Source organism: Trichogramma pretiosum, unplaced genomic scaffold (genome assembly GCF_000599845.2).
Source record: "Trichogramma pretiosum strain Unisexual culture from Peru unplaced genomic scaffold, Tpre_2.0 scaffold61, whole genome shotgun sequence".
Lineage (NCBI taxonomy): Eukaryota > Metazoa > Arthropoda > Insecta > Hymenoptera > Trichogrammatidae > Trichogramma > Trichogramma pretiosum.
In genome coordinates, this window is record NW_019641638.1 from 1 (window position 1) to 69081 (window position 69081).

The 69081-nt window shown below is 40.5% G+C and overlaps 8 protein-coding genes across 18 annotated transcripts; 2 read left to right on the plus strand and 6 right to left on the minus strand.

The window, feature by feature from the left end:
- Window positions 1-3577: 3577 nt before the first annotated feature.
- LOC106654173 (protein transport protein Sec61 subunit gamma) lies at window positions 3578-4702 on the minus strand. Of its 2 annotated transcripts, none has more exons than XM_014373911.2 (3): window positions 4605-4702; window positions 4025-4244; window positions 3578-3844 (listed from the first exon to the last, which is right to left on the minus strand). In XM_014373911.2, exons 2-3 carry the CDS (start codon window positions 4219-4221, stop codon window positions 3835-3837), a joined length of 207 nt encoding a protein of 68 aa, XP_014229397.1. In that variant the 5' UTR covers window positions 4222-4244; window positions 4605-4702; the 3' UTR covers window positions 3578-3834. The 2 variants fall into 2 exon arrangements, with proteins under 2 accessions (XP_014229397.1, XP_014229398.1); XM_014373912.2 differs by lacking the exon at window positions 4605-4702 and adding an exon at window positions 4482-4579.
- A 117-nt stretch (window positions 4703-4819) lies between these two features.
- LOC106654172 (tyrosine-protein phosphatase non-receptor type 9) lies at window positions 4820-12317 on the plus strand. The gene is made up of 7 exons (XM_014373910.2): window positions 4820-7341; window positions 7443-7670; window positions 7752-7841; window positions 8029-8169; window positions 8799-9796; window positions 9894-10252; window positions 10333-12317. The coding sequence occupies exons 1-7, from the start codon at window positions 7309-7311 to the stop codon at window positions 10560-10562; spliced, it is 2079 nt and encodes a 692-aa protein (XP_014229396.1). The 5' UTR covers window positions 4820-7308; the 3' UTR covers window positions 10563-12317.
- Window positions 12318-13069: 752 nt separating this feature from the next.
- LOC106654171 (receptor-type tyrosine-protein phosphatase T-like) lies at window positions 13070-23662 on the minus strand. 6 transcript variants are annotated; one of them, XM_014373906.2, is made up of 9 exons: window positions 23065-23662; window positions 17931-18027; window positions 16376-17849; window positions 15889-16096; window positions 15684-15821; window positions 15407-15580; window positions 14818-15327; window positions 14366-14680; window positions 13070-14270 (listed from the first exon to the last, which is right to left on the minus strand). In XM_014373906.2, exons 2-9 carry the CDS (start codon window positions 18022-18024, stop codon window positions 14217-14219), a joined length of 2967 nt encoding a protein of 988 aa, XP_014229392.1. In that variant the 5' UTR covers window positions 18025-18027; window positions 23065-23662; the 3' UTR covers window positions 13070-14216. The 6 variants fall into 6 exon arrangements, with proteins under 6 accessions (XP_014229392.1, XP_014229391.1, XP_014229394.1 ...); XM_014373905.2 differs by lacking the exon at window positions 23065-23662 and adding an exon at window positions 22228-23049; XM_014373908.2 differs by lacking the exon at window positions 23065-23662 and adding an exon at window positions 20131-20220.
- A 2895-nt stretch (window positions 23663-26557) lies between these two features.
- LOC106654033 (zinc finger protein 182-like) lies at window positions 26558-28534 on the minus strand. Its single transcript, XM_014373722.1, has 7 exons — window positions 28374-28534; window positions 28068-28285; window positions 27822-27994; window positions 27581-27752; window positions 27000-27517; window positions 26732-26945; window positions 26558-26619 (listed from the first exon to the last, which is right to left on the minus strand). The coding sequence occupies exons 1-7, from the start codon at window positions 28532-28534 to the stop codon at window positions 26558-26560; spliced, it is 1518 nt and encodes a 505-aa protein (XP_014229208.1).
- Window positions 28535-41701: 13167 nt separating this feature from the next.
- On the minus strand, window positions 41702-51446 carry LOC106654077 (bumetanide-sensitive sodium-(potassium)-chloride cotransporter). Of its 2 annotated transcripts, none has more exons than XM_014373765.2 (13): window positions 50586-51446; window positions 48684-49070; window positions 48021-48186; window positions 47759-47854; window positions 46052-46243; window positions 45160-45981; window positions 44964-45085; window positions 44555-44690; window positions 44012-44465; window positions 43778-43929; window positions 43058-43660; window positions 42870-42981; window positions 41702-42780 (listed from the first exon to the last, which is right to left on the minus strand). In XM_014373765.2, exons 2-13 carry the CDS (start codon window positions 49044-49046, stop codon window positions 42645-42647), a joined length of 3354 nt encoding a protein of 1117 aa, XP_014229251.1. In that variant the 5' UTR covers window positions 49047-49070; window positions 50586-51446; the 3' UTR covers window positions 41702-42644. The 2 variants fall into 2 exon arrangements, with proteins under 2 accessions (XP_014229251.1, XP_014229252.1); XM_014373766.2 differs by lacking the exon at window positions 50586-51446 and adding an exon at window positions 49383-49543.
- Window positions 51447-55765: 4319 nt separating this feature from the next.
- On the minus strand, window positions 55766-58118 carry LOC106654237 (ubiquitin-like protein 7). The gene is made up of 5 exons (XM_014374011.2): window positions 57715-58118; window positions 57362-57513; window positions 57095-57288; window positions 56882-57018; window positions 55766-56784 (listed from the first exon to the last, which is right to left on the minus strand). Exons 1-5 carry the CDS (start codon window positions 57735-57737, stop codon window positions 55995-55997), a joined length of 1296 nt encoding a protein of 431 aa, XP_014229497.1. The 5' UTR covers window positions 57738-58118; the 3' UTR covers window positions 55766-55994.
- Window positions 58119-58324: 206 nt separating this feature from the next.
- On the plus strand, window positions 58325-62272 carry LOC106654238 (mitogen-activated protein kinase 14A-like). 4 transcript variants are annotated; one of them, XM_014374013.2, is made up of 11 exons: window positions 58325-58563; window positions 59086-59354; window positions 59540-59669; window positions 59731-59789; window positions 59871-60012; window positions 60086-60248; window positions 60321-60392; window positions 60694-60773; window positions 61501-61579; window positions 61666-61839; window positions 61907-62272. In XM_014374013.2, the coding sequence occupies exons 2-11, from the start codon at window positions 59248-59250 to the stop codon at window positions 61975-61977; spliced, it is 1077 nt and encodes a 358-aa protein (XP_014229499.1). In that variant the 5' UTR covers window positions 58325-58563; window positions 59086-59247; the 3' UTR covers window positions 61978-62272. The 4 variants fall into 4 exon arrangements, with proteins under 4 accessions (XP_014229499.1, XP_014229501.1, XP_014229498.1 ...); XM_014374015.2 differs by lacking the exon at window positions 58325-58563 and adding an exon at window positions 58576-58702; XM_014374012.1 differs by lacking the exon at window positions 58325-58563 and having other exon boundaries at window positions 58714-59354.
- Window positions 62273-64752: 2480 nt separating this feature from the next.
- LOC111693781 lies at window positions 64753-68499 on the minus strand. The gene is made up of 6 exons (XM_023459435.1): window positions 68417-68499; window positions 68263-68341; window positions 67756-68180; window positions 65430-65514; window positions 65135-65350; window positions 64753-64773 (listed from the first exon to the last, which is right to left on the minus strand). Exons 1-6 carry the CDS (start codon window positions 68449-68451, stop codon window positions 64753-64755), a joined length of 861 nt encoding a protein of 286 aa, XP_023315203.1. The 5' UTR covers window positions 68452-68499.
- Window positions 68500-69081: the final 582 nt, after the last annotated feature.

The window sequence follows — 69081 nt, forward strand, 5'->3', positions numbered from 1 at the left end:
CTAGCGGATCAGCGGCCTCCTGGTGGAGGAGGGGGGGTGGTGGGCCTTCCTCGGGTTGACTACCACATCGTAGGCTACGGGGACTTAACATGGATTTAGGAGAGGGGCTAGGACTACTGGATATCCTTGGACAGCGTCGCCAGGTCTTTCAGGGTACCAACAACGTGCGGAAGGGTGGAAGGACTCAATTTTATCAATCTTTGTCAGGTTTGTTCTAGTAATATTGAAGAATTGTCGGAACCCACAAAGCTACTTTACGGCTAAGTAACTCGATCGGGCATATTTCATTAAATAAGTTTTTTCGAAACTTTTTCAATCAAAAAATGCTGGATTTTTCTTAAGTACTCTTCACTTTTTACAGCTCATCATTATCAAGAATGAATAAAAATAAATTATATTTTCATTTTAAGAAGCTCTCTACTTAGGATTTGGCAGCAGTATGTTTATTGTTTTTCGATAAAAAATCTAACGACACAATTTACATACTCGCATTGATGATCTTATTCTTATTCTTATTCTTGTGTGACCAAGGATAGTTGGAGGAATATTATTACACTGTTTTCCTTCGCCAAAAATGATATGCATGATATGCTTGACAATGTATTCCGATGCGCTGAATTGAATGGTGAAGTCGTATCCAAACTTTGGTGCGTTTTTCATGGATAAAAAAAATTTTTTTGATGAAAAAATGAAACAAAATAAGTTTAGCTTGCATAAATCGAAAGAGGATGATTTTTTAACTTAAAAACACTATTCACAAGTCTAAAATGAATATAGAATAAGTACAAAATTAGAGCATGAAATGTCAAGAAAAAACTCGGGGCCTTGACAGCGGCTTGCCCTTAGCTCGGCTATAACCTCGACAGCGCTCAGCTGTTTGGAGCCCCGGATCGAAAAAATCATGAATGAATGAATATCACTCGCGTGTACAACTAAGGTATGTTATTCGAAGATGAAAAGATACCGATTCGTCAACCGCCAGGTCGTCGTCCTATGTTGACCCTTTTACCTTGAACTTGGTCAAATGATAAAACATAAAAAATTTTGAAAGATTTCTGTCGGCATTGCGAGTTCGGCAACGTGTGTTTTCCGGTAACCCGGCGAATCCGTATACTCGGATCACTTTATTTTTCATTTCTGAACATGACTGAATGAACATATCGTATTTTTCTCGTTTACAATTAAATTCTATCTTTGAATAACATCCCTTTGTTGAACACGCGAGTGATATTCATTCATTCATGATTTTTTCGATCCGGGGCTCCAAACAGCTGAGCGCTGTCGAGGTTATAGCCGAGCTAAGGGCAAGCCGCTGTCAAGGCCCCGAGTTTTTTCTTGACATTTCATGCTCTAATTTTGTACTTATTCTCTATTCATTTTAGACTTGTGAATAGTGTTTTTAAGTTAAAAAATCATCCTCTTTCGATTTATGCAAGCTAAACTTATTTTGTTTCATTTTTTCATCAAAAAAATTTTTTTTATCCATGAAAAACGCACCAAAGTTTGGATACGACTTCACCATTCAATTCAGCGCATCGGAAAACATTGTCAAGCATATCATGCATGTATTTTTTGGCGAGGGAAAACAGTGTAATAATATTCCTCCAACTATCCTTGGTCACACTTTTAATATTTCTGTCCAAATAAAAAGAAAAACTACATCTTAATAATCAATACATAATCGTATGAAAATCAATGTAAAATGGAGTTTAAATAATAATGTTTTGTAAATAACATTGAAATAAAATTGAAACACAAATTAATTGAATTAACTGCAATTCATTTTTATTCAATTCAGTTACTTTGTTTTAGAAATATTCCACAATTTTACAGAATGTTGGAATACTTTACAATCTGGAATAGTGTTTCACAAATATCATAGTTACAGAGTTCCCAGTGTATAGCGAAACTTTCCCAGAGTTCCAATTTAGATCGTTGTGAAAATGATCAATAAATCTTTTGGGAAGTCCCATCGATTTTTGCGAGCAATCAAAATCGAAATAGTTCTTGAAAGACAAACTGTCCACAATATGTTCGGAAGTCAATCGGACCACATTATACACGGTCATTACATTCTCTTGTTGGTCAACGCTGCAGATCTCAGGAAGTATTGTTATATTTTCCGCTATTTGGTGCTATCAGAACACAAAATCCACAAAGATTACGCATGCGACACGTGCGAGAAGAAATTTGGACAAAAATCAAGTTTATTTGAGCACATTAAAACTGTTCACAAAAGTCGCAAAAATTACGCATGCGATAAATGCCAGAAGAAATTTGGGAATTTGAGCAATTTGAGAAAGCGCCAGATTTCAATTCACGAGGGTCGCAACGATTTCGCATGGGACAAGTGTGTGAAAAAATTTGGGCATAAACAACAATTGCTCGGACACCAAAAGGCCGTTCATGAAGGTCAGAAAGATTTTCACAATGCGACAAGTGCGGGAAAAAATTTGACGTAAAGAGTATTTACTTCTCCACCAAAAAAACAGTCCACGAAAGTCGTAAAGATTACGCATGCGATAATTGTGAGAAGAAATTTGGACAAAAAGTGCATTTGCTGAAACACAAAAAAATAGTTCATGAATGATTTTGCACGTGAAGAGTGTGGACGCATGATTTTTTCTCGTAACCGTAAATCCATGTGCAATTGCATTAAATTTCACTCCAAATGATAATTCAGTCTTTGTGAATAATTTTTACCTTATTCAAATTTCAATTCTTCGAAATCGATGCCGTAATATGATTGGAATAAACCCTCAGAAAATATCGAAATATTGAAAAACGCCGGTTTTTTCTTAACAATTGTAACTGTACATTGTAATTGTATATAGAAACTTATACAGATGTTTAAGTACAATTTTAATAAAATTACAATAAAAATGTACCATAATAATTGAGTCTATCTTCATAATAACTATCATTACCTTTTTTTTACTGTTGTAGTTGAAGCTTTATTTTTCATCTAGAAGTCTGCCAATTATTAATATTCGCGCATTTTTCGACTCATGCAACGATCAGCCGAAAATTCTATTCACGTCTCGTTTAAATCGCATTTTCTGAAATTTACTGCTGACTGTTTCTCTACAAGGATCTATGGCAACCCTAGTTTCATTTTTTTTATTAGAGCATTTTTATAGTAAAATTTTTCAAAGTTATAAACAAGAAGCTTAAAATTTTTACTTTTTGAAAGGCTTCTGTATCCCTGTATATTTCAGAATCTATGTTTAAATAAAAAAATAATAGGAAATTTGGGACACTGCAAATTTTTTTGAAAATTATGCATTCTAATTATCCAAATTCTTAAATTTAAAATTAATTTTATCCAAAAAAATGTTGTATTAATTGATATAGAATTACTGCAAAAAAATAAAGTTTTTCTAATCTATCCATTGCAATAATGATTTGATATTGTCTCAAAATTAAATTATAGAACTATCCAATACAATTTTAAAATATTATTAACTGCTGGTGAAATCGATGTTATACTTCCAAACTTTTCATAAATACAAATGAATTTGATTTTTCGTTATTGTTTGGAATATTTCAAGTGGTAGAAATGATAAAATCCATCAAATTTTAAATCAATACTATTTACTTAAGAAAATTTTATATTTACATATTATAATAAATATATTCTGGAAAATATTCATGTCTATTCATTGAAGTATATATGTTCTTCTAATAATTGTTATAATTAAATAATTCAGAATGTTTGTAGAAAGATAAGAGTTCTATAAAATTGTTTTTATCATGTTGTGTGAAGAGAACACAGTTTCATGGAAACCAATACATCTTTTTAGACCTGCTTTTCATTTCCTTGATCTTTAATTCTTATGATCCTCTGAAAAAAGAAATAAAATATTGATATTATAGATAATTATTTTGATTATCGAATAAGCATATTGTTAAATGGTAAAAGATTATCTGAATGAATTCAATTGATAGAGCAGGAAATGCCAGATTAGTGAAGAATATATTATTAAGTCTTGAAACGAGAGTAAAACATTTTAACTTTACTTACACAATGATATTGTTGATGGGAATGTGAATGAGTTTGACAAAGAAACCAATGAAGCCCATTATGCAGAAGCCGATAGCAGTGGCAATGGCAATTTTCTGGAATTCCTTGCGATCGGGCTTGGTGCACCTCTTGACAAGACGAATGCTGTCTTTGGAGAACTGTTTGCCAGGCTCGAGGAATTTCTTGATCTGATCCATGTTTACTGGTTGCTTTTTATTTCCTATCATGAAACATATTTTGACATTAATAACATAACCTATAGAATCGGGCTCTTGAATTAAAATATTAAATTCTGAACACGACAAAAAGCGATACGAATTCCGCGTGCACAGGTAAAATCATGGATTTCATCGTTTTGTCGTTTCGGAAAAACCGACATATGTAAAAACGGCCAAGATACACGGAGCATCAGCATCGCGATCGCGAATCATATGGTACAACCAAAGTTGATAACCACCTTCGTTCCGACGAAGTTTCGCGGATTTCTCTTCTGTTTACGCTATCACGGACGAAATGCACAAAGTTTGAAACACCCCGAGTGAATAATTGTTAACGAGTACGCGAAAATATGAATGCTTACTTGTATGGGAAACAAGGCGTTGTGACTCTCTGTGGCAGAGTACAGTTAATTCACGACTACTGCCTGCTGCTGCTGCCGAAGACGCGAACAATACACGATTTCATCACACATATACACGCAGCAGAGCCACACACTTGCTCATACGAAAACGGCAGACGACGCGCGCTCCGCGATTCGCGATAGGTCGAAAATCGGAGTCGTGCGGTGTGACGTGTCTACGGGGGCCAATTGTTGCTTTCTCTGTCTCGAGCACGACGAGAATATAATATTATCACGGCGTGGGCCATTCCTCGATTTTTTTGACTACGTCGACGCGATCGGCGATCGGCCGTTCACGATAAATTGCACGAATTCTCGTTATTAAAATGCATTTTACACCTCGGTCGAAACAAGTGCAGAGACTGACGCGTCCATGAATTGAATGTTCGATATTATATAACAAACATCAAAGTGTAAACTCGGCGGCGGAATAATAATTTAATTACCGCGCGGTCGTTATTTGGAAAATTTTGCTGTTTCGTCTCGCCACGAGATAAATTTCCCGCATCTGCCATTGCTCAATTCCCGAAGTTTGTATAATATACATATGAACATTATTGCTCGTAAAAAAGCGAATATATAAACGCACACAGCTGGTTGAAACTTAAGTAATGATCGCGGCCGCGCGCGTAACGTCGCGCCGCGTGCATAATGAGGTATACCTATATATATAGCAGTGCCAGTGCCTGTCAGAATGTGTGTTTGTGTGCGTGTTTATGCCTCGCGCCCACCGCTTGCATTCGCGCGTCGTCGCATCATCGTGCGCCAGAGGCGTAAATACATCATTCATACATAGGTGTATACGGCATATACACACTTATAGTTTTACCTGCGTGTATATGGTCATATTTAGACGTGTGTAGCGTGTGTGTACATTATAAAATCTCTGGCAGCGGTATATAGAGTATAGACACAACAACACGCACAGGTCGCGGTGTGTTATAAACGCGAGCGCAGAGAGTGAGAGAGAGAGAGACGGAGAGAGATCCGACCAATCGCCAGCCTCAGTGCTCCGTGCTCGTCGGCGGAAAGTGCCACAAGTACCAAATATAACCGCAAAAACTTTTATTATTATTATCGTCGTGTGTATACCTAGCTTACTTACTCTCCGTACACGGACACGTCTCGGAGCCGTCCTTTTTTAGTGTGATATCATTCATTATTATTGTTGTTGTTGCTGCTGTATATCGGCAAGTGTGAAAAGGTGGTGGAAACAAATGAAATTATTTTAATAATACACCAGCAGCGTCCAAAAGAAGATAAATCGTAGGAAACCTGTTGATAATTGTTGTTAAATGTTCTAATTTTACACCTCCGTTCGTCGTTGACAATATATATATATACCTACAAAGAGTGCCAAGGCAATAAAGAGAAAGAGATAGATATTTATAGAGAGGGATCGCATCGAGAGTGATTTTTTTTGTCTGAATCACGCGTCGTGCAGGCAGCAGCTTCAAGTGCATTTTGTATACACACACATACGTACTGTTACACAAAGCTTGCAGCGCAGGCATAGAGCGGCATAATATACCACGACTGCACGAAGCAGAAATGTATTCCTATGTATAAGTGAGTCATCCAAGCTTCGTGAGAGAGGAGCAGAACCGAGTTCTGTGTACACCTATATATATATACGAGGAAGAGCTGCTGCTGCTGCTGCTGCTGTGCTGTGCTGTGCCGAGTAGAGAGAGAGAGAGACTCGAATTGCGACTTTCAATCCGTCACATCACATCCGAGTAAAGAGTGCCCGTGTGTGCGTGGGCTTTTCTGCCGATCGCAGTGTCTGTTTGTGTGTGTGTGTGTGCGTGTATCTATATAATACTCGTGCGTGAAGTACACCAACACGACAACGAGCTACTGCTGATTCTCGCATAAATACTATCGCACACATGCGAGAGAGAGAGATTATCGTGTTATCATCCAAATGACGAGTATGCATCATCGTTTGTTAACGTGAAATATTTACCACGCGTATACCTACACACGCATGTCTGTAAAACGCCACACACGCATATACTTTAGTTTATAGCGGTGTGTGTTGTACGTCCGTATGTATAAGTACACAGTACGCCTGTACTGCTGTACTCTGGCTCTGCTACACACACACAAGCATCTACTTGACACGTTCATCAGCGATCGTCATCCGGCCGGCTCGCTCGCTCATTATATTGTATACACATCTCGCTGCACGCACATACATACACGATATTAGTGCAGTCACTTATCTCCTATCTCTGTCTCTCTGTATACGTGTATACTTTTTTTTATTATGTATTTCTGCTACTTCACTACTGAACCAACACATGTATGTTGAGGCAGCTACCTACTGTTTCATGTATGTTTGCTCTCTGCAGCATGCAACAGGCTGCTGCTGCTGCTGCTGCTCCTCTCTGATCAGTTCCATGATGCCTTTGTGGCAAGCACGTACTCCTGATCACAATTCTAGGCACTTAAGTTAGTTTTCGTTGTGCATAGTTTATAGATTACCTGCGCGCATTGCTCAGCCATTGTTAAGTTTGTTTGTTGCATTAAGTTTCTCCTGACACGAAATGCCAATTGCAGCTCTAGCTGCTCGCATCGTCATTAGTGCTCCTGTTGAGAGTTTAGAAGCCCATCGATCATTTTGTATCACTTCATGTACTTTATTTGACATAAATACATCATTATGGCAGCTAACTTGACCATTGAACAAGAACAAGTGAGTTTATTTATCCTTTTGCTCTTAATCAATATTGCTTCTTACCCATCGATGATTGACTGACAGAACACAATTGACTCTTGTATGGTATCGATTTACAGGCGACCAAGGAATTTCTTGAGATTATCAACAAACGCAGAATAGCTTGCAGTCCGGTGTCTTGGGGCACGGCTGTAAAATTTTTATCAGCTAGAAAATTTGAAGTCCAAAGGGCAGTAGCTCTGTACGAACAGCACGAAATAACCAGGAAGAGAGAAGGTTTATCACAGATGCAGCCCACCAAGGAACCTCTGAAGAGCGAACTGCAAACTGGCAAATTCACAGTTCTGGTAAGCTTGACGCTTCATCCAACTATCAGAAAAGCAAGAATAATTTTTTTTCAATTGTAAAATTCTGCATAAAATTTTCAGCCAACCAGAGACAGCAGCGGTGCAGCGATAGCAATTTTCACGGCGCACCTGCACCTACCGCACCAGACGACACATCAAACGACTCTCCAGGTAAACAAAACAAAAAAAAAAAAACAAAAAGATAAAAAGAATAGCACACAAACCATACGAGGCATGCTCCATCCATCTATTGCACACGGACACACGTGTGTGATAGCAGAGATGTGACTTGTTGAATGGCCCCCCGAATAAATAACTCAAATGTATATATATGTGGGCGCGCTTGCACACGTTACAGGGGGTCGTTTACCAGCTGGACGCGGCGTTGGAGAGCAAGGAGACGCAGAAGCACGGCCTCGTCTTTATTTACGACATGTCGGACTCCAAGTTCCAGAACTTCGACTTCGATTTATCGCAAAAAATTCTAACGCTTCTCAAAGTAAGTTGTTGTTCCTTGGCAAGCTGTATATAGGTACAGTAGAGACAGAGCGTTACAAATGCAGCTGCAGCAGCAGCGACGACAACGACGACAACGGGGTAGCGATAGAAAGCAAAGCAACAACAAAAAAAAACCCCTCGCAGCTATAACACAGTACATATAGGGGTGGCAGGGCGCAGGCGCGCAATTTTATCGATCGGCGGCCTGCTGCTGCTGGCAGTGCGCTCTGCAGCCGTCGTCGTCGGTGGTAGTGGTGGTGGTGCACTATATGCACATACGAATCGCGGAATCGTCATAGAGCGCGCCGCGCTGCACACCGTGTGCGCATAATATCACTGTATAGACGTGTAATGTGTATCGCCTACTATCTGTTCTCTCTCTCTCTCTCTGTTCTGCATTAAGTTTTCGGGCCGAGAGCTTTAGTGCGGCGGCAGCGCGACACACGTCCGGTTAAGTTCGCTATCCCCGGTGTCGATGATCTTTTGATGTTGCCGTCGTCGTCGTTGTTGTTGTTGTTTACCCTTCTGCTGTGATCCTGTGCAGGGGTGTGTGCGTGCGTGTCGCCTCCCCCCGTTTGTGCTCTTTTATATTTATTTATTTATTGATATCATCGTTATCGTACGTAATAGGGTGGCTATCCGGCGAGGCTCAAGAAGGTGCTGATCGTGACGGCGCCGCTCTGGTTCAAGGCGCCCTTCAAGATCCTGCGTCTGTTCGTGCGCGAAAAGCTGCGCGAGCGCGTCTTCACGGTCTCGATACCGCAGCTGAGGCTGCACGTGCCGCGCGAGTCGCTGCCGCTGAGGCTCGGCGGCAGTTTGGAGCTGAGCCATGAGACCTGGCTCGTGCAGTGCCTCGAGGCCGCCATGACGGCCGGCAGACAGCAGCAGCAGCAGCAGACCAACGACGGCTCGGTGGCGGACACCACCACGACCAACAGTAATAGTAGCAGCAGCAGCAGCAGCAGCAGCAGCAGTGGCAACGGTACCAACGCCTCCGTCGCGGCTGCCAACGGCTCGGCCAACGCCGTGGCTCCCGAGCAGCAGGACTGCGAGAGCAGCGGCGAGGGCAGCAGCGGCCCGGCCAGTCCGAGCCGTCCGCAGCAGCAGCAGCCCGAGGCAACGGCCAAGAAGAGCGAACAGTCGAAGGAGCATCATCCACCGCCGCCACCGGCCAGCGGCTCGGCCTCGTCGGGCTTCAGCGACGACGACAGTCTTCATGTAGCTCAAGTAGCGGACGTCGAGCAAGCGGCCGACGAGTCGGGCCTGCGACTCGTCAGCATGGAGCACCTGGTGGAGAGCGTGCGCGAGCGCGGCGTCGCGGCCCTCATGGCCGAGTACATGGAGATAAAGCAGCGGCCGCCCGACGGCACCTTCACCGCGGCCAAGCTCAAGGCCAATCTGCCCAAGAACCGCTACACGGACGTGCTCTGCTACGATCACAGCCGGGTCTGCCTCGAGCAGCTCGACCCCAACGACCCGAGCTGCGACTACATACACGCCAACTACGTGGACGGCTACAAGCAGAAGAACGCCTTCATCAGCACCCAGGGCCCGCTGCCCAAGACCATACCGGACTTCTGGCGCATGGTCTGGGAGCAGCAGAGCCTCGTCATCGTCATGACTACCAGGTGAGAGTCCGAGCCTCCTTTGCCCTTTGTTTACTTACCTATCGTCGTCCTCGTCGTCGTCCCTTATTTTACACGTTTGGTTTCTCTCGTCTCGCAGAGTCGTCGAGCGCGGCCGTAACAAGTGCGCCCAGTACTGGGGCCCGGAGATCGGCGACCAGGTGACCGCCGGCGGCTACAACGTCACGACCCTCGAGGTCGACCGCAGCAGCGAGTACACGATATCCAAGCTGCTGCTCACCAAGACCAAGACCGAGGAGACGCGCGAGATCTGCCACATGCTGTACACGGGCTGGCCGGATTACGGCGTGCCGCGCTCGGCCAAGGCCCTGCTGCAGTTCCTCGGCCTGGTGCGACAGCAGCAGAGCAATCTGCTCGCCAATCTGGGCGACGCCTGGGCCGGCCACCCGCGAGGACCGCCGATCGTCGTGCACTGCAGCGCAGGCATTGGAAGGACAGGTCGGTGTCCGTCCCGGAAGACCAGACTGTGACTACGTTCTGAACTAATGACGACTTTTTTTTATTACTCTCTCGAGCAGGTACCTTCTGCACCCTCGACATTTGCATATCCAGGCTCGAGGACACCGGCAGCGTCGACATTCGCGGCACCGTGGAAAAGATACGCTCCCAGCGGGCCTTCAGCATACAGATGCCCGATCAGTACGTTTTCTGTCACATGGCCCTGGCCGAGTACGCCCTGTCGCGGGGCATGCTCAGTCCCCAGCAGATAGCCATGCTACCACCCACCATCGAGGAGGATTCTGATTAGTGAGAGATACGTTCGTTTCTTTCTTCCTACGCGATTCGTTTTTCCTTTATCTCGTACTCTGAAAACATACTCTATCTTTCTCTCTTCTCTTTCTCTCTCGAAAACAATGTTGACATTCGTAAAAACTCAATCGTTGAATATCCCGCGCTCTTTTTTCTCTTCCTTTTTTGATAAACGACGTTTCTTCTGTATCGCCCATTCCTCATCGAGTCTAGCATTTTGTACTGGGAATTTTTCAATCGCTTTTCTACGCCGTGTGAACAATTCGTTTGATATATTTGCATGAACAGAATAAAAAAATGCCGGACTTTTGTCCGAAACTTTCAACTATTACGTTAGATCGTAGAGATATTGCGAATGAGCTGTTGTTGATGCAAGAGACAATTTTTATGGAAACAATTATTAAATAAGCAGATTTTAAATTCTATGACCAAAGATTATTATATATATAAAAAAAAAACGCATATTTCATTCAACTGTTGTTCCTAATGAACAGTTTAATATTTTGATAAAGATTTCTTGTACTGAACGAGGAAAAAAAAATCCGTTGTCTCAAACAGTAGGATCGATTTTTCATGTTTATTACTTACATTAAGATACAATTTTGAGAAGCTTACTGAATTACCGCCATTTTTTCAATATCACACTCATGTCTCATTAACATAATTATCCGATTAATCCTGTATGCAAGCTCGATTTATATAAATTTTTATCCTCGCTTGAGATTGTTTAAAGGGGGAGAAAAAAACCGTACGATAATAAACACTCGCATTCACGCTCTTCCTATCTGACTCATTAATTTTCATTCGTCGTCATATATAATTTCATTAAATCTTAAAATGTACAAGTCGAGAAGGGGTGTGCGCAATTTTCTCGAGTAAGTCAAGAAGGTCAATGCACTTTGTGCGCCGTCTAACACCTAGACCTGTTTTTTTTGCAACCGAAGAAAAAAAGTATCAGTGTGTAAAATTTTACTGGTCGAGTACACGCTAGCGCGATTGCCCTTTTCAAACATTTTTTTTTTTAATGATAACGGATGGCTTAAATTCATCAGTTTTTTTATAATACCAGTATTTAGTTTCTTAGAGTTTGGTAAATAAAAATTCCTGAGTTTTGGTAGTCTGTAGATACAAAAATTATATTACTTAGCATCGTATAATAAAGTTTGTAACGTTTCGATGGTTCAGTAGAAAAAGGTCAAAGAATTTTCCGTTTTGAATTTGATTAAACTAAGTACGAATCCGGCCAAAATTTAACGAATCATGTCGCAGACATAATTTTGTTCAATTGAGAGAAACAATGCGCGCTATTACCTATTTCATTTAACATGGTGTCGGGTTCCAATAATACGTTTTTCAATATTGCCGAATTTAAAAATTGAATTCAACCTAAATCTTAGTTTTAAGTAACATTAACTGTGGAATCTTGTTCTTTGATGTACGAGGAAAAAAAAATATTTGCGACTTTAATGTCGCGAATCTTATAAATATATATATGTATACATAATTCACAAATTGCATTAAATTTAAGAATTGTAAATATGATAAGCTGTTCGCATTTATTAGTCTTAGTTTTTAACAGAAATTTTGTTATAATAGTAGATTATTAAATTATAGAAATGATTTGTGTACAAACGAAATTTATGATTTCAAGTTTTGAATGATTTTATAAAATTTATAATTAAAGTACATTTTTCGCATCGAGCCTTCAATGAACTTAATACGTACGAATAAATATTATTTAAGATATTAACAATTTTGTAGCAAATTTGTGCGTTATTAATTTAACGTGTTTACACGATAATTCCGAAAAAGATCTATAAATATACAATTTAAAAATGGATGAATAACAATTTGTAGTACCTTTGCTGAAGCAGTAAAATTCAGTATAAAAACGTGGGAATTTTTTATCATCATTTTTTTGGTTGACTCTTGTAAAAGTTCCTGTGCTGCAAACAATAAATTATAAATTGCAGAAGTTTACATTTACTATATCTATGATGATATAGTGAATGTGAAACTTTAAATTTTAATGTTTTTGCTAAGGCGCCTGAACTGTTGTTGCTGATAATTCCTACAAAAAACTTGATTTATCCTCGTTTTGTAATGAAATGTGGGGAAAGGTGAACAAATATCAATGTATAAATGACTGGTTCAATAACTGTAATTCTGTAAAATGCTGCATATTGCAATACATGGATATTTTCTGTAACTTCATCTGCCTAAAGTCTGAAACTTTAAAAAAAATATAACAAATATGTAAATATGCAATTGAATATGTACCTGTTTACATATAAATGCATATTAGACAAGGATTATAAAATAAAAATTCGTCTATTGAACAGAGAGATGATTATAAAGAAATTGTAAATAAAAAATTAATATGATTATCATTCACTTGTATGCAATCATATATAAATGATGATTCAATATATCAAAAATAAATTGTTTTTATAAAAATGTGGTTGGTCTTTCAATTGTTACTTGAATAATAAAATAACCCACAAATAAAAGAATTATTAATTTTTAATGCTTCTGTCTCTCTTATATTACAGTTTACACTATCTTTTTCGAGTTATAAATAGCTTCAATGTACACAGATAAAACAATATTTACACGAATAGAGAGCGATGTACTCCACTGTTAGGGTGCACAATGCACTAATTAATAATCAACAAAAAAAAACAATAACAATAACTTTAATTTGCAGCAACGATGACAAATGAAAAAAAAACAAGCGATCATTTTCTTGTATCCAAAACGAAATGAGTTCTTTTTGTCTATACACGTGAATCATTCTTAGAATGAGTCCACTCGATCCCGCAGATACAAAAATAACATTCAACTTGTATTTTGTTTCTTTTTTTATTGTCCATCCTTTTTTTTTCAATACTTAGCCTAATCTGTTACTTTATGATTAATAATAAGAACATAAATTTTTACGAGACGAGTAACAAAAGTAATACAATCTACTGGAAAAATTCGTTATTTTTTCTTCTCTTGGTAAACAACAAACTCAATTTCTTCTTACGTAATACGAAAGAAAGAAATGAAAAAAAAACTCTATGCACGCGCGTCGAGGTAAAATTCGTAGAAACGAAATTATCGGGTGTGATAAAAAAAGAAAAAATTAAAAACAACAATGTAATCAATGATAACAACTCGCGAACGTGACGTTGAATAATACATCGCACATACACTTTTACAAAAATGCTCGCTTAGGTAATCGCCAGCGCGCTCATTCAGACTTCTATATATTATATTATTATTATTATTATTATGTTATAAAGCACAATGACATATACACAGCAGGCGCGTATTAAACGCGTGCACAGCATTATTGTATACATGGAACCTATCTATCTCTCTCTCTGGAGCCGTCGTCGTTCCAGATCAATTATTTATAATATGTATCACTTACATGTTTAGTCGTCAATATTATTTGTAAATATAGTAGTAGTAATAAGGCAATAAAATTTACAAAAGTTGAAAGTAGTCTCAACTCGTGTTTCAGCATTTTACGGTAATGCATATGAAGGCGGTTTTTGTTTTTTGTTTTTTTTTTGGAATATCACAATTATATCGCGCAAAAGTATAACTTTAAATATACAATATAGCACAATTCTCATCAACGAACATTTCGACGTAGAGATTCTCAAGCTGTCTCGACCGTTCCTCCGTTGAACTTGGCGGTGTACTGATTGAGAGCCTGCGAGAGAGAAAAAAAACAAACGAATTGATAATGATAAATCATCGCTCGTACACAACGGGGGCAACGATCGATCCAATTATATACACACGCACCTTGTAAATGAAGGCGTACTGCTGTCGGGTCTGCACGGCGCCGGCCCGATCCCTGCGTATCGTGTAGACGACGCGCGGCACGTCGACGGTGCGCGTCGACTCGTACTGCCTGATGGTCAGATCGAGGGCGATAAAGGTGCCGGTTCGCCCGGTGCCGGGGCTGCAGTGCACCACCATGGGCCCCGAGGCCTGGCGCTGCAGAGCCCTGGCCTCCAGCAGCAGCGCGATCAGGCTCGTCGAGTCCTGGGGCACGCCGTTGGTCGGCCACAGGTACCACAGATGATACACCTCGCGGAACGTGTTGTTCTCTAAATTCTGCGCAGCGCACGACAGCACAAATAACAATACATATATATCAATACGAGGTATGCGCGCTCGTTATCGGGGGGACTGCTTCGTCTCGGCTCGTTAAATTCATAGAATATAGAATGCGCGAGCGCGCATCGACTCACCTTCAAGTGCAAGGTCGACACGGCGTACTTGTCCTTGGGCTCGCGCTTCCTCAAGGTGACCTGAAAGTCGCCGAACAACCGATGGCAGTCGGTCACCTCCAGCGGCGGCACGTACTCGCTGCACTTGTCCGCGCCGTTCTCCACGATGTCCGTGAGCATGACGACGACGCGACACTGCTGCTCCCAGATCATGCGCCAGAAATCGGCCACCGTCCGGTCGGTCGGCGCCTGACAGGCGATGTAGTACTTGGGGGCGTTCTTCGGTCCGTGCACGTAGCTCGCGTTGATGTACTCCGTGAGCGGGTCGTTGTTCAGCCGCTGCAGGGCCACCCGCGTCTCGGGCAGCGGCACGACGTTGGCGTAGCGATTTTTCAGCTCGGCGCCCTCGGGCAGCTCGTCGATGTTGCACGAGACTTGGGGGATCTCGGCGAACTCCTCGTACACGGCCGTGGGATCCTTGCTGAATTGGGCCAGGCCGACTCCGTTCAGCGGGTGGCACGGCATGGCGCTCTAAATACGTAACAATAATAATAATAATTAAATGACAAAATAGAACATCTCTAAAAGTTAGCGATGATTCGAAACTCACGGAATCCTCGAAGGTGGGATTGCCGTAGCTGCGCTTGGAGCCACGGAAGGCCGACTTGCTGCGCCTCATGCTGCTGTTGTAGGCGGAAACGCTGTCGAGATTGTAGGCGTCCAGCGAGACCGGTCGGCAGCGCTCGCCGTAATTGAAGCGATTCCTGCGTTTCTTCATAACAAACTGTGCGGGAAGCAAAAAAAAAAAAACCCATTCGTATACACACGGCGTCGGTGTCAAACACGATCGCGGAAAGCAAAAGCAAAAGATATCATGGTATACTCACGACAATGCCGGCCAACAGTACGATCACCACGACGACGGCGCAGGATATTATGATAATGACTAGAGTGTTGCCTTCGTCGTGCTCGGCGCTGTTATCCTCGGCGCTCAGCTCGCCGCCGACGAGCTCGATGCTTTCGATCTGCGTTATTATTACACAAATGAATGAGTTTCAAATTTTATCACCACAACACGCGCATTGTGCATACCTTGACGGGAAACTCGAGCGACGACTGCTTGAACAGCTCGGGCAGAGATCTCATGAGTTCCCGGTCGAAGCTGCCGTCAGTGTCCAGCACGTAGAGCAGCACCGGGGTGAGGGTCGTCGACTCTGAGGCCGAGCGACGCGCCGCGGCCGCCAACGACTCCCCGGGACAGTCGACCTTGTAAAAGTGTATCTGATCGGTCGATATCCTTCTGAAAGAAAACCGTTGTAATTGCGTCGATTGTTCTTTTTGTTTCTTTACGAGCGTAGTAAAAAAAAAAAAAAATATATATAGGAGAGAGATGGACGGACGGGTTTCGGGAACAATGGGATCAGGTAGCGCACACACAGACAGACACAGGTAGCGTACGACAATTATCTAGAAAACGAGGTGAGAATTAGAGAGACACAGACAGAGAGGAAGTTCGAGCGATAAGCAGGTATATTTGTATATAGAGATACAATAAGAGGCCGGAAGACGTTACACTCACTTGCTACTGGCGCTGCTGCCGTTGACGAGATCGGCCAGCAGCCGCTTGAGGCCGGGCAGATTTTTGCACACGTCGGGCAGCTCGCCCTGAAAGACGATCTTGACGAGCATCGTCGCGTCCTCGGCGGGCACCGTAGTGGTAGTCGTCGTTGTGCTCGGCTTCTCAGTGGTGGTGGTCGTAGTCGTAGTTGTTGTCGTAGTAGTAGTAGTACTCGTACTAGTAGTGGTAGGCGTCTTGGTCGTGTAGAAATCGACATTATCCGGAATCGGCGGTATCGTTTCCGGTGGCGGAGCAGTTTTCTCCGTCGTTGACGTCGACGTTGTGGTGACGGTTGCGGTGGTGGCGGGGGTTTCGGTGATAGTAGTGGTGCTCGTGGTAGGCGTCACCGTATCTTCCTGGGTGAATTTTCGCATAGTTTTTGGCGTGGTCGTGGTTAAGACGACCACGAGAGGCTCCTCCGTGAACGTTACCTCGGGACTTTCCGACGTGGCGACTGTGGCGGGCTGTTCGGTCGTAGTGGTCAACGTGGTCGCTGCTGCTCTCCGCGTCGTCGTCGACTCCGTTTCTACGGTACTGATTATCGTCGGCTCTTCCTCGTCCATGGTCGACATCGAGGCCGTCGACGCAGTCGTCGTAGACGTACTGGGCTCCTGCGTCGGTATCGCGCTCGGCTCTGCTTTCGTTTCATCGTCCTCCTCCTCCAACGTCGTTTTCGTCATCGTCGTCGTTGTCGTTCTCAACGTCGAGGTCTCGGTGGTCGGCACTTCTGTCGTCGACAAAGCAGGTCGTCGAGTGGACATCGTCACCGATCTCAGCATCGTACCTGTCGTAGTCGTCGTCGTCGTCATCGTTTCGGGACGCTGCGTACTACTCGTCGTCGTGGATTCCGTCGTGAGGGTCGTCAAGGACTCCGTTGTGGGGGCTTCCTCTTCTCCTTGCGTCGACTCGGTTGCCTCCGTCTCCTCGGGTTGTTGGCTCGTTTCCTCCTCTTGATTTTCGATCGTCCCAGTGGTCGTCGTCTGTACATCCGACGGTTCCGTGGCTTCGGTCTCGGGTTCCTCGCTACCGCTCGTCGACGTCATCGTCGTCGAACTCGTACTCGTATCATCCGTACTCGTAGTGACAGTAGTGGTGCTGCTCATCGTCGTTGTCGTCGTTGGCGTAGGCGTCGTCACTTCGATTTCAAAATCGATCGTCATATTTTCAGCCGCAGCAGCAGCAGCAGCAGCCTGACGTTTGTCACCGCCGTGCAGTTTGGCCCCGAAGACGCTCTGGGCGTCCGGCGCCAGAGCCACCACCACCGGATCCTCCTCGTTCTTGTTCAGGCGATTCTGCTGCCCGCCGCGCTGGGCCGATAGATAACGATACTCTTTGGGCAACTGTTGCTGTTGCTGTTGTTGTTGTTGTGGCTGCTGTTGTTGCGCCGCAGCGGAACCGATGCTCACGAGCAGCAACAGAGTCGCGACACTCAGCCCTAAATAATCGCATTTATAATACGTTCAATGAGAATCCATCGAAGTTTAAAGTATATATATACTTTTCGAAAAATACTCACACGACAGCGACATGTTGCGGCTGCTACTGTTGGCTCGTCGTTTCTTTCGTCGATTGGCTACTTTGGACTTCCACTCGCGAGCGCCGAACTCCATGATCTGCGAGGCAAACGCAAAAATTTCATTCAACTCCTTAATTTACAAAATGTATTTCATATTTATTTATGTATACGCAACGCAACGCAGCGCAAAATACACACACGAAATTTCAAGAATTCCATTCACGCATTTCTCGAGCAGTGCTGGCTTTTGTTTGTTTCTTTTTTATTTGGCAATACAGCCGCGATGTGCAGTTTTTTCGTTGTTGTTGTCGTCGTTGTTTTTTTTTTGTTTCGACGAATTGCACGTTACGCACACGCGGCACGCATACCTCGCTTCGCGACACCCTACTTTTTACTCGATGCAATTTTCGCGAGCGAGAGTGCGAGTTTGACATCGCGTCGACGCTGCATAAATATCGATTCTCTCTCTCTCTCTCTCTCTCTCTCTCTCTCGTTGACGATGATCGACTGCGCGAATTTCGAATGAATTTATGTATATGTGTTGGCGAGCGCGCCTGCTAAGCCTAGAAAGTTAAATTACACCCAGCAGGCGTGTGTGTGCATTAAAAGCGTCGTGTGTTGCTCGTTGGTTCGTGTGCCTTTTAGATTCTTATCAGCTGTTGAAAAACTCGTCTGGGTCGATATTTCCACCTGCTTGTACGTGTGCAAAAATCCGCGCAACCCAATTTTACTGGTAGAAAACAAAAAGTGAAAAATCATCACGAATTCGTACGATATGCAAAATAGAAATAAAGTACGTTTGATATCGAGTACGCACTTTCTCCACTCGAAACTATTTTTATTGATATAGAGCATACATGGGTGTACCAGTTTACATTTCATTTATTTGTAATATCGGCTCGAGATATAGTCGCGCATCCTACATTCGCACACACATACGCGTGAAAAAAATGGAACCGTGTGCTGCACTTTTTATAATGCAGATGTGCGCGCCAGTTGGCGTCTGTCTCAAAGTCTCGAGTGAAAAGCGACATCAATTGCAATTTTGTTTTTTCTCCTTTCGTATATATATGCTTTTATTAGAGCAGTGAAAATAACATAACGACGTAGGTACATTACACACACGCACACATTCACATTTTATACTTTATCTGGGATAGATAATCATTATAAACATAAACGACGATCGAGAGTTATTATCTTAATAACGCTTAACCCGATTTTAACGACTCGCGATATATGAGCGTTATAATAAAATAAATAATGGTCATGGCGCAGTTGGCGTCTCTGCACGCGACACGCGTGTGTTACATTTTATAATAATACAAAAATCGTTTTTCTAAAAGGGTTTCGGCTTATATATAGAGAGACACGCGCGTGAAATCGCGCAATACATAAGTAGCGACCTTCCGAATTATCGAAACTAATCACGCGCGGCAATAGTCGTGTCGATTCGCGCACATACCTCGACGAGCACGCATGGCACAACGCGCATCTCTCTTTTTTTTTTTATTTATATATCTTTCAACGATGCTTCAGTAGGTAAGTAGGTCGGTGTGCCGATCGCGAACGAATACACACACACGCGCACATCTGTTGCAAATCGTTTATTTAATATTATTATTATATGCATAAAAAATAAGGTATACACGTTCTACGTATGTTCCACTAAACGGAGAATCATTATTGCTCATCCTCTCGCGCGGCGGCTCTCGTAATTTTCAAGCACACGTGTACTTACTTATGTGCTCGCGGACGGACTCGAGTTGCACTCGTACATCTCATGCACGATGGTATATATATACGCTCAATTAGCGATGAGGCACACGTTATAGTAATCAGCAGCAGCAGCGCATCGCGCGTTTATTCAACAACAGAGAAGAACAGAACAGAAACTCGAGCCTCTCGTCGACGACACGAGTTGGTAATTCGATTTATTATTCGCGAGGGGAGTTTGACACCTACACACACACACATTTATACTCGCGCGAAAATGACTAAGGATGAATCACAATATAATACGAGCAACAAGAACAGCAGCAGCGGCGGCGGCGGTGCGACACGCTCGAGAAAAGAAGATTTTTGCGTAACGAGACAATGAAAACAACGACGACGACGGTTCCGACTAACACACCGATACACATATACACAGCACCGGAGCAAATCGTCTTTCTCTCTCTCTCTTTGTTATAATATATACCGTTGTAATGTGCCGCTGCTTCTTTCTCTCCAGCCGCCAAACGTACACACAACAACACAGACAATGTGTGCGGCTTCTCGCGCTCGCGCGCGGCTTGCGTAAAGCCGCTACCACCTATACATCCAGTCGTCGTCGTCGTCGCACTTCTTTGCCAGGGTCACTCGTTCGCGCGCGCGCGCGCCAGTGAGTTAGTTGCTACTATATACTATAACACCGCGAGAGAGAGAGACTCGAGAGGCTTATATGCATGCCCCGACTTCCGCGTGTCGACTATACGACGACGTAAGTTTCGAAAACTACGTCATCGCGTCGTCCATCCGTAATATGCAACGTAATAATATCGCGTGTGTGTGTGTGTATGTGTTTGCATAGAGACACATGTATACACGCGTGTGTTTCGCACGCACCTACGTACACACACATCATAGCCGTCGTAATAATGTAAAGTAGTCAATGGCTACTATCTTACGTACGCACATGGGAGTACACTCGCTTACTTTACTATTTATTCCTCGATGATAATTGCCACGAGGAAAAGAGAGAGAAAAACGAGGAGTGTATAATGAATGAAAAAATAGCACAGACACTCGATGCAGAAAAAAACGAGGAAGCGACAAAATTCTATTTTCTTTCTTTTATTTTTTTCGAAACTTTCGTTTTCGTCCATACATATATACGCGCCGCGAAGGGGGACTACGCGCAGTTATCTTACCGATTTCGTTCCGCTACCGCGAGGAGATCCGCGAAGCGCGGCGCGCACACGATGAGTCATGTGTACGCGCGCAGGTATAAGTAAAGGTACAGAGCTACGCGACGTGCATTAGCGCGAGGAGGCCCGCGAGTTAAGTGTGCGGTGGTAGTGAACTTTCCCACACGTAAACACCAACGCACACACATATATACGGACAATAATTCGCCGATCTTTTGCGAAAAACTCTCACTGACGTTTCTAAACACACACTCGAACGCTGTCTATGTATATACGATGCAATAATAATGCAACACACGGAGAACGAACCATAAGCGCTCGCGCCTTTTAACTTTGTATCGTATTGCAACATCGATTCTCTCTCTCTCTTAATCTGTCTATACGTTTGTCTGCATTTAATACCTATATGTATAATACGTTCCATATCCTTATAGGAGAGGCGCGCGCGCGAGCGAGGCAATGAGTCAAAAGTTATTGTTTTATTCATCGCGCGGCGCACGCGGGCAATTATTGTTGCATTAAAAAAACCGCGCCGACACGGCGGCTAATCATCGCCACCGCGACGCAGACACAATGTTGTTCTTATTTTTTCGTATAATATGCGCGTTTACAATTTGCCCATACATAGAGAGGCGTAGAGGATACATTTTATACGCATTTCATTCGAATACGTATAGAGCTAGAAACGTCGTGGAAAAACAACGAGAAGATTATTGTTATCATCATTGTTGTCTTATTAGTCGAGGAGCCCCCGGACACGAGCATTACATTCGATTAGGTAGTAGTAGTTTATTGTTCGAATTAAATAGACGGAGCTTATTATCTCGATTGCGCGGCATAGTGGCAGCGCTCGACTTTATAATAGTTTGATTTTAACTATAAAGTAAGCAAGTGTGTACGTATACGGTGGCAAACTCCAGTCTCGGCTCTGGTCTCGTGTCTATTAAGTGTTTGCGATAATAAAGCCACACGCCGTATATAATACACATCGAAGGCTGTACTGTGCTTTGGCTCCGCAATACAGCACTAATACAGCGCTCATTACTACTACTACAGCTGACGATATTACTTTTAAGCCGCGAGTACGGACAGCGCGAGCGAGAGAGAGAACCTCGAGATAATACGACGGCCAAGGTAGTGGTATTGAAAAAAAAAAACAGCAATACTGCAAAGCCAGGCAGCCTTATCGGTAATCGCGGCGGCGGTGCCGCAAGAAGCCAGAGTCGTAAATGTCTTTTTCATTATTAATTTTTTTTTTTCGAAAAAAAAACTGAACGGCAATCAAAGCGTAAACAAGGCGATTCGTTCCATGCGCGCAGAGTCCGAGATTCATCGTACGTCGTAAAACTTACCGATATGGTTATTTTTTACACGCGTTGTGTACATACCTGCTGCTCGTGTGACGGACGCGTTGTCGAGGATCTGCTACTGCTGCTGCTTCGGATGTCACTACGAGTGGCGATAGCAGCAGCATGTCAACTCGCGGGGGTGTTTGGTTTATTTCGCACACCACCTATACACGACTGTGACTCGCGACTCGCGCTGCTCCGTATGTGTATTAAAGGTCGTTATTGTGTAGGCAATTATATATACCAGTACTGCAACAACAAAGGGAAGGCGGCGAACAACGACTCGTGCATCATGGCCTTGATGCCTCGCCGCGACGACGACGACGACGCTCTTACTTTACTCGCGCTTTATAGTACACACACACAAGCGTTCGTTGTTATAGCTGCAGGTCATCCATATATAGCTGCTTAAAACTCTCTAAGCCTTTTCTTTTATTTCAACGATTTCCTCCTCTCGTTTGCCTTTGTTTTTTTCCGCGCGCGCGCGCAAAAAAAAAAAAAAAAAAATAATACAGAGGCTCTGTGTCAGGAGCTGCTGTTGTTGCTACTGCTACTGCTACAAACGCACATGGACACCGACACACACTCACTGCACGGTTCGTTGCACGTACGATAGAGAGACACCACTATATTGCAAGTATCAATGCACCACGACTACTAGGCTACGATAAACTGACAGTCCCGCACTCGGCAACGGGTCTTTGGCTCTCGGTTCGCGACTTTGTGATATGGCACACGTACATACACGACGATTTATATATCGTACACACGCAGCGTATATCGTGTGAGAGAGACAACGACGATGCCGACGATTTTCTCGCCACACTTCGCAATCCGTCGAATGTATATGTATGTATATATCGTCGCTATACTCACTACTGCTTTGCTGCTGCTGTCGCTGTTGCTACCATGGTGACACCAGTAGTGTTACATGTATGTATGTGCTGTTGGCGGGGGGTTTTGGCATTTATCGGGATATTATAGGTATATAGCACTGTCCGATTTCGACGCATGCACTGCACACAGCACGACGACAGTCACATCACAGGCTCGAATCGAACGATAACGACGCACACGCGTGTGCGTGCGTGCGTACTAGATGTTTTATTGATTTTAAATAATATATATATAAAACAGGTGGTTATCGACTCGATCTTTAGAAACGCACGCTGCTTTCGACGACTCGCGCAGCGCGCAGCGACTCACGGACTATAAAGTGTGTATACAACACACAACGAGGAGATTTTAGAAAGGAGCTACCGCCGCCGCCGCTGCTTCTCGTGCCGCCGATGCGAGCGCGAAACCAACTCCGTGTTGCTGCTGCTGCATGCCTATGTATATACGCGAGCATAATCGTGCTGCGATACGTATAGTAATAGCTTATGGTATATGGGTACTCTTTTCTCTTTCTCGACGCTGCTGCTGCTGCTCAGACGACGACGACGACGACGATTGTAATATAATGTTGTGCGCGCCTCCGACACTATACACAACAACGCGAGAGGAGGAGGAGGAGGCAGCATAAGTAGGTGGAAATCCAGCGGTAGGTAGTAGGGGGGGATCCTCTACACCTACGTCGTGATGTATATATGCGGAATTTTTTGTATAGTATATATATATCAGAGACTGGGACGCCGCGCCAGACGCCGTATAGTGTAGCGCTCGAACGAACCAACTGCCGCCGCTGCGGAGAGAAACAAGAGATCGGCATCGACGAGCTCTACGATTATCGCGCCGACGACGACGACGACGACGACGACGAAAAATCTATATCCCGCGATCCGTATATGATTGAGCGGAAAATTCGTCAAGGCTATACGGATCGGTATTTGCTTTCTTAATTCTGCCTTTTTCTATACGTATGTAAATTCGTATACGAGCTTTGATGTGCTTTTGAAGTACGAAGCTTTATAAATAAATACGATGAATTATTCATCGCGATCCGTATTATAATCGCGCGCGATTATTAGCAGACAGACAGACAGAGAGAGACGCCCCATTTTTGCCATACGATACATCGATGAATAAATATTTTTGCGACGCGTTTTTTTTTCACGAATGTAATGTGTGTCTCGTTTCGATCTGTCTATATATAAAATAATAATAAACGGATCGAGGCTAATTTTAGAAGCTGATTCGATTATCGAGCCGCGCTAGAGCGAGCTCAATTAACGATAGTCGCTTTGACGCTTTGTTTCGTATGGTTTTCAACCGATCTTGTTCCCTGGTGCATTGGGCGTATCTGTATAGCACGAACAGTAGCGAGTTGTGGAGAGCACGCCAATCACGCAATGGCGTAGAGGTAGAAAATTTTCAAACGAATATTAAAATTTTTTAAGATATTACTCTGTGTCAAAGGGAATTTTTTTTTGAAGTATTATTTGGAAATAATTATGGAAAGCCCAAAATTCCTCTAAAAAATCGTTGCCACGTTTGAATTTTAATATATTTATCGTAAAATCAAATTAATTCAAATATTGTCTTTCTCGATGAAACACGCCATTTGATAACAAAAGATAAAATTTACTCGTTCAATTTACGTGGAACAAATCGAAGGATCCAACGTTTATTTTGAGCACTAAAATGAATAAAAGTGAAAAGAAATCCGACGAAATTGTCTCACGAGATAATTCGAGTGAACTCGAGATTGTCGTTTCGGACGACAAAAAATATATTTGTGTTATTTGTCAGAAGTCATTTCCACTAGGATCGAGCATGATAACACATCGAGACACAATTACGACGCATGCGACAAATGCAATAAAAAATTTGAATTTCAAGGTCACTGGAGTAGACACCAAATATCAGAACACAAAAGCCACAAAGATTTTGCGGGCGATGAGTGTGACAAAAAATTTGTGCAAAAATTAAGTTTGTTTGCGCATCAAAAATGAGTACACACAGATCGCGAAGATTATTCGTGCAACAAGTACGAGAGAAAATTTGAAAAGAAATCAACTTTACTTAGACACAAAAAAAATATTCCACGAAGTATTCAAAAATTACTTATGTGAAATTTGTGCCAAGAGATTTGATAATAAGCATAGTTTGCTCCTGCACATAAAGAAAATACACAATGGGCACAAAGATTTCACCTGTGATGAGTGCGAGAAAAAAATTTGGAATAGAATCGATTTTGTTAAATCACTAAAGGACAATACACCAATGTCGGAAGTATACTCATGCGACAAATGTGATGAAAAATTTGGGGATAAAAGAAATTTGACAAGACACCAAGAGTCAGTTCATGAAGGTCGCAAAGATTATGCATGTGACAGGTGCGAAAAAAAATTGGGGATAAAGGACAGTTGAATGAACACCAAAAAACAGTTCATGAAGGTCGGAGAAATTACTTATGCGATAATTGTGAGAAGAAATTTGGAATTAAATCAGATTTGTTTCAGCACTAAAAGACAGTATACGAAGATCGGAAAGATTTCGTATGTGATTAGTGTGACAAGAAATTTGGACACAAATAGCATTTGCTCATTCATCAAAAGACAGTCCATAAAGGTCACAGAGATTACGCATGTGACCATTGCGATAAAAAATTTGGAGAAAAATCGACATTGTTGACACATTGTTGTACTTGTTGACACTGATGTCGAATTTATTTCGGAATGCTGATAAATGTGGACTCAGTGATTCTAAATGCGGGTAATATTTTGTACTTAGTACCAGATATTCAGATAATTAATACATTCGAAAATTTCTGTGATGTGAATAACTTCGTGATTCATGATAAGTGTATTATTTTATCAATGAAATGTGCATATCTTTATCACGTTCTATTTAAACAATACGTTTATTTGAATGTCTGTCAGTACACTAAATACTTATAATATATTTGTGGGCATTATTCATTAAATTTAAACGATTAAGAGAAAAAAAAATGTACAGAAAACAAAAAGAGAAAAAAAAAATTTCATATAAATAAAGAAATAAGTACATGTTTTTCGACGCTTACACATTTCTGTTGCTTACATATCACTATTTAATCCATGTCTATGTGAATATCATACCGCATTTTATTTTTTACCATTGTGTATTCTATCGATGTGGGGTTTAAGGTTGGTTTTTTGTAAAAACGACTTTTCACATTGATTGCATGGATGACATATACCTTAATGCACGGAGGCTTTGTGCCTTTTAAGATTACTTTTTAAGGAAAATACTTTTCTGCATAAATCGCATGGGTGAGTTATACCATTATGCACCGAATCTTCGTGTCGTTTGAGACTCCTCTTAAATCTGAATACTTTTCTGCATAAATTGCATGGATAAGTTATACCATTATGCACCGAATCTTCGTGTAGTTTGAGACCCAGTTTTGATGTAAATACTTTTCTGCATAAATTGCATGAGGGAGTTATACCTTGATGAACGGCATCTTTGTGAACTTTGAGAATGCTCTTCCGTGTAAATACTTTTCTGCATAAATTGCATGGATAAGTTATACCATTATGCACCGAATCTTCGTGTAGTTTGAGACCCAGTTTTGATGCAAATACTTTTCTGCATAAATTGCATGAGTGAGTTATACCTTGATGAACGGCATCTTTGTGTAATTTGAGACCGGTTTTTGATACAAATACTTTTTCACACAAATCGCATGGGTGAGCTATATCTTTATGTACATTGTTAATATGAAAAGTGAGACGAAATTTGTAGTTGAATGATTTTTCACACTGGTCACATTTGAAAAGTTTTCCATTACTCATGTGCTTTATATTGATGTGGACTCTTAGATGACCCTTCTGTGTGAATATTTTTTTACATAAATCACATGTATATGTTATACCATTATGCACCGTACTTATATGAAGATTGAGACCTCCTTTGGAACTAAATTCCTTTGGGCATCTATCACACTTATGATGATTGATATTTTGGTGCACAAAATCGATGTGGTTCATGAGACTTGACTTACGTTTGAATGTCTTTCCACATGAGTCACATGTGTGAATAATACTTCTGCGTGCCTTATCAATATGTTTTTTCAGAGCAACTTTTTGTCGCAATCCCTTTCCACCTGTACCAAGATTGTCAGATTTCTCAACATTATGCACTGAATCGTATTGATTTATGAGGTAATCATCTTTTTGTGCGAGTTTGGTCTTCTGTGTGAATTTTTTTCCACGCATGTCACACGATTGAGTAATGTGATCGTACGACGTATCCTGATGCACTTTACGATTACTGTTCTTTTCCAACTTTTTTGAACATGTCTCAAGCTTTTCAGATTCTTCGTTGTTATGTACTAAATTTACAGGCGGTATTATTTCGTTTTCTCCGTTGGTTTCGTAGTCATTATTTGAATTTAATTTTTCTATATTATTATCCAAATATTCTTTTTTCACCATATGTAATCGCTCATCCTTAATCGTAGCACGAGTTGCTTCGCCAATTTCAGAATCTTGCAACTGATTTTGAGACAAACAGTCTAATTTTTGCGGTGCAAACGAAGTTATGGTAGGTTCTACATTTTTACATTCAAACACTATTTCAGTCTCATTATTCAATTGAGCATTACAAATTTCATCTTTTTGTAGAAGCGTTTGAGCCTGAAAGAAATTGAAAGTCATTCACACATTTTCGGCTATAATTTAATCGCAAACGTATAATAAACTTACGGCATATTCTTGCAGGAGTGGGATATATTGTGAATTATCAGAGTCGGGTTTCTGTATATTAATTCTACATTCTTCATTTTCATAAAGTGATTTATCAAAATGAGCGACATATCCAGGCTTGTTATTGCTGCTGACTCTCTTTAATGTTACTCTCGGTATTTGTTCATCATTTCCTAAAAAAATAATTAACTATATTAAATAACTTGTTTTCAAAGCTATTTCACTATCAATGAATGTTTTACTCACCATCATTTTTCGGCCCAAGATGCCGATTTATTTTTTTCGGAATATTTTGGTCCTTGCTGGAAAATTTATTATTTTCATCACATCGGTGATTTGCTCTAGTTTTTGACCTACAAACTGTAGTTTCCTGATTTGGAGTATCTTCTAGAATCGCGAGAAGTTTCATCAAGCTCCCGGCAATGTTAAAAAGGGATTTCCGCAGTTCAGATTTATTGGCCGATCTTAATTAAAATAAAAATACCTAATTAATAGAAAATACACTATACATTTATAATTTTCAAATTATCTAATTGAAACTCGTATACATACTTTGCATTCAAAAATTTTAAGAGCATTTCTCGTACTTTTTGGTTCTCTTCCAATTCCTCGCGCGAAAGAAATCTTCCATCTTGGTCAACTTCTTCTTCATCTCCGTGTATACAATTTTCCGTAATTTCGGTCTCATTGTTTTGAAATGGTCGGCTTTCCATCGTTTAAAATCTAAAGAATACCAATGCTGATAATAGTAGAGGAAGTTTTAAACTTGCTAACAAAAATTTATGGCTCGATAACTAGAATAAAATTAGATATGAAGTTGTTTTTAAATGTTTTTTTATAAGATACCGACCACACTTTTTTACCTTTCACTAATTTACAATACTCTAATTATTTATGAAAACAAAAAACTTCTAACCATTAATGTATGACCATTTCATTAGAATTTCGTAGAATCTTGCTACTAAAAATTGTCAGGCTCACTATAGAAAAGCAATGATATTTGACTAGGTCTAGTATGGGACGGACCCTCGAAAATAATGCGCGAATCTCAGAGGCACTAAAATAATATGAATTTCACACTTTTGACTTACTTGTAGGGAGATTGACCGGAGACTGAATCGTATACATGAATTGCTGTTCAATAAGTCGGTGAGTCGCGGCGTCTCGGGCACACTTCGTTTGTTTACACTTGTGATATGCGCTTCGCTTGATCACACGGCGTAACGTCTTTCTTTGAACAAATCGTCGGATGATGTCAACGTCTATCTCTCTATATTAGCAAACTAATCAAATTTGGACCTTATAACCGGTCAGACTACACGAGCAGAGAATATAATCTGTGCAATGACAAAATCTTATTGTGTGTTCGGGCTGCGACTGGGTCGGGGCTTTGGGCTCGACTGCTGCCGACGAATTCGCTCGTTCGTTTCTGCAGCGGCGAGTCAAGAGCACGCGTCGACTGCTCAGTTACTTTTGCGTACTCAGGCGCTGTCTGTGTTGCCTCGCAGTCAAAAACTAACGCAAACTCAACGTATACGCCTCGCACTTTTTTAGCTTTGCGCACATGTTTTTAGTGTTGAAATGGAATACGTATTTATTCACGCACTACTTGTTGACACTGATGTTGTACTGATGTTGATGTTGTTACAATTTGTACTTAGTACCAGATATTTTGATAATTAATACATTTGAAATGTTCTGCGATCTAAAAAACTTCGTGATTCATGATAAGTGTATTATTTTATCAATAAAATGTGCATATCTCTATCACGTTCTATTGAAATGATGCGTTTATTTAAATGTCTGTCAGTACACTCAATACATATAATATTTTTGTTTGCATACAATATTATTGTTTTTTAAATTGTTTAGGATTCAAATAAAGGCCCGTGATGAAATCGGTCTTACATCGAATTTATATAAAAAACAATTTTTATGTGTTGCTCCCATGTGCAGCTTGAATTCCATGTAAATATTAAGGAGGTACCTCCGTCGAAGAATTACAAAACAGAATCAAACCAAATTATGCTAACATGCTCATTTTTATAATAGGAATGCACTGTTAAAATTTGGTGTAATTTCACTACTTAGTTTAATAGGTATGAGTAAAACATTTTAACATTGTTTCTGATGCAAATGGCGATAATTTTGGCATATCTCATAATTTACAAAACGGATTTGTGTGAAACTTTTTGAGCCCTTCAATGAACTATCACAGTACCTCGTATTAAAGTTTTATAAACTTTCACTACACGAGTACTGAGCAATTAATTGAAAACTATATATGAATGAACATTCTAGTGATATTCAGTGCAAATCTCGGGCGTCAGTAAACGAGCGACATAACCTGCATACAAAAGCTAATCAATGTAGTATGCGAAATTGCTAACAACGAGCAGACGCGCCTGCCTAGAGACTTTTTTAGTTAGGTTAGTTCTAGTTATTTCTATCATACGAGTGACTACGAAAACTTGACTAGAGTAGTAGTCGGAGGTACCTCCTTAAAAATTTTATGCGTGCTTAATGTCTATGTGAATATCATACCGCATTTTATTTTTTACCATTGTGTATTCTATCGATGTGGAGTTTAAGGTAGGTTTTTTGTAAAAACGACTTTTCACATTGATTGCATGGATAAGTGATACCATTATGTACGGAATCTTTGTGTTCTTTGAGAATGCTCTTCCGTGTAAATACTTTTCTGCATAAATCGCATGGGTGAGTTATACCATTATGCACAAAATCTTTGTGACAGTTGAGACCCCTTTCTGATATAAATACTTTTCTGCATAAATTGCATGGATAAGTTTGTGACGGGAAATATATCACATATATTCCCCGACACAACGATACCTTCGATGCTCGTCTGGCTCGAGAGATCGCGACTAATGTACACACATTCACACATACACATAGACAAGAGGCTGGCCAGCGATAATTTAAGTACACAAACACACTAACTATCTCTCGAGCCATATCGGTATCCGCGTAGTAAAATCATATCGTAGTTAATCGGATTCTTTTGCCATCGACATGAACTCGCGTCTCCGAGATTATATTCGTTGAGTCTGCATGCTCTACATGCAGTGGCGCCCCGAGCACACTTTGTAATTATTAACTCAATTTAATTTCTTTATGCAATATATTTTACAATATTACTTAAACGTTAATCCTTTGTCTTATAATTTGTTAACCTCGCCCAATTTATCCTCACAAGTTATACCATTATGCACCGAATCTTTGTGTAATTTGAGGTTACTTTTTTTGGAAAATACTTTTTTGCACGCATCGCATGGGTAAGATATGCCTTTATGCATGGAATTTTTGTGATAGTAGAGACCCATTTTTGATGTAAATACTTTTTCACACAAATCGCATCGGTGAACTATACCTTTATGTACTGATATAAATTAAGATTTGACCTCTGCAGTTGTCACTCTCCGGAGAATTGTAAATATAGTTATGTTAGTATTAAGTTGCGCCGCTAGAGGGCGAGGTCGAAACCCGCAATAAAGAAAGATGAGTTGTAGGCTGATATAGAGGTGTAATTCCATTATGCTATGGATTTCGAGTTTAGACTTCTGTGTAGTGTCAACACTAGTGTCAACTTGGAACTAATCAAAATACGAGTAGCATCATCAGACAAATTATACATTCTCATTAACAGTCTAACCTGTCTTTCCCAACTCTCATAATTGTCGCTATTACCGTCAAATGTACTTAACAATTCACCGATAGAATTAACAATTTTCAATGTATCAATATTTTGAAAATTTCGGGGACGAATATCTTCTTGCGGCAAAGTTCCTCTTGAATGTTGGGGGTTACCTGAAGCTTGAAAGCGATCGTGTTCTTGATCGATGGTGTTCAGCACAACCAGGTTGCCGTGTTCCGATGATCGGGTTGAAGCTGCGTGGCTGGTGTTTGTATTCGCTCTCAAGTCCGAAACACTCTGTTGCGACCCGCTTTGATCAATACCTCGGGCAAGCAGCAAATTGAACTGTTGTCGCAATTCATTGAGTTCTTTGGACATAGCATCTCGCTCGGTGGTTAAGCGCTGACAATCTTGCCGGGCCTGCTTCAAAGAAGGATTGTTGTTTTCGCAAAACTCCATAGTCCAGGCTCCATCGGGATCGAGTTCTTTTAAGCGTAGAATTAGGTCAGCTTTATTCCCAGCCGATTGTTGATTATTTTGTCGTAGAATTTCACGTAATTCGGTGACTGTTAAATCAGACGGCTCGGCCATTTTAGGTTATTTTGATTTCAATTATTGCAATTAAATATGCAATAGAGTATGCACAAAGCAAAAAAATTTAAGATTAACGTTTTCTAATTTTCACAAAGTTTCAAAGAAAATTACGTCGACTCTATCCCACTTCTGATATTTGTAGCAATAATGATACGAGAAGACGTGTTAATCCGTTAATAGTTTTTCTCAATCTGAACTTTATTTTATCAATCAACATTAACATAGCAACGCAAAACAACTGAATACAGAAATAGGAACGCATGTATATAAGTATTTTCCTACATCTGTATGAATTTCTTTCCACAAATTTGACACGAGTGGGTAATGTGATCGTACGAAGTATCCTGATGCACTTTACTATTAGTGTTCTTTTCCAACTTTTTTGAACATGTCTCAAGCTTTTCAGATTCTTCGTTGTCATGTACTAAATTTACAGGCGGTAAAAGAATACGAATAAAAAATTAGAAAAAAAGTTTTCCTATCTGTTTCGTGTGAGATACCGAACACATTTTTTACCATTTACGAATTTACAATACTCCATTTATTTATGAAAGCACAAAACTTGTAATCATTAATGATTGGCAATTAGATTTAAATTAATTTCGCTACAACGTAAAATAAATTTTGAATACATTAATTCTTACAATTTCCAAAAATAGTGAGGGTAATCAGAAAAGCAACGATGGTTTGATGGAAGTCAGTGGATTGGCGGTGTCCCGAGCACACTTCGTTTGTTTACGCGTAAAAGACTACTGAGTGACACTGTATGTGAGATTCAGCGTTGTCACACAGGCGACTGCACGAGTCAGCTGTTTGTTATACTTTATTCATTGATATGACATTGCCAACCTTTTAATACAAGTAATTAGAATTAATTTGTCAGTTTTGGACGTTCTTAATAAAAAAATTCTTTTAGCTCGCTTTTAAAAATCACCCTTAATGTTAAAAAAGCAAGCATTTTTCTCGAGTAAAAAACTCGTTCAATTCACAATAATTGTTTTTTTTAACACGTTGATAAATGTGGACCCAGTGATCATATGCGAATGATAATTTTTAGATGAAACTAGATTTATGAGAAAAAACTGTGTAATTTCCACATTTTTTGTACCTAAATATGTGGAACATAAATATATTGACAAAAATACACAATAACACAAATTTTAAATAAATCAATAAGCTACGGGCAGGGTAAATAAATGTCTACATATGGTCATCCTGTATTTATATGCAGTACAATGAAATTTGATTTACATTCTTGATTTATAGAGTTAAACATTGATCGAATTGTTAATCAGCATATCAAACTGGATCTTTGGAAAGGATTAAAATACTAAATTAAATCATTTGTGCTATTATTTTTTATGGTATAACACTTGCTAAGAAGTACAAAGACATTAAAAGATAATTAGAGTAACATTTAAATTGTGCGCATAACGATTTCTGTTTTTTTACCAAAGTTTCATTTTTCATATTGATAATTTTCATCATTCATTGAAGGAAAATAATATACTCAACTCTCTATCATCGAATTTTTTAACTTCATCTATATCCACAAAACCTTGTATTTAATAAAAGTTTAGTTTTGAACTTAATTGAAATGCTATCTAAAATTATGTGTTCTATTCGTTCTACATTTGATTCTATCTTGCTGTTGATTAAAGACTAGTAAAAACTAAAAATTTTAAAGATAGTTCAAGTGACAATCACAAACCAAAAGCATTACAATCATTGCGTTTCTTACTGCAATACAAACGGAATCCACAGATTGCGTGTTCTCATTCATAGCCTGCATACTAATTTCCCCTAAACTATTGGCCTTCAGTTGTCCGATGAAAAATTCGCAATAGTTCTTGGCCAGCCATGGGTTCTTCTGCGAGAATAGTTCCAGTCCCGATCGCCTGAAAAATCCTCTAGTTACGCTGCGTCCTTGTGAGACTCGTCACGCGGAGACAAAATTCCAGACGTGAACTCTGGCAGTCGAATGAAATCGTAGAGCGACAGGTGCACAGCGACTACTTGCGAAATCTTCGCTACGGAGACACTCGTCGAGATCCAGTGTCTCGTCGATCAATCCGTGCTCGGGGAATGTCTTCATGATCGTCTGGGCAGCGGTTTTGGTCCAGTTCGTGTCTTTGGCTTTTTCAAGACTCGACGATGGACATCGTGGGAAACCCAACCATCTGGAGCGTAAATTCGAGCGGATATCTTTTGGCGAAGTAATCCTCGAAAACAAAGCTGGAAAAACCAGCACCATGATTCAAAAGTACTTCGAAGATATCGGACAAGAGATTCGTCACGGCCCATTGAAGCGGCGCGTCCGGCCCAACTTGTCCAAAGTCCAATGCACCACTCCATAGTCAAGTGGCAATTGGGATTCTGCCCAAGTTTGAAAAATATTCCGACGATATCTTCACAGCCGTACTCGCACGTCCCATGGAAATGAGTCAAGACTATTTCGTCTAAACGAAACTGTCAACAGCTAGAAGTCACGCAAGCTGAAGTTTTGGAACGCACTGGCCCATGATCGCTTTTTTAATTTGCTGCTGAATTTGGCTTGTGACATTTTGTCTGCGATGCCAGTAAACGTCGATATTTTCTTTTTTTATGCAAGCTGATTCATGTAGCGATCCATATGATTTTATCGAAACTTGCGTTAAAGTTACGGTTGACTAATAAAATCACCCATGATCAAATGGTATTAGATTCAATTTAAAATGACCCGATTGTATAAAAAAAAGAGTATGTTTCGTTTCAACGCTAATTACCAATGATGAATGAACATTTGAGAACGAGCTGCGCTTACTCCTTCAGGATAAAATTATATGATATAAAAGATATTACATATCCACTAAACATATTTATATGATACATTATGAAATTACTACGAGAGTTTGAAAAATTTTCTGCGCGATGCGTAAAAATGATATTCATAGTTTTTTTTATTGAGTCATGCACATTCTTACAAAGTTTTATTCGAATAATACGTTTATTTCAACAATTATTATGTTAAATATATATTACGTACATTTCATTTTTTACCATTGTGTACTTCATTTATGTGGAGTTTAAGGTTGGCTTTTTGTGTGAATGAATTTTCACATTGATCGCATGGGTAAGATATGCCTTTATGCACAGAATCTTTGTGATAGTTGAGACCCTTTTTTGATATAAATACTTTTCTGCATAAATTGCATGAGTGAGTGATAGCATTATGCACGGCATCTTTGTGAACTTTGAGATACTTTTTAAGTCTAAATACTTTTTCACACAAATCGCATCGGTGAGCTATACCTTTATGTACATCATTAATGTGGGAAGTGAGATTACATTTGTAGCTGAATGATTTTTGACACTCGTCACATTTGAAAAGTTTTCCATTATTCATATGCACTGCATTGATGTGGACCTTTAGAGTACTCTTTTGAGTGAATATTTTTTCACATAAATCGCATGTATAAGTTACGCCATTATGCACCGTACGCTTGTGAAGATTGAGACCACCTTTGCTACTAAATGCCTTTTGGCATCTATCACACTTATGACGCTTGAGATTTTTGTGAACAAAATCTATGTGATTTTTGAGATTGGACTTACGTGTGAATGTCTTTCCACACGAGTCACATGGGTAAGTAATACTTCTACGTGGCGATTCAATATGTTCTTTCAGACCGATTTTTTGTCTAAATGCCTTTCCACGTGTACTACGGTCGTGAGATTTTTTATCATTGTGCACCGCATCAATACGATTTATGAGGTAGTCTCTTTGTGTCAATGTCTTTCTAGATGCATCGTATGTAAGGTCAATATGAATTGAATTAATGTGACGGTCAAGTTTATTTTTTAACGCAAACGTCTTCCCACATGTATTACATTGGTAAGGTTTTCGACCATTATGCACTACTTGAATATGGGTATCGAGTTTCGTCTTTTGCATGAATTTCTTTCCACCAATTTCACACGAGTGGCTAATGTGATCGTGCACTGTATTCCTAGGGACTTTGAGATTACTGTTATTTTGCAACTTTTTTAAACATGTCTCAAGCTTTTCAGATTCTTTTTTATCATGTACTGAATTTACAGGTGGTATTATTTTATTTTGTCAGTTGGTTTCGCAGTCATTTTTTGAATTTAATTTTTCTGTGTTATCATCCAAATATTCTTTTTTCACCATACGTAATCGCTCATCCTTAATCGTAGCACGAGTTGCTTCACCAATTTATGAATCTTGCAACTGATTTTGGGACCAACAGTCTAATTTTTGCTCTGCAAATGAAGTTATGGTAGGTACTACATTTTTGCATTCTAATACTATTTCAGTCTCATGGTTCAATTGAGTATTAGAAAATTCATTTTTTTGTAAAAGCGTTTGAGTCTGAAATAAAATCGGAAATAATTCATGGCAAATTTTCTTTAATAACGGTGAATGTAACTTAGATGCAAATATATAATCATATTACGGAATTATCTTGCCAAGGTGGGATATATTGTGAACTTCTAGAGTCGGATTCCTTTTCGTTAATTCTACATTCATCATTTTCATAAAGTGATCTATTTGTATAACCATGCAGGCTTGTGTAATGCCGGAACTGGCATTATCTGTTGGGCCGCCCTGACGAACCATCGTCGACTTGCCGAGTGTATAGTTAGTTATAAGAATCGTTATTAATAATTGTATTTTGAATATGATTTCATGTGAGCGCCAAGTGTGAAAGAATAGAACGTAAACACGCGTATACGTTGAGATACTAGAGCGTACATATGAACGGAGAAAAGGGTCGAAGATTGACTTCGAATGGAGCTCGAGTGTGAGAGTTGAGCGCGACATCCTGGGGGATGTCTAAGTCGGATTGACGAGTACCGCGCGGCTAGTAAGATCCTACGTCGCCGGAGTAAAGAGTGCGAGTGTCGGTACGAGTCGATCCGAGTGCGCGAGAGAGAACCAGCGGATCCAACGGCCGAGCAGACCACAAGGACAACCAAGGGTGGATCTGGACCAGGAGAAGATCTCGACATCGTGTGGTGAGTCGGGCGGCCCAGCTTTTAGTCGTTGTATTTGTGAGCCGTATGCGCCGACGCGCCCACCAGGGCTACGATCGTCGCGTCTGCCGTCGACCGGGTATTCGGGTACTCTCTGAGGCCATGTATATTGTTTGTTTTATACGAATAAACCTGGTAGTTGTTATTGTTATATGGAGTGTTTGATTCTTAATGGGTGTGTGAGTGTACAGAGCTTTCCTTTCCCGTATTGCATGAAGCTTACAGGTAGACCCCGGACGTGCAGAACGGATCCACAGAGCCAAGGGACACACGTAACCGACGAGGTGCGTCGGAGTAAGATCATAGGTTACACTTGTTATTGGCGCATAATTTGATTGTTACTATCGGTATTTGTGGATCATTATCTAAAAAAATAATTAACTAAGTTAAATAACTAGTTTGACAAGCTATTATAAAAATCATAATCAATCAAAAAATGTTGCACTTGCGCCGATTTTTTTGTTCGAGATGCCGATTTATCTTTTTCGGAATACGTTCGTCCTCGGGTGTCAAAGATTTGTCATTGTTATAAGATGCATATTGCTGATTTGCTTTGGAATTTTTCACCCCACATCTTGTACTTTCTGGATTCGGAGTATTTTCTAAAAGGACGAGAAGCCTCATCAAGTTTGCTGCAATGTTTATAAGGGATTTTCGCAGATCAGATTTATCTTTAGTTCTAAAATAAAAGTACATAATTTATGAAAATTAAATTATGTTTTCACTATTATGTAACTAAAAGTTTTATACATACTTTGTTTTCGAAAATGTTAGAAACACTTCTTGTATTTTTTTGTACTCTCCCAATTCCTCGTGTGAAAGAAATCTTTCTTCTGTGTCATCTTCATCTAGGTGAATGTAATTTTTCATTATTTCGGTCTCATTGTTTTGAGGAGGTCGACACTCCATCCTGGCGAATCTAAAGAATACCAATGCTCGTGTTAGTAGAGAAAGTTTTAACGCTGAGAAGAACAGGATGATGAAACTGAAATTCTATGGCTCGACTACGAGTATAGAATTAGACAAGATTTGAAACTAAGTTTATGAAATGGCCCAATATGGTAAAAACACTCAAGATTAAAAAGATTATATCTTCAACCTTTCATTGATGAACGAACTGGGCCCACTGATCTAGCGTTCAAAATTGATAAAAAATATATGATACATTAAATACACGTGCATATGTCTTAATATGAATTTACAAGAGATAAAACGATTTTTTTCGCATATACAACATATTAAAATTCATCAAATATTAATACATATTAAAAAATGCTGGGATGTATAATAAATCGGAATTCATCTTAAAATTATAAGTGAAGGAATTTTCATAACGAGAGGGTAGAAAAAATTGGTCTTTGTGTAATTTGAGGTTACTTTTTTTGGAAAATACTTTTTTGCACGCATCGCATGGGTAAGATATGCCTTTATGCATGGAATCTTTGTGTAATTTGAGACCTATTTTTGATGTAAATACTTTTTCACACAAATCGCATCGGTGAACTATACCTTTATGTACTGATATAAATTAAGATTTGACCTCTGCAGTTGTCACTCTCCGGAGAATTGTAAATAAAGTTATGTTAGTATTAAGTTGCGCCGCTAGAGGGCGAGGTCGAAACCCGCAATAAAGAAAGATGAGTTGTAGGCTGATATAGCACCAAGAGGCCAGTGCGGCCATCTTGGTGCATACAATTTTCTGTAAATTCGGGTAGAAAAAAGGCACTGCACTGTTTATAATAGACGACGGTTTCTTTATTTTTATTCTTTTTTGGTCGCACAGTAATACACTGCTAGATCGCAGCTGACGCTGCAGCATGCGTCTCGTGTACGGCGTAGTCGCTCTCACAGATGAGAGTGGGGGTCGAGCTGATAAGCATGAAGTGTGCTCTGATATCAATCGCATGGCGCGTAATACAATTGTACTTAATAACTAACGCGATCACATTCACATGAGTCACAGAAAGCGGTGAACTCAACAACATAAAAATTACATAATAACAAACATAACGGAATAATAAATACATAAAACACAACATGACAAACGTAACGACTATTTTTTACGAATTTTTTACGAACGGAATAATAAATACATAAAACACAACATCATGGGTAAGATATGCCTTTATGCATGGAATCTTTATGTAGTTTGAGACCCTTTTTTGATTTATATCTTTTTTCACACAAATCGCATGGGTGAATTATTATACCTTTATGCACTGTATTGATATGACAAGTGAGATGACTTTTGTAGTTGAATGATTTTTGACATTCGTCACATTTGTAAAGTTTTCTATTACCCATGTGCACTACATTGATGTGGACCATTAGATGACCCTTTCGTGTGAATATTTTTTCACATACATCGCATGTGTAAGTGATGCCATTATGCATGGAATCTTTGTGTAATTTGTAGACCTATTTTTGATGTAAATACTTTTTCACACAAATCGCATCGGTGAACTATACCTTTATGTACTGATATAAATTAAGATTTGACCTCTGCAGTTGTCACTCTCCGGAGAATTGTAAATATAGTTATGTTAGTATTAAGTTGCGCCGCTAGAGGGCGAGGTCGAAACCCGCAATAAAGAAAGATGAGTTGTAGGCTGATATAGAGGTGTCTATCGATGTGGTGTTTGAGACTTTTTTTTGATTTATATATTTTTTCACACAAATCGCATCTGCCGGACACTCCATCCCAACTGCCGGAGGCTACTGACTGCGATACGGCAAATTGCATCGTGTCGCGGTATTCGGCCTCCATGAGTGCGGTGACAGCCTTGAATGACGCGAGCTGCGGTTTCATTAGTACCACAGCCCGCTCGACACTCGATAGGCGGGCCACCGACTACGCGTCTGCCGCGTGATGTTCGAACGCGAGTTGGGAGAGTATTGACCCGTACGTGATGGAATTGTACATAGTTTCGTCCGGAGAGGGCCGCGCTGTTACGGTCTACCCACGAGTGGCTCGCACAAACACGAGCACACTCGGAGAGTTCCTTGCCATCATTCGCTTGATGAAGTAGCGAAGCCCAGTACTTGCCAAAAAGCAGTGCACGAAGGTCGGAGAGATTTCGCATGTGACAAATGTGATAAGAAATTTGGGGATAAAAGCAATTTGAATAGACACCAAATGACAGTACATGAAGGTCGCAAAGATTATGAATGCAAAAATTGTGAAAAGAAATTTGGATGTCAAACGCATTTGCTCAAGCACCAAAAAATTGTACACGAGGGTTGCAAAGATTTTGCATGCAATAAGTGCGGAAAGACATTTGGGGATAAAGGCCAGTTGAACAGACACCAACAATCAGTGCACGAAGGTCGCAAAGATTTCGCATGTGACAAGTGTGATACGAAATTTACAAAAAAATCGAATTTGCTCATACATCGAAATATAGTTCACGATTGTCGTAAAGATTTCAAATGCGACAAGTGTGAGAAGAAATTTGGATACAAATCCCATTTGTCCTCTCATCAAAAGATAGTACACGAAGGTCGTAAAGATTACGAATGCAACAATTGCAAGAAGAAGTTTGGAAAAAAATCGTATTTGTTAAGGCACCAAAGAAGTGTCCACGATGGTCGCAAAGATTATGCATGTGACAAATGTGAAAAGAAATAGTCATGTAAACGTAATTTACTTTCGCACATAAAAATAATCCATGAGCATCGCAAATATTAATTATGTAACGATACCGGTAACAATTTTGGACAAAATGCTCATTTTTTAAAGCACCAAGTTACAGTCCACGAAGGTTACAAAGACTACGTTTACGACGAGTGATAGAAAAAATGTGGACAGTAACAGCAGTTGCTCATACACCACAGGAAAATACACGAAGTTTGCAAAGATTAAGCAAACGATAAATGCGAGAAAAAATAACGATTGACAATTGTAAATATGTATAGATAGTTATACATATGTTTTATTAAATTTTCAATAAAAATTGTGTAGAAATTATTATTGTGTCTTACGTGAACTTTACATGCCATCAACTTTCATTACACCTTTTTTCACTGTCATGGTGGTGTTTTTTTGTTCATATATGTTATCTACAGTCGTTCGAGCTCCGATCAGACGAGAATTTTTTCACGTTTTTATTTGGAACAGAATTTTTGACAATGATTTTGAATTTATCACACATACGCTAGTGAACAATTTTGAAGAACTTGCGGACGGACAATGATTATTTTTGCCATGAAAAAAGTGACTAGTAACAATGCGCTTTTATCAAAAAAAGGAAAACATTTAATACTTTTATTCAAACCAAAAAAATTTTTCTAAATTTCTTCAAAAGCTGTCATAATTGTTTTTTCCTTTTCTTAGTACTTTTATAGATCCAAAATCTTATATTGAAGCTCTTCGAATTGTTTAAGCGTAAATTAACGTTTACGTGGGGCAGCTCTATTTCTAATCCGCCACTGAGCACAAAATGCTACACGACATACATCGTATGAAATGCGCGACGCCGTTTGATCTCGCGCGCGTTAAATCGTAAATAAATCGATATTTCATATGTGTGTCTGAAGAAAAGAGAGGAAGGTTTCATACGAATGAAGTACTAATTTTTTTTTGTTAATACTCGTATTTTTATTAAAAATAGTCTCATAAAATAATATATTATTATATTAAGATCCCTAAAAGTGTGTCGTATTGATACAATACGGTTCTCGTATACGCTCTCTGCTCATTTTTTTTTCTTCGACTAAAAGTTATATATATATCATGTACATTATCGTTTCGTACTACATCGAGAGGCAATATATCTATATATCGTCGCTCGCATTCTCTCGCTTGGACGGCCACGATCGTACAATTAATTTTCAGATCTAATGAGTTTACTCGTCTGCGTCTTCTTTTTCATACTTTTTTTTTCTCTTTTTCTAATCGATCATCATCATTTATTATTATAGTTTCGAATATTTCATCGAAGGGGCACAAAGTATGCATTTATTTCTTTAATTATATGATATATACGCACTCGCGCTTTTTTTCTTCTTCGTCAGTTAACGATCGTTTTTAAAAACCTTAACGTTCTAAGAGTAGAAAAATATAATTGTAAACTCGTCTAAAACGTATATATTCAATACAATATGTTATTTACATTGTGGAAGGAAAAATAAAATCGTTTTTCTCTGCGCGGATTGCTGCTGTGTGTGTGTGGCGATGGAGATTGCTTTTGCTCTCTAAATACATGTCATTCGACTATTTGTAATTCTTCTCATTTTTCTATAAATATAAAATATTTCTTCTTCTTTTTTCTGTACCTTTCGTTCAAAAATAATATACATACTGTATTATTACATTCATTGTCGTTAAAATCGCGAAGCCTTTTTTTTTTATTATTTTCGCAAAGGTGGAAAAAGCGCCTCCTCGACCATAACGTCGTGCGTGTATAATCATAATTGCGTTATTACAAAAAAAAAAAAAACATGAAAAAAAATCAACACACCGTAACGCAGTAATAATAATCATAATAATAATAATAATAATAATAATAATGACAATAACGATCTCGGCAACAGAGTCGTCATGAGTAGAACGTCAAGACGGACGTGTGATTTCCTCGCACCAGCAGGAAGGGCGGCATGTCTCGGGTGAGGGCCTCGAGCCAGGCCATGTACAAGGGCGCCGAGACCGCACCCTTTCTCGGCATCGGTAGTGTCCTGCGCGACAAAAAAAAAAAACAAGGATGAAAATTAAAAGAAAATACCAGAAACGAGTCACGTTAAAAAATGAATTATATTAAACGAACATGACGATCAAGTTGGCCTCCATCGAGTGCTCGTGCAGCAGCTCGCGCAGGCGTAGGTGTCGATTGGTCTTCTCCTTCATGGCTATGCGCTCCGATTCCTTGATGATGTATTCTGCAGCGCGCGAAGAAAAAAAAAAGATCATAATAAATAGAAACGAGACTCTGCGGAAGATTTACGAGCAACGAACCTTCGTTGGCGTTCTCGGCGTTCTCGGCGTCTGGATTCGTCGACTGGAGAAACTCGGCCGTGAGCGTGTCGAAGAACTTCTGGGTCTGCGGCTGGGCCGGCCTCGATATGTCCGAGATGACCTTGAGGGCCGAGTAATCGATCCTGAACTTGGACAGCAGACTGGCCATGCTGCGCTGCTCGTACTCGAGCTCGGACTGGCGATTGGCCAGTGCGAAGACTCGAAGCCGACAGGCCGACCAGTGGCGGCGAGTGCTCATGATGTAGGGCAGCAGGAGGGTCAGGCCGCCGTCGTCGTACAGCCACCAGACGTCGATCGTGCCCTTCTTCTGCTTCTTGTGGAAGAAGCTCAGCTGGTTCAGGATGTCCTTGGTCAGTCCTTGCTGCTGCTGATTATTGGCCTCGACATTGGAGCTGACTGCTGCTGCTGCTGCTGCTCCACCACCCACGCCCGGAGCCGCCGAGGCTGCAGCCGCTGCCGTCGTACGATTCGCGGACGAGTTATTGGCGTTGTTGTTGGCGTTGGGCGACTCATTGATTATTTTGCTGGCGCCTCGGCGCGGCGTTGGACTGCCCGGCATCGAGACGTCCGAGACGCTGCTAGCTGGAGAGAGTATTAACATTACATATTATGAATGATGAATCGTTTATTCAGCTGGAGCGTGTAAGATCGGGGGGGGTGGCGAGAAATTCGATATATCATTTGTAAATATAGAAATACCTTGGCTCAATTGCGTGAAGCTCTGATTGGGTGGTAGTCTGGCGCGCGGCTTCTTCTGTCCGTCCTGATTGTCGTCCTCGATCATCGTCTCGTCGTGATCGCCCTCGCTTATCCGCAGCAGCGCCACGGCTATGTGCATGTCGAAGGCTTTGCTGTTGGGGGGAAACGATATACGAACACGATCGATAAGAAATGATCCAATAAAAAGAATTGATGTTAATTGCATCGACTCACTGCATCACGTTGAAGTACATGAGTAGATTCTCCCTGGGACAGGTGGCCCAGTCCTGCTTGTAGCCCATCAGCAGAATGTTGGGCCGCATCTTGCCGAGGCCGCAGGCCTGCATGAGCGAGGTGGCGCCGTCCTGGAAGCTCGTGCCGTCGATCACCGAGTAGAAGGCCTTGATCTTGTTGTCGCGGAGCCACTGGCTGGTGCGCGAGGCCAGCGACGACTTGGTCTTGTGCGCCAGCGCCGTCTCGATCACGTGGCCCGCCACCAGCAGGCTCTGATTCTTCGTTATGTGATGGGCGAAGTCGAGGAGGGACGAGCGCGAGCTCGGCTTGCCCGTGAGCACGAGTATCTGCGGCCGGTAATTCTTCACGTGCTCCTCGACGCGATCCAGATGCTGGACCGAGGTCAGGGCGTTGTTGTAGGTCTGCGCCTGGGTCGTCGAGCCCCAATTAACGTCTGCAGAGAGAGAAAGAAAAAAAACATTGTCACGCGACTTTGTCGTCGTTTGCGGAAATAATGATGATTATATATTGCTCGGCGCTTGCCTGGTTTTCTGTAAGACACGACGAGATAGAGGGCCAGCACCGTGGACAGCGTGATCAAGGCGGTCCACCAGGAAATCAGAAACATGACGGCGACGCAGAGAATCGAGCCGGCGAGACTCAGCCACATGTTGTAATACTGCGTTGTACATATATCGCAGGAAGAAAAAAAAACAACAGAAAAAAATGAGAAATAAATTAAGCGCACGCGAGAGAACGGGTCAACGAACTCGCGCGATAATAACAACAACAACAATCAACGAGCAAATAAAAAAAGAAAAAGAAGAAGAGCTCGTGAAAGAATTCGCTCGGAAATTGCGCAAGAGGAGAAAATTTTTGCTACCGAGGAATGTGTACATTATTACACGTACGCGCGCGAAGCAAAAAAAAAACTGCTGTTGCACACACATACCTTGAAAGTCGGACGCCAGCCGATGGGCTTGGTGAAGGAAGCGTGAAAAGTGCTAAAATTAACGAGTGTGTAGGCGGCTAGGAAGAAGTTGGATATCAGCGGGGCTATGGCGTTCAGTTCACCTGCAAAAACGATTCAACACACACAATCACTTTTGTTTTTCAAATTTGTTTTCTCTTCCAATCGAAACACTCACCGATGAGAATGAAACTAATGGCAATGACGAAGGTGAGCAGATAGCCGCGCACGGGCTCCTTGCCCTCGGCGCCGGAGAACCAGTGCAGGCCCGGATACAGCTTGTCCTTGCACAGGGCCTGGAAGACCTTGGGCGCGGAGACGAGCGAGGCCAGGGCCGACGACAGGGTGGCGGCGAAGCAGCCCGCGTAGATGAACGGCCCGAAGCCCGAGACGAGCTCGATCACCTGGAAGCTGTTCTGGCTGCCGTACCTGCAGCTCTGGCTGGCCTTGCAGGCGCTAAAGTCGACGCCGTAGCTAGTGAAATTTCTGGCCGATTCGACGAGGCTCAGATTGTTGTAACTGCTGTCGTTCCAAGCTGCCGCCTGCGTCGTCAGTAGATCGGCGACGTCGCCGCTGGCGTCGCGCAGCACACTGGCCCCGCTGATCACCGCTATGACGATGTACGAGATCGTCGTGATGAGTATGGCCAGCAGCGTGCCCTTGGGTATCGAGCTCTGCGGATCCTTGAGATCGCCCGAGATATTGGCCCCCGCCAGGATCCCAGTGGCCGCCGGGAAGAAGATGGCGAAGACCGAGAAGAAGCTGTGCTGCGTGCCCTCGCTCGCGCGATAATCCGAGCGCAGATTCTCGGCGAAGAGCTCCGCGTTGTAGCCGACGAAGCCGCGGGCGCGCTCGAGATCGCTCTTGGGGCCGATCAGGCTGCCGATCACGAAATCGGCGATCGCCACCAGCAGGATGACGAGCAGGCCGATCTGGGTCTTGGCCTCCCACTCCATGCCGACCATGACTATGAGCAGGAGGACGGCTATCGTTATGACGCCTGCAAAAAAAAAGATCGGTATTGGAATTTGCCGAGTGATTTTTTTTTTTGGTATTTTATATATACCGACCGATGACCCTTATGTCGCGACTGTCGCAGTCGAACATGCAGACGTCGTAGGCCTTGAGGCAGTCGACCATCGACTCGCAGAAGCCCACGACGTACATGGCGCAGGCTACGGCGTTGGCCAGCGAGAAGATCAGGCCGATCGAGCCGCCGAACTCCGGGCCCAGCGATCTCGATATCATGTAGTACGTTCCACCTGTATGCAATAATACGTTGCGTCATCGCAACGAAGCGATAATAATGGTAATTAATTCATGCGGGTGCTCGATATCCGTAATTACGAACGAATATAATTCGTGTCAATGTCGAGCGGGTGCGGGAGAGAGAGAGAATTTTTATCGCGCCATAGCTTTTCGCGCGCGCGGATAAATTTAGAATAACGCGCGTTGTATCGGAAAAACAGGATGCCCGCGTGAATTATTATATTGCAATTCGATTCGCGAGTATATATGCGCGTGATATATAAACGCGTAAAAGCGCCGAATGAATCATTGGGAAAAAAGTTGGAAAAGTTTTTTCTTCGCGCGAGCAAGAGTCTTTTATCTTTCGCGTGCTCGAGTAATAGCGCGCGCGCGTCTCGGGTGCAACGCGCATTATGAGCGAGAGAGAGAAAAAAAAAAACATTTTTATAAGAGAAGAACGAAGGAATTTTTATTCTTTTCTTTTAGCATTATCGTCGTATAGAATCGTGTGTCGGGTGCGTGTATATATGGTTGATTCTACCGAAGTCTGCCTTTTCGGGTATAGAAAATGAAAAGATGGTGAAAATTTTTTTTTCACATAGAACGGCGCGAACTAGTTTACCCTTTTTTAAACCGTAAAATATGAATAATCATTGAATCTGGGGCCATGTCAAATTTTATGCTTAAAATTGACTATGTTCGGTTACGGAGGTGACAAATCGCTACTTTGATCAACTAACATAAGTATGAAAAATACAATAGAATACTTTTCCGTACAACCCGAAATTCGGTCATGAAAAACGAGTCTTTTGACTGGGTGAGCAGTTAAAAAGAATGACCATAGCTCAAGATATTCATATCCACGGAGGGGACAGTTTTTTTGGAACACGTGAAGTTGGGTCGTAATACTTGACAGTTATGTACCTAGGGACATCAAAAATGAGTTAGCGACCCAAAGCAGGCATGATTAAAATACGAGACATTTTTCAATTGCTTGGGAAATTTTTTTAAAACATTTTTCAAGGTCCTATGATAGACTTAAACTTTACTTTGGATGTATAGAAGCTGGTCTCGTAGTTATTATAGGGCCAGGTGCATACAAGAATACATGGTATATGCAAATAGAGTTGATTTTGAGATCTAGATATGCCGCGGTGGTGACATTTGGCATGTACATCTTCGCGGCAAATTTAACAGGCACTAAAAAATTGACATATTTATGTCCAATCATGAAAAATACAACAATATTGAATGAACGACCAAGTCAGTTTTGGCTTATCTTCACTAGTTTAGGAACATGGCATGTAGAATTGCAAAAGGCAGACTTCGGGAGACTCAACCATATAGGCTACGACGCGTTTGGAGCTTCTCAGCTAATACGGAGCTCCCTCCGCCGATCGTCGGCGCGCAAATGATAACAAAACGTATACTGTATATATCGCGTCGCGCGTCGCGCGGCATCAAGAGCGAATATACGACGATGCACTGCACGGCAGCAGCCGCAGCAGCAGTAGTGCGCATATACTTACCTCCTTTTATAAGACCATTTGTACTTATTGCCGACATGGAAAGTGACGTAATGGTAGTTACTGCAGTTGTTGTCAAGATCAGTAGTATCGCCTCTCCTATTATTATTTTTTTTTTTTTTTCAATTATCAGCAGCAGCAGTAGCGGCCGTGGTAGCAGCAGTAGCGAAGAAAAAAAGCTCGAGTTTAATATCCATTTTCTCGTATATTTTCTTAGTTTTTTTTTTCACGAATAATTGAGAGAAAAAAAAAACTCGAAACGTACCGACACCCGTCTGCGCCACGACCCAGGACAGTCGCAGGAACAGCATCACGCCCCATATGTTGAGCAGGCATCGCACCAGCACGCCCTGGATCCAGCCGAATTTGATGCCGGTCGCGCCCACGCTCGAGTGCAGCTCGTTCTGTATGGCCTGGGCCGCGTTCGTGCTCTGGATATGAATGAAATATGATAAAAACCAATCGAATCGTCTCTCGGCTCAGTTTTGGCACGATCTTAGCGTACGTATTTATCAATTAGGGCAGGAGCAATTTTTCTCATTTTTGTCCGCCACATTAAGCAAAACCTACATGTACATCGTATATGTATGTAACGAGGAAGAAAAGAAAAAGGGCGACTGTTTACGCAACCGGCCAGGCGTGTACACACACTCGAGGCCTTGAAACCGAGGCACGAGCAGCTACTCGCAAGCTCGCCAAAGAAATCGACGTTTCGACGTCTCTAATTGGATTATTGTAGAAGACGCGAGAAAGAAAAAATATTGAGAAAGCTCGAAAGAGCTTTAACACATTATCGCGAGGGTAGGGGTAAAAAAAAAGAAAGAAAAGAGATTAACCTGTTGCGCGCCTCTCAGCAGCGCGAAAGCACACGTGTCGTTATCGATCTTAACTACGAAAACAAAAAAAAATAATACAATGGCAGCTGTACCTTATCGAGGGTCGGATTGTGCAGCTCGTCCAGCGAGGGCCTGTGCGCCGCCTGTATGCTGAGTATGTTGCGATAATTGTCCAGCCTCGGCAGCGCCTCCCTCGTCATGTTCCTCAGCGACTTGCGATGGAAGGTCTGCTGCTGCTGCTGCTCCGAGTCCTGCTGACCCAATAAACTGGCCCGACCCTCCATGCTGTCGACCCGATTGACGTGGAATCGGGTGCGTCTACCTGGGCCACCAGTGGCCGAGCTCCCGGTGCCCGTGAGAGCTCGCAGCTCCACCCGCTCGTCGGCCGCGTCGTCGTCGACGACGTTGTTGTCCTGCTCGTGGTTGACGTTCATCTTGCCGTTCTCGTACGTCATCGTGTATATGTGGCTCGTTATCACCTGCGCGTTGATCAACTTTTTATTATTACGAAATATAAACGCGAGCGAGAGAGATCTACGTCTATTGTGGCAGGTCTATCCGCGGGCAAAAAGAAACCGTGTGTATTACAATAAGAAACGCGAGCTCGTCGTCGTCGGCATACGTATGTGTGTATACACGTTTGTGCGCCTCTCCCGCTCCCCGCCTGCCCACCGAAAGCTTAAATTGCAATTGAGCTTAATGAAGCGTGGGCTTTTAGCTAGGCTTCGGCTCGTGGCTCGTCCAGACTTATGGAACTATTAAGAATCATCCGTGCGGACTTGCAATTATACCTCTTCGATGTTGCGTTGTGTATAGTATAAGAGACGCGACCCGCCTTTAACTATATATATACGTGCATTTATACACTTATATATCGGTAAACTGCTCTCTGCACACGTGACGAGCTTTTGTAAATGTGTGTGTGCACAATGTGGCTTGCCTGCCTCAGCTGCACATGGCTATATAAATTATAACGAGCGAGGCCGCGTCGCGGGACTACTACTACTACTACTACTACTGTTGTGGTAAAACGGCGGCGGCGGCGGACTTCTTATCTTCGCGAAGCGTGCGTTGCATTATTGCCGATCGTAATGTTATGCAGGTACACACACACACACACACGTACGCGCAAACTATAAAACGTTTATATCGCACACAGACAGACGGGCGAGTGGCTATAGCGAGAGTGGGAATACAACAATTGCCAAAGCTCGAAATAGCGAGTGCGAAATAAGAGAGAAGAAAGAAAAAATACACGTGATTTCTTTATACTTTTTCGAGCTATTTACCAACTCGGCTCTTTTTTTTTGTTTCGTTGCATCGCGCGTTATCGTATGCATGAATGTGCACACGATGCACATTATTACACGCGCATCGGCAAAAAAAAAAGGACGCGTGCACGCGGAGAAAGTACAATGGAATATTTCGTCTCTCGACCCACCCCCCCTTCGGGGCCACACGGGGGTGCAGTAGCAGCAGCTGTATATAAATCGTGCTGTATACGTACGATTCCATGTGCCGTACACACACATATATATATAGAGCCGCGTGGAGTAGTAGACAATGCACAAAACTTTTAACGCGAGAAAGACAGAGAGAGAGAGAACGAGCCAAGCTCTATATATATGTATATGCGCGGCGTGTGCGTGTGTATATATCATGGCCTTTTGCGCGATGCCGGCCCGACATAGAGAGAGTTCGTGTGCCGTTCAACCCCTCTCTATAAATATAAACGCGCTCTCGCACGCACGCACACGTATATATATGATATATGTATACGCACACACGAATTTGGAGTCTGCAAACATTAACGCGCGCACACACACGCACGACGTTGATCCTAAAAAGCTCGCATGGCAAGAGCGACGATGGCAAGTAAGAAGAACGCATTAACGTATACGAAGCGTATCACATTTTCTTTTTCCGCGACGTTATTGCCATTATCTCGCGTATCATTGTTCGCGCGGCCGAGTATACGCATGAAAAGGACTTACCTTGGGGCTTGTATTTTCCAAGGATTATTAATGTCTTCTTCTTCTCTTCTCTTCTTCTTTTTTTCTTGATATCACCCGCACACTCGATAATGACAATAATACACAAACACACAGTAGCAGCTTCCACTTTGCGATAATTTTTCGGAGCTTATTACCGTTTACCTACGATCAATGGTATTGCACATCGCGTTTATAAATGGTATAAAATAACAATGCTACACATCACTCGAATGCGTACGGCACACGATTAGCCGAGAAGGGAAGAGTACCAGCAGCAGCAGCAGCAACAGCAGTGGTAGTAGTAGTAGTAGGCGGAGGAGGAAGAGCGAGGAGAAATTTCGCACGTGGTTTTTCAGCAACGAAGCATGTGTACGTATTACGCGGTGCGCCCTGCGCACTCGACGCCACTTTTACTCTCGACAATCACGCTCTATTTTCTTCTACTACGGTGTGCTGCGAGGCGCGTTGCGTGCCTATCATCTTGTGTATTATATCGTCGCGTTTCGTAACGCGCACGGCCGAAATTCAAGTTGTACTTTTTTTTTTTGCTCCCCACACATCCGTGTATCACAAATTTATTTTATTTTATTTTATTTCTATCTATATCTATCTCTTTCTCTCTCTCTTCTGTCCCCCGGTATATATATTCCTTATCGATCGCTCTCGGCGACGAGACGAAAATGAAAAAAAAAGTAAAAATTTTTTCGTACGCCGGCTGGACACGGACCGACACAAAAAAACTTTGTCGAGTCTAATATATACGTTAAATCTAATATATACGTTTAAAAATATTTATACATATGCTCATTTCAATGTATATGATGATAATAATGAAATACACATGCTCGGGGTGCGAGCGCTCACGCGCGACTGCGGCCAGCAAACGGTTCGGCTCTCCAAAGGCCTGCGTGTGTATCAGCGTGTGTATAAGTAAGAGACAGACTCGGCACACACAAGCACACACATTTATACGCCTCGAGCCTAGTGAATATATGTATATCTGCACACACGACTCCCCGAAGTGAGCTTGTGCCGCTGCTGCTGCTGCTGCTGACTGGCGCCGCTTCTCCAACGTATATATGTATGTATGTAAAAAGTACGTATATAGATATACAATATCGCGTATCGCTGCGGACTTTTTCCATGTGCGTCTGCTTATTTGCTCTGTTTCTCTCTTCTCTCTTCGCTTTCTGCGCACGATGTGTATTTATGCATTACATATATATACACACGTAACGTTCGAGTGTGTGCTGGATGATACATACAAAGTATTTGGCTGGCGGGCAAAACGATCGAGTTAAATGTATATAATTTATACCGAGCCGAGTCCAGCCGCCGATGTCCAGTTTTTTGCGGCTTTTTTTCGTTCGGTCGTTTTTCTGAAAATTTTTCCTTTCTCGCCGCGCCGCCGCCTCGGCGCGCGATCTTTGTGCAAGGATAAGAAAGGGGGTGTTAAAAAGGAGCACGAGCTGTTTGTTGAACCCGTCTTCGCATAATATACTCATTTTGCGGATAAAGAACGAAAGAAAGAAAGAGCTTGACATTTTTTTATTCTCCTAAAAATATAAAATACAATATCGCGACATTTGTCCCGAGGTTTTTAATGTCACGATCGTCTTTCCGATTCTTTCGTATTCTTAATCAACGCAGCCACCTAATATCCGCGAAAATACTGTGTAGGCATTAATAATAAGATAGCCGCAGAGATCATCGGAAGAAAAAAATACGCGACGAGACGTTTCCGCGAAAGAATCGGCGCGCGCGAGCTTTTTTTATCTATCAACGCGCAGAAAGTATATATATAAATTTCTCTTCGCCTAATAATATCCTATGGCAAATATAGATTATTATTTTCTCCCCTTTCTCTTCTTTTCTTTCTCTCTCTTTTTTTTGTGTGTCATAGAGACAGAGATAGAGAAATGTGTGTTAGTAGTTAAGCTCGCAGCGCCTCGATAAGCACACGCACAAATATATACATATAATAAGACGCAATAAATTATATCGCGAGAAATATACCGCGCGACGAAAGCTCCCGAATTTTCAAATCTAATAAAAGTTTCTGTGTTTGTGTGTATATAGTGTGTTGATATATATCCATTACAATAGGCGTGTGTGCTTTCGCGCGCGATCGATTCGAGTTAGTGTGTCGGAGAATCGCGCGATAGGACAGGCGCGATATCCATCCATATACGTGTACGTATAAACACAGAGGCGAGCAGCGATGTCATGTGTATATTATCCAGTCAATTGATCGTCACGAGATGGCAATTAGGACTCGCGCGCGCGGGGACAATTGTCACGAGACTCGCGAGCTTTAAAACATCGCACGCTCTCTTCTTTTTTTTTTTTTTTTGGTTTTTTTATGTACTCTCTTTCCCTCGGTTCCACGCGAATAATTGTAAATACAAGCACGCCATCCTCTTTGTGCTCGACGCTTTTGGCTTTATTTAAGAAAGAGAAAAAAAAAGATGAAATTCGTGTACATAGGCCCGCGAAACCATTTTCGAGGGAGCTCGAGCGATAAGACGCGCGCGCGCGATCGCCGATAAGCGAAATTCGGTCAGTATTTGCGATTCGACCGCGCGAACGTATAAACTTGGAAGAAAAATAGAGAGAGAAAAAAAAACACGCGAGAGACGGTGCATCGCCGGCTGGAATCGTTTGCTGCTGCTGCTGCTGTTAGCTTTTTTCGAGATCGATCCAATCGATCGGCGATGCATCTTCTTCGAACCGGAAGTCTTTTGTACATAGTATAATATGCCAATGTGTGCCTAGCCTCGCGATCGGATCTCGGCATGTAAATTTCGCCTATCGAGTCCGTATTATAAATTCCGTCTCTTTCATTATATACGTTTATTATGCAACAGTTACCACGCGGATCATTGCTTTTTCGCGATTCTCGCTCGCTCGGTACGGCCGAAAATTTCGCGATAAGATAAAGGGCTAGTACAGAAGTCGCCCTCTCCGACCGCACACACATACGTACATGCAGATATACGACAGAGTCGAGTTTTGTAAGGCCTATTTTTGATCGCGCACAGGCCGAATTGTAATTCGTAAATTTCGCCTTGGACTAGTTAGCGAATCGAGCGGAAACTCAACTTTTTTTTTTCTCTCTCTCTCTCTCTCTCGCTCGCTCTGTCTTTCGGTCGATCCCCGTGAGTAGTACAGTAGTGCGCGCGCGATCGCGCCAAAAGCGTATACACAAAATTTTTTTTGTTTCTTCTTTTGCTTACGTACTTATATAGCGTGGCTTTTCAAACGGCTTTATAACGCGTTCGCGTTAACGCACGTGTGCGCGCGGCGGCGCGCGTTATCTAACGTTCCGCATCGGAAACGATTTTCCATTATAAAGTCCGCACGCGCGAGAAAAAGAAATAAAATTAAAATAAACAAAAAAATACGCTGAAACGGCGTTAAACGCTTCGCATTCGTCGAAACAGAAGAAAGAGAAGAAAAAAAAACGTCGCGCGCACATTCGCGCACGATCGCACAATATAATATGCATTCCGAAATGCTAAACCGCAGCTCGCGTAGTTTTTTTTTCAAGACGGCGGCGGCGCGTGCATATATATACGTCGAGTCGAGTCAGCGGTAAAAAACAACAAAAAAAAAAAAAAAAAAAGAACGAACGAAGAGAAGAAGTGAGGGAGAAAAAAATAACGTCGCATATTTCAAGCGCGTGATACGAAAAAAATGCCACAGCTGAGGCGTATACGATTAGCAAATAGTTTCGTTGCACATGTATCGAGCCGATCCTATATGGCGGTATTAAAAGCTCGTGCGTGCTTTTTCGATATTGATATCGATCGCGGGAAGAAGGGCAGCATATTTTCAGCTCTCCATAAATCCCCCATTGCGCGCACGTATTATATACAAGAGCGAGAGCTAAAATTGAAACGAATTGATGCATGTGGATCGAGAAATTAATATCGACGCGGCAGCGCTACACTCGATCGGCAGTTAAAATAGTGTTTATACTCGTGTTCGAGAGCCGCGTAACGCATACAGTGTACGCAGCGTTACGTTTTTAATTAAAACAAATAAATCGACTCTCGCGCACGCACCAGCTCTCTTTGGTCTTGGTTTTTTTTTTTTTTTTTTTATTATTACGACTGCAGATGATCGGTATTGCGCGTTAAGAGCGACCGATCGCGCACGGGCGCCGGCCGAGACGAGAGCTTTTTCCGCTATAGTTCGTGGAAAACCCCGACGCGTTTTATATTTTTCTTTATCTCTCCGTATAGTTTCGTGCAAAAGTTGAGTGCGGCCGAGATAAAAAAAATAAAATAAATAATACCGCAAAGAATGAACGTACTCGCTTCGAGTAATAATAATGCTCGTGTGCGCGAGAACGAAGAGTCTCGGAGTGCGTCGAGTACGAAGAAGAGATGGAAAAATAAAACAACGAGTACGGCGATGACACGCGCGCACATGGAAATTCTCTTGTCTCGTTTATGTATACGCAGTAGCAGCAATGACACTCGAACGAGAAGACCGATCGAGAAATTCGTTGATTCCTTCCAATTAAAACTCGACTCCTCGCGTAATTCGTATATAATGCGAGGTCTTCTCTTTTCCACCTTCCACGGAGCTGTGTAACATCATGCCCCGCGTCCATCTCTGTAATATTGCCAACTGCACTGCTGCTGCACCGCCCGACATGCGACGACAATGATCGTTTATCAAGTTCAACCCAAGTAAATAAGAGAGAATTAGTCGCGCGAGTCGCCGTTATGCGTATACGTACTTATACTCGTGTTCTTGCATATTATCGAGAGAGAGACTAGCGCATAACGTGCACATGTAAGTGGTGCAGCATAGTCTTCATGTACGTCGTTCGCTCGCTGCTAGACGAAGCTGTTTATTACATTTGGATTTGTGGATCTTGCGGTCGTTAACGAATGATTCACAAGGTCGACTCGTTATTTTATATGGTTCTCGTGTTTAATTTATTTGTTTTTTTTTTTTTTTACACTCTTGTTTGTTTGTTTTTTTATTTTTGTACATAACTAGCTTAATACAAAATTGTGTTATTAATTATTACTATCGTAATTAATCTTTTTTCTTCTATACATCGGTTAAATTCCGTTATGATCGATCGCGCGCGAGTAACACCGTGTGCACTTATTCGTTATTGTATTATAAATTATATAATTAAAACGTAAAAAATATTCAACTTTCTTTTTTTTTTTTCACTCTTATCTAATTGCAGATTGGTGCATGACAAGCCCAATGGCGAGTCGACGATCGAGCTTTTTTTGTGATGTTTGCGATAACTTAACTCTTACTTTTTACAAAAAATACAAAGGTAGCGGTATAAAATAAAATAGTCGTTTTTTTTCTCGTTTATACAATGCCGAGGCAGTGGGGGGTTGGGGATGTTTCTCTCTCTCTCTCTCCCTCCCATTAGTTGTCCGTGAGCGCGTTGAGCACGAGTTCGATGGCGGCCTGTACGTCGCCGTTGGTGACCTGAAGCGCCTGCAGATTGATGGCGTCGTCGTGCAGACCCATCTCGTTCATCAGCGTGATCTGCTGCTGGAGATTCTGGACCGACGACACGGATGAGGAAGCGAGGCTGTTGTCGCCGCCGTTCGACGAGTTGTTAGCGGTGGCAGCGGCGCCAGCAGTGGAACCGGACGACGCGAACGTCGGTGTCGTCGTCGATGTCGGCGTCGAGAGCGACGACGCAGCTGCTGCTGCTGCTGCTGCTGCCGGGGCAGCCAAGCCGACGTTGCTCAGCGCCGGCACCGAGGCGAAGGCGTTCTCGATCGCCTGGTTGAACATCTCGGCGGTGATGATGCCGCCGCCGTTGGTCTGCAGACCCGACGACGGGCCGGCGGTGGGGCCACTAGCACTGCTGGAGCCTCCTCCGGTCATGGACGACATCGCGGCCGCCGCGGCGGCGCTTCTGCGGGCTCGCGTGATCGCGTGCAGCACGTGGGCCGCGCTTATGGCCGGATAGGTGCGCGGACCGCCCGGCTGCTGCGCCTGTGGCGAGTCCGACGACTGCGACGAGTCGCCGGCCATCTCGTCGTCGTCGCTCAGGTTCTCCATGGTGCTCCATTGGCTGCTGCTGGCCGAGCTGCTGTTCATCGACAGGTGCCTCGACGAGGCCGCGAAGTTCTGGGCCTCCTCGTTGACCGCTTTCACGATGAGGTCGGCCGCTTTCACGAGGGCGGGATGCTCTTTGGCCAGGCTGAGATTGGAAAAAAAAAAATAAGAAAAAAAGATTGTAGCGTGAAATACACGTGGTTTTTGATTGACTTGAAATTACTGGACACTTTGATTGTTACCTTTCTGCTGTTTCAGGATCACCGAAATAAGTGACTAGATCTGGATCTTGTAGAATAGCGATTGCGACTGCGTCCTTTTGCAGGTCTGGCGTTTGAGCAATTATTTTATCGACGACTTCTGTTTTTTTTGCCATTCTCTGAATGAAGAGTGAAAACATTGATTACTATGTCAAAGAAATTCAAAAATATTAGAGGTATGAAAAATCTACTTACTCTAACAGCTATCTCAAGCAAAGGATTATTGACAAAAGAAGAAAATGCATTTTGTGCATTTCTCAAAGGTTTTTCTTCTTTTTTTTCTGGAGACAATGGCCTTTTGGCCATAACATGAATCATTGATCCATGTTTCAACCCATACGATTGCAATGTAGAATCATTTTTCAACAGTGAGCCGCAGTAAATGAGATCTGCATTTGAAAAAGTATTGTTAAATGAATCTCAAATTATGTTATGCAATAAAAATGATGAATAATTAATTACCAAAAGAGTCTTTGGCTACTGCAGCTCGCGTCGCAGTAGCTTCCCTTAATTTTTCGACTTTTGCTCCTAAATCTACATCGCTCAACGTCAACAGTGTCAACTTATCACTCAGGTCCAGACGAACACCAAGAAGTAAATTGGCTGTCATTTTTCTAAAATAAACAAAATGAAATTAATTGAAATAAAATTTAACAAGGTCATTGCTATCATTGTGTGTGGATGAACAAAAACAAAGCTTAACCATCAACCAATTATTTTCCTTCAGTTTGAGCAACTCATGAAAATAAACATGTGGTTAAAGGTAGCAGGATAACCTATATGAATGAGAGAGCACGTGAAAATTCTATACACACCTTTGTTTAACGGGGGTAGGCATATGACGCTTAATAAATCAGCCTTGAACTGACAAAGCTTTCGGACTTTGTGCACGACGAGACCTCTGCAAAAACTATCCAACGAAATCGCGCTGTCCGCGAATAGCGCCAACGAATAATGACTCGATGATATTATCGACGATTCCAGAACTGCGTGCGGATTTTCCTCGTTAGCCTCTCGCGAGGATTTTCCAAGAGCGAAGAAAAGCCTTTGTCGAACGTGATTCTCGAAATACACGCTGCGTGTGTGCGCCTGAGAGATCGTGCCAAAACAGTGACGGTACGTTGTGTGTGTATGAAACGTCGAAGACTCTGAAGTATAGCAGCTCTGTAGCAGACAACAAAATACTGAACTCGGCGATCGCAGCGCGTCGAAGCTCGGACGGCAGCACTAGTCAACACTCGACACTGTAGCAGTTCTCGAACGAGCCAAGTCAATGTTTAAAACCCCTAGTGACCCCAGCGGTCCGACACTGGGGTGCCCACGCACACCTACAAAACTCCATATAGATATATCTCGCGAATTCTCAGCGAATCTTTGATGAATGAAAATCGTGGAGGGGAGCTCTCTTACGATACACTTGTGTCGATGTGTGTGTCGGCTTATTTTGGATGTGTGCCTGCGCGACTATACGTCGCCTGATGCTCAGCTGCGCGAATTTATGTTGTTGTCTGCACACGATTCTGCCTGGCAGTCCGTGGTGAGCGGCTCGGTGTGGCCTACTACCTGCCTTGCAGAATAAGAGCGTATACAAAAAAAAGTCCCATCGTCGTCGTACATTCGTTCGCATCGGACGCTCACGCACACACACGCCTATATAATCGCAGGTGTGTATCGATCACGCACGCAACGAAAAAAAAAAAAAGAAAAAAAAAATTAGCATTCGCTATTGTTGGTGCTGCGTCGTCGCTACACGACGAGTGTTTTCTCTCTCTCTCTTTATCTATACATCGTTTATATCGTTACGTGAGTGTATTTACGAGCAGTTTCTGTTTTGCGTAATAACATTGTAATAATTCGCTGGGATAAAGCTTTGTACTTTTGGCAAACGTCCGCGTAATTTCGCAATGCCGAGATAGGTGTTAAGTGTGTCCTATATATGTGTGCCTCTGGTCCATCGGTTATATATATATGTCGTGCACACACGCGCGACCCGCGGAATGTGCGTTGTTTTTATAACTGTCAGTTTCACGGACGCATCCGCGATCGTGCAGTTATTCGAGCTTTGGCGAGCTCCTACAACTACTCCAAGCCAGAGCCGCTCGTTATTACATACACCGTTTTAGTTTTATTTAAACTTTTTTCTCGCTCAGCGCCGACTGACTTCGTGTCTGTTTGCCGTGTTACAGGTTTATTTTTCTCTCTCACGAGTTAAGCGTCGTCTTATCGGTCTCGAGTCCCGATCGAGAGATAAATCCAAGAAAGAGTCTCGAGTGCCCCCCGAGTGAAGCTTCTTCATATCGTATACGCGTACAGGGTCGACTCGTGAATCTCGAGAGACGCGACTAAGCATGCCGAACAAGTATCAGAAGTTCGAAATCAACCGGACGGAATGGGAGGTACCGGACAGGTACGAGATGCTCCGACCTGTTGGGTCTGGCGCCTACGGACAAGTTTGGTGAGCCATTGTCATTTACTTAATCTTTTAATTTGCTCTGCTGCTCTGGTAATATTTCCTTCAATTCTTAAAATACAGAAAATTTAAAGGTGAAACGATTGCATTCGATTTCCACTTTATTTTAATTTTTATTAATTTTATTATTGTTAATTGTTGATCATTATCATTGTTAATTGTGTTTTCAGCTCCGCCTTTGATAAATTGTATCGCAGGAAAGTAGCAATTAAAAAGCTGGCCAGACCATTCCAGTCTGATATTCATGCCAAGCGAACTTTTAGAGAACTGCGCTTGCTACGTCACATGCACCATGAGAATGTAGGTTGAAATATTGCCTAATAAATTTGATCTTTGAATTAATTATTCCTTTTATTTCTAGGTCATTGGATTACTAGATGTTTATAGTCCATGTACATCTATGCAAGATTTTGAAAATGTGTATGTTTTGAACGATCTGAAAGACATGTACTGAAAAATTTAATATGTCAATGACTTACAAATCAATTAATTATTTTTCAGATATCTAGTAACTCATTTAATGGGAGCTGACTTGAACAATATTGTTAAAACTCAAAAGCTGTCAGATGATCATGTTCAATTTTTAGTTTATCAAATTCTCAGAGGACTCAAGTACATTCATTCTGCTGGAATTATCCATAGAGTATATAAAGCTATACTTTTAATAATAAAAACACGTGTAGACGAATCAAGTTGAATTTAACTATTTTTTTTAGGACCTCAAACCATCAAACATAGCTGTGAATGAAGATTGCGAGCTCAGAATTCTTGATTTTGGCTTAGCTAGACCAGCAGAAAATGAAATGACTGGTTATGTAGCAACTAGGTGGTACAGAGCTCCTGAAATTATGCTCAACTGGATGCATTATAATCAAACTGGTATTTATTTTAAACTACAATAGGTATAAAATAAGATTCAATTTGACTTAATATGATACATTTTTATTCCAGTTGATATCTGGTCAGTTGGATGCATAATGGCAGAGTTATTAACTGGCAGAACTCTATTTCCTGGAGTTGATCGTATCCTTAATATTTCAATCATAACTTTATGTATAATAATGACTTGAATGTTTTTGTTTTTACAAAGTGTAAGATCATTGCTTCATGCTACTAACATATTTAACTACAGTTGCTATTTGCTAAGGGTTAACAAGCAGATGAGGTGTACGAGTCTAGTTTTTACTTTTTTACGTTTATGCTCATTTCAAGTGCCTTGCACCCATAAATTGTATTAGCTGACTAAAAGTAATATTTTCATAAAAAATTATTCTGAAAATTTATAAAAAAGAAAAAAAATTCGAAAAAACCTTAGCAAAAGCAGATATTCATCAATTAAATCTCATTATGGATCTCCTTGGAACTCCTAGAGAAAAGTTCATGAAAAAAATATCTTCTGAATCAGTAAGTATGAGAATAATATTAAACCTAAATAAAAGTAAAACCCATGATGTAAAATCAGTAGATAATCTATCATTATTTTGAGCTATTGCTTGATTTATTTTAGAACTAGTATTTGAACATTTTCTATTATTATACTTTACAAAGGTTTGTTAGATATTAATTAATTATGTATTTAAAATTGAATATGCGGGATCAATTTTATTTTTATCTTATTGGAAAATTTATTTTTCATCATGTGCTGAGCTGCTTCTTGTAGAACCATTTTTTTAAATTTCAATTATGTTGCTTTAATAATAAACCTTAACTAAAATTTGGCAGACATTGACCATCTAACAAGAGTATTAATACTCTGTGGTACACCTTCAGCAGAAACTATTAAAAAAATTACAAGTAAAGAGGTAATGAGAAATCGGAAAGGTTGTGACTAACATTGCATGTTTTCTAGGCTTTTTTTTGCATGAGTAGAGTTTGGGTGCTTTAATGTAACATCTGTTGACAGTATAATAGAAAAAATATTATTTTTAGATGAAATTCCTACTAGGCAATCAATCGAAAAATGTACTCGGCCTTTATAATTAAATTTTAGCTAATATTTTCTAACACCGTTTGAGTGATATATTGTATTAACCATTTTAAAAAATTACGTGTATTTTTTATACGGAATTCGGCATCATTAAAAAATCTGCGTATATTTTTAAATCACTATCGTTTAAACTTTTTTTTTCAGGCAAAAAGTTATATTGAAAGTTTGCCTCCAATGAAGAGAAAAGATTTCAAACAAGTTTTTCAAGGAGCTAATCCACTAGGTATGCGAGAATTTTTTCTTCGCGTTCATTGTATTTCATCGTCGTTAAAGACATCTAAAATGCAAATTATTCTTCTCTTGACACAGCGATCGATCTTTTACAATTGATGTTGGAATTGGATCCCGAGCAAAGAATCACTGCAGAGGTTGCTCTGAGCCACGCTTACTTTGCTCAATATTCGGATCCATCCGATGAGCCTGTCTCGTCGCCTTACGATCACGGCTTCGAAGATATGGATCTACCTGTACAGAAATGGAAAGGTCAATATTTCATCTTGATTTGTACAAATATTTTAACACAATTTCAATATAATTTTTATCTTTCTAGAACTCATTTTTCACGAGATCATAAACTTCGTGCCACAAGGTGAATTGTATACATCACAAGATATAAGTTAAGATTGGAAATTTTTTAGCAGAATGTCTACATACATTATAGTTGATGTTATTAATGCTATGTAACCACAAATATGGAGTTATTAATTCCATAATCAAAAACACGTCGTTTTAATTGTACATAATATGATGTTATTTTTAATGTTTCCGTTTTAATTAATGTAATGTAATTACCGAATTTGTACATTTTAAGGAAAAAAATATTTTTTTACACGCGAATAGATTTTTCATTGTAAATTACATGTATTGGAAGTATTTGTTTTGATGATAATGTACTATAAAGATAATTTTATATGTATTTATGAGTCTTAATCTTTTCTTTTAATCTTGTCTCTCGCTATAAAAAAAACCTCATTTGATTATTTTTTACAAAAAGTAATAAATGTTGCAAATATTTTTATTCAAAATGTATTTTTCCGATTTTCTAAAACTCAAAATGCTTCAAGAAATTTCAACTTGTTCTTGTATTATACATTTCAAGATCGACAGCGCCTCTACAATTTAAATTCGGTGTTCTCCTAAAAATGAAGGTAACTCGAATGAGCTGGTTTTCTTAATTCTCATGAACAATATTGAAATTGTAGAGTTCCCGAAGATTATGAATCGACGATAAACAAATTCTCTTTCAAATAATGTCACAATTTTGGTGAAAATCAACGACTTTTAAATTCAATTTTTCCCACTATGACAAGAGCACTGATCTGAATTTGCGAACGTCGAGTTTAGTCAATAGGTATCGAGGGATTCACGTTTTTATTAGGAACAAAAGCCAAAGCTACTTCATCTGTTTCATCGAGTGTTTTTTACTTTCATTTATTTATTCTTATTTGTCTGACAATGAATCGAGAAATCGTTCATTACTCTCAAATCATATAACATATAATTATTAGATACTTTAAACATAACAAATTATTTAGAATATATTTAGCTGCGGACAAGTATAATATGAATAAAAAAAAATTTCGAATTGAAATATTACCGGTCTTGATAAAAACACTGATCTGAATAAGCTTTGAGGTTGGTATTATGGCTTGAATTCTCAAAATCTCATTTACCGCCTTGCTGAAGCGCTGTGAACACTATAGGATTTACCTATTTTTCCTGAAGTCCAGTGCCCACATTTTTCGTCAACACTCAACCCTGCTGTATTTTCAAGTTTTTAACTTCGCACTCATTATTAGTCAGCGCGATCATCATGAAATCCGGAATAATTTCTCAATTAAATCATGGCAAATCGATGAGTCGATTGTAAAACCTAGTATTGAGAACAAAGAAAAACTATTTGAACTAAGATATCCACAGTTCAGATGTTTGAATGAAAACTAATGTACCTTGAAAATGATTGTTTGTGTCGAAGATCAATTTATTCATTTTGTTATTCAAGCGTGCTTAAACTCGAAAAATATTGATTTATCACAGATAAATGATACAGGTAGTCACTTACAAAATTAAGTGAAAAAAAACTAATTTCATGTAAAAAAATGTGTGATGATAATCATTATCTTAAAATTTTCCCCAGCATATTTTTATCCCCACAAAAAAAAATTTTCGGTCCACAAATCGACCTTTGAACTTATAGAACTCATTAAAAATTTAATTGATTGACTAGGGGTGGAAAAGAAATAAATTGTATATATAAATTAATGCATATGGAAGCTTGCCCTTTAATTTGATATTTCAAAAATGTTGTATCTTTATTTGTTATTAAATAAATTAAAAAACGAACAAAGCCCTTGCGCAAGGAAGGATTTACAAATTTATAAATCAGTCTTCTTCATAAATACGTCAGATCTTACATAACAGTTTTTAATACAAGTTAACTTAATTTTTTTACATTAATGAGATCATATAATGAGTCAGTGATGCGCCATATCGATGTGCATTTTGTTGTATGTATTGTAATGAGCCGTGTCGCCGCTAGGTGGCACGGAGTAAAAGTACAGTTCACGCAAGTAAGATTGTTAAGTCTGGGCGTTATATAGACCCGAGAAAGACTTACCCTGAGTCACATGAATGCATCACGTTAACGCCATGATGAACTCTGTGGTGGAAAGGCATAACTTAAGTCCATTTTTCGTGTTTTCGAGAAAAACGCGTTTTAAGTTGATTGTGCCAGCCTAACTAGACGCGGACGAGTTGAGGTCTGAACCTATGATGTTTTAAGCTACTATGAGGTATCTTTTGACCTATGTACTTATGAAATTGAAAGGCGCATCATAGCGATGATACGGAGCAAAAAATATGGACTTAAGTCGTTTTGCCTTTCCACGCTTTGCACTTTAAGTCCACTTTTGGCAGTCACACTTTTTTCAGTATCGATAATTTCGCGCAGTTTGTGATCATAACCTTATTTAATGATTTTATATTGATAAAATAGCTAATTTAACGTTATACTAGTGTCAGATCTCAAGTCTTACAACGAAAAAAGGCCAAACTGAAAATCGCGAAAATGACCCCTCGCGTATTAAATGTACCAATTGTATAGTGAAATTCACAACATTCGAAGAATGTGAGAGCTATTTATATGTTTGAATATCATTTTCTTTCATTTTCAAATCAAAGTAGACTCTCTATAAGATTTTGGAGCTCACAAAGGTGGACTTAAGTCGTTTTACCTTCCCACAGTTTTCACGAAATGGACTTAAGTCGTTATGCACAATGCTGAAACTAACGATAGAAGCTAAATTCGTCTATTCTGACCTTTGTACCTTAAAGTAGACACTAAATATAGGTGTTTTTCATCATAATATCGATTTCCAAAAAAATGGACTTAAGTCGTTATGCCTTTCCACCACAGAACTGAATTGACGTGGCTTTTGAGATTATGTCTTTGTGAAAATGACTTAATTCCACACTCATTACATGCATGTCTTATACCTTTATGTCTCGTGTCGATGTGGAATTTGAGATTAATTTTTGATGTAAATCTATTGTTGCATATATCACATTCATATGTAACACCATTGTGCACTGAATCAATATGGATTTTGAGATAATACTTCCGTGTGAATAATTTTCTGCATATACCACATGCAGGCCTAATACGACTATTTCCTGCATCAATGGGCATTTCGAGTCTTTTTTTATAGTTTGAATTTTTTTTATCTTTTCTTGTATAATTGTTTTGCTCATCGAGTTCACGATCGGAATTCGAATTTACTTCTTCTTTAACTTTGCATACAGTCTCTATTATAATACTAGTTTCAGGTTTGTAATCAACGCTGAAATTCATATTCTGCAAGTTATTTTGAGAATAATCGTTAATTTTCTCAAGTAATAAATCCTGGTTCGGCTTTAAGTTTTTACATTCAAAAACGATTTCCATGTCTTCCTGAGATTCAGGAATTTCGTCATATTCTTGTTTAATACTTTGGATCTGGAATAAAATCAAAGTTGAATCAATATTTTGGTTAAAAATTTTGATAATAAAGTCCCACATAATTATGAACTCTTACTAGATTTTCATGCATAAGTTGGGGAAATTCAGTTTGATAATCTTCATTATCACCGAGCGACACATCACTTGGCTCCTGTTTTCTTCTGAAATTAGTTTGATAAGAATCGAGTGTTAAGCCAAGATATTTTTATAATTTAACTCTTAAAAATTGAATTCACCTTAGGGCACAGTTGAAAGTATCACCCGATTCCATCTTATTCGTTCCAGACTTTGTTTGCGACTAAGCTCTAATTCTCTGCTTATATTCAACATCAAACTAACAAACTCAAATTCAATAATATTTACGAATTTTAATGTGAAAACCAATCTTGAATAAACCAATTGAAGCAGAGAAATAATCATTCGTGATATATTATTGAAGAAATCTGAAAAGGGGTATTTTGATTTTGTATCGCGTAGAAAAGTATGACAACTTTCGTACACGTTACAGAAAGTGCGAGTAAGGCAACTGGGAAGCGACCATAAATATAAACTTGAACTACAATGTGTTATAAAATAAAAATAACTTATAATTTTTAAAATTTTAGATATTAACGATTTTTCGCCGTGACAGAAAAAGTCTTCTTTTGCCTTTCATAAGAGCTTCGTCCTGTCTTATACGCGATTAAACTCGCGTTATCCTTCGTATCATTTTTTGTCCGTATACAAAATTCAAGACTTGTCCAATTATGCATTCCAATCCAAGTACAAGATATCTTGTACCTCGTCCTAAATTTGAAAAGCCCTACTTAAATCACAAATTCCAAACGGTTCTTATCCACGAAAAGCATATACAAACAGTCTATACGCAACCCGCGTCCAGTTGATTAATGTGTTGATTACAAATTTTCAATAATTTTTAATATATAACGCAACTTTCGATGATCTCTGTTTGATAATTAATGATGCAAAGTCGTTTTATTCGAGCTTTGATTAGTAGTCAGTTGCATTGCAGAAGTGTACATAGAATTGAGCGAATAATTAGCATAGAACTATAAATGAGGATATGTTTATGAAGCTCGTTCGAGTGCACTGAATTGATTTGTCTCATACTCGTGCGTATTTTGTTGAAATCAAGTGTAGTCTTGAAAATTGTCTTTTTGAAATTTTTTGAAGTACAGCTCTCGAAACCACAAAACTTGATATGATATTAAAGTCGATAACAAGTAGAATCGTTTTTAAATGTAACAATATTTTTAATTGCAAGATGTTTTTACTTTTACTTACAAAGTGTCTGGTGAATATAACGTAACATTGCAGTCAATTACAAATTAATAAATCAGTCTTCTTAATAAATAAATCAGATCGATTTGATACAAGTTAACTTAAATTTTTACATTTATTAGATCATTATAAGTCAGTGATGCGCCACATCGATGTGCATTTTAAGATTGTTCTTTCGTGCAAACGACTTTCCGCAAATGTTACATGTATGTAAAATGTTATTATGTACTTTATCTATGTGCCTTTTGAGATCAATTTTGTTTGTGAATTCCTTTTCACACGTTTTGCATGCATGTGTGACACCATTGTGCACTGAATCGATGTGTCTTTTCAGACTATATTTGGCTGTAAATTTATTGCCGCAAATATCACATTCATATACAACATTATTGTGCACCGTCATGATGTGCATCTTGAGATAGTTTTTATTTGAGGATGACTTTCCGCATGTATCACACGCGTAAGTGATACCATTATGTAGCGAATCGATGTGCTTCTTGAGATTACTTTTGTCTGAGAATGCCTTTTGGCAAATATCACATGCATGAGTGACTCTATTGTGTACTGAATCGATATGGATTTTGAGACTGTCTTTTACAGTGAATGACTTTCCGCATGTATCACACGCGTGAGTGATATCATTGTGCACCGAGTCGATGTGTTTTTTAAGATTACTTTTGTGTGAGAATTTCTTTTCACATGTATTGCATGCATGTTTGACTTTATTGTGCACTGAATCGATGTGGTTTTTGAGATTACCTTTTAGGGTAAATGACTTTCCACATAAGTCACATGAATGCATCGCATTAACGCCATGGTGCACTGAATCGACGTGGCTTTTGAGGTGCTGCTTTCGCGTATATTTCTCCTCACATATATTACATGCATGCGTGATTTTTTTATGAACCGATTCGACGTGGATTTTGAGATTATCTTTTCTTGCGAATTTCTTTCCGCAAATGTCACATTCATGTTTGACTTTATTGTGCACTGAATCAATATGGATTTTGAGAATATCTTTAGTTGAGAATTTTTTTTGCATATATCACATGCATGCGTGATTTTATTATGAAGTGATTCGAGTTTTGAGACTACTTTTTTTTGTAAATGACTTTTCACACTTATTACATGCATGTCTTATACCCTTATGTTTCACGCCGTTGTGGAGATTGAGACTACTTTTTGTTGTAAATTTCAATCCACATATATCACAAGAAATATTACTATTCACATTATCGATGGATGTTTTGAGTCTATGTTTGTAGATTGATTTTTGTTCAACTCGTCTTTTTTCATTTTGCTCGCTGAGTTCAAAGTTGAAATTAAGATTTAATTCTTTTTCGTTGTTGTGGAATAGTTCTTTTTTCACTTCTTCTGTAGCTTCTTCTTTGATTGTGTCGATAATCTCTGAATTATTGTGCGAATAATTCTCTATTTTCCTAACTGCTAATAAACCCGTGTCAAGCTTTACGTCTCTACACTCGAAAATTATTTTCAGGCCTTCCTGAGGTTCGGCCATTTCGTCATATTCTTGAAGCCTTTTGATCTAAAATAAAAGTAAAGTCGTATCAAAAATTTTGATTGGATATGTTTACCAGGATGGTCGGAAATAAATTATTTAAGCTCACATTCTTAATATCAAGTGTCCTATCAATTAATTCGTAATTATTTTCAGTAAACGACACATCGTTTGGTTCTTGTTTTACTCTAAAATGAATGAAATAAGATTAAAAATGTGTTTGAACTAATTTTAAAAGTTTGTTTTAAAAAAAGAAAATTTACCTGACGGCACAGTTGAAAATATCGCTCGAGTCCATCTTGCTAATTTGGGATGTCGTTTGCCATTGATCACTCTACTAACGTTCGGCATCAAACTAACTTAAATACAATAATATTTACGAATTAAATCTGAAAACGGATCTCAATCGACCTAATTTAAATCTAACATCGTATAAATTACTAGTGGCAACGTTCGTTGCATAAAGCTGAGCGACGTTCGTTTAAAATTTGTTTGTTTTTGAAATTTTGCTGATTGATTGTACACTGAAAATTGGCTCAACATGTATAATACATTACAGTCGTATACGAGACAACTTTTCCATTATATTCTATAGGCCGCTAGTAAACAGTCCGCATTCCATGTATGCGAAAATTCGGTGAATATATATGAGACATTACACTACAAATTTTCAAATCTAATAATCGCACGGAGATATCAGTTCCTACTGTTTTACATACAACTCTAGTGTGCATCATTCGAATATTGCACACGAATGCTGATGCTACTGCATCATAATTGCATATAAAATATTAAATCTAAAAAATGCATAAGGGTGCATAAAGGGCATACCAAAACCTAATCAGTAACACATTTACGTCCCCCCTACATACCCAAAAAATTTCAGCCCGATCCATTGAATACTATTCCAGTTATCGTGTCAGGGCGA

Excerpts from the sequence above, each read along its gene's own strand:
- LOC106654172 (XM_014373910.2), top strand. The coding sequence starts at position 7,309 with ATGGCAGCTAACTTGACCATTGAACAAGAACAA. Across the intron at positions 7,842-8,028 it reads CACATCAAACGACTCTCCAG|GGGGTCGTTTACCAGCTGGA; the intron begins GTAAACAAAACA and ends CACACGTTACAG. Across the intron at positions 8,170-8,798 it reads AAATTCTAACGCTTCTCAAA|GGTGGCTATCCGGCGAGGCT; the intron begins GTAAGTTGTTGT and ends CGTACGTAATAG.
- LOC106654173 (XM_014373911.2), bottom strand. The coding sequence starts at position 4,221 with ATGGATCAGATCAAGAAATTCCTCGAGCCTGGCAAACAGTTCTCCAAA.
- LOC106654237 (XM_014374011.2), bottom strand. The coding sequence starts at position 57,737 with ATGCCTACCCCCGTTAAACAAAG. Across the intron at positions 57,289-57,361 it reads AGTAGCCAAAGACTCTTTTG|ATCTCATTTACTGCGGCTCA; the intron begins GTAATTAATTAT and ends TTTCAAATGCAG. Across the intron at positions 56,785-56,881 it reads GATCCTGAAACAGCAGAAAG|CCTGGCCAAAGAGCATCCCG; the intron begins GTAACAATCAAA and ends TTCCAATCTCAG.
- LOC106654033 (XM_014373722.1), bottom strand. The coding sequence starts at position 28,534 with ATGGAAAGCCGACCATTTCAAAACAATGAGACCGAAATTACGGAAAAT. Across the intron at positions 28,286-28,373 it reads TTAAAATTTTTGAATGCAAA|ATCGGCCAATAAATCTGAAC; the intron begins GTATGTATACGA and ends ATTTTAATTAAG. Across the intron at positions 26,946-26,999 it reads TCAATCTTCATATAAGTACG|AAGGGTCATCTAAGAGTCCA; the intron begins GTGCATAATGGT and ends ATATTCACACAG.
- LOC106654171 (XM_014373903.2), bottom strand. The coding sequence starts at position 18,149 with ATGGAATTCTTGAAATTTCGT. Across the intron at positions 18,028-18,128 it reads TGGAATTCTTGAAATTTCGT|ATCATGGAGTTCGGCGCTCG; the intron begins GTGTGTATTTTG and ends TTTGCCTCGCAG. Across the intron at positions 15,581-15,683 it reads TACTGTTGGCCGGCATTGTC|TTTGTTATGAAGAAACGCAG; the intron begins GTGAGTATACCA and ends CTTCCCGCACAG.
- LOC106654238 (XM_014374013.2), top strand. The coding sequence starts at position 59,248 with ATGCCGAACAAGTATCAGAAGTTCGAAATCAACCGGACGGAATGGGAG. Across the intron at positions 59,670-59,730 it reads GTCACATGCACCATGAGAAT|GTCATTGGATTACTAGATGT; the intron begins GTAGGTTGAAAT and ends TTTTATTTCTAG. Across the intron at positions 61,580-61,665 it reads TCAAGGAGCTAATCCACTAG|CGATCGATCTTTTACAATTG; the intron begins GTATGCGAGAAT and ends CTCTTGACACAG.
- LOC111693781 (XM_023459435.1), bottom strand. The coding sequence starts at position 68,451 with ATGGACTCGAGCGATATTTTCAACTGTGCCGTCAG. Across the intron at positions 65,351-65,429 it reads AACTTATGCATGAAAATCTA|ATCCAAAGTATTAAACAAGA; the intron begins GTAAGAGTTCAT and ends ATTTTATTCCAG. Across the intron at positions 64,774-65,134 it reads TATGCAAAGTTAAAGAAGAA|TTCTGTGGTGGAAAGGCATA; the intron begins GTAAATTCGAAT and ends ACGTCAATTCAG.
- LOC106654077 (XM_014373765.2), bottom strand. The coding sequence starts at position 49,046 with ATGACGTACGAGAACGGCAAGATGAACGTCAACCACGAGCAGGACAAC. Across the intron at positions 48,187-48,683 it reads ACAATCCGACCCTCGATAAG|AGCACGAACGCGGCCCAGGC; the intron begins GTACAGCTGCCA and ends ATTCATATCCAG. Across the intron at positions 43,661-43,777 it reads CTTCACGCAATTGAGCCAAG|CTAGCAGCGTCTCGGACGTC; the intron begins GTATTTCTATAT and ends TACTCTCTCCAG.